This window comes from Thermobia domestica, chromosome 18, assembly GCF_964235325.1.
Source record: "Thermobia domestica chromosome 18, izTheDome1.hap1.1, whole genome shotgun sequence".
In the NCBI taxonomy this organism is placed as follows: domain Eukaryota; kingdom Metazoa; phylum Arthropoda; class Insecta; order Zygentoma; family Lepismatidae; genus Thermobia; species Thermobia domestica.
The window spans coordinates 160,291,652-160,363,740 of NC_137471.1; the positions used below are offsets into that span (position 1 = coordinate 160,291,652).

At 35.3% G+C, this 72,089-nt stretch overlaps 1 protein-coding gene across 1 annotated transcript; it reads left to right on the forward strand.

Moving 5' to 3' along the window:
- Positions 1 to 9,794: 9,794 nt before the first annotated feature.
- LOC145675872 (uncharacterized) lies at positions 9,795 to 31,221 on the forward strand. Its single transcript, XM_081746650.1, has 2 exons — positions 9,795 to 10,284; positions 20,336 to 31,221. Exons 1-2 carry the CDS (start codon positions 9,923 to 9,925, stop codon positions 21,297 to 21,299), a joined length of 1,326 nt encoding a protein of 441 aa, XP_081602776.1. The 5' UTR covers positions 9,795 to 9,922; the 3' UTR covers positions 21,300 to 31,221.
- Positions 31,222 to 72,089: the final 40,868 nt, after the last annotated feature.

Genomic DNA, 72,089 nt, shown 5'->3' on the forward strand with positions numbered 1-72,089 from the left:
TAAAATTTTTTTGTTTGAATTTTTTTTCGTTTCAAATTTTTGTTTAAAATTTTTGTTTGAAAAAATTTTTTGTTTGAAATTTTTTGTTTCAAAATTTTGTTTGAAATTTTTTTTGTTTCAAAATTTTGTTTGAATTTCTTTCGTTTTAAATTTTTTTGTTTGAATGTTTTTCGTTTCAAAATTTTGTTTCAAAGATTTTTGTTTGAAATTTTTTGTTTCAAAATTTGGGTTGAAATTTTTAAAGTTTGTGCACTTATTAGTAAAGAACCGGAACTGTTTAGAACAAAAACCTCTGGCAACATTGTGGTGCAATAGTACACGTCAGAATATGGTGCAATAGTACACGTCAGAACATGATAATGCAACGTCATCAGTTTTGCATCATCGTTCGAGTTAGTATTCATGATAACGTCACCATGGCTACTTGTGTGCAGTTTCTAAACACACGTGATGTGATGAAATCATTTACCAAGATTACTGATTTACAACAGAATGTACCTTATAGAATCTTAGCTAGCCAAATGATCCCTACAGAGTTTGGATTAAGAATCGTAGTGAAGCTTGAAAATGATAAGAATATAATTTTACCAACAAGATATTTACCCATGGAAGCATCAAAACAAGAAGAACTGCTGCGTTTCTTAAATACTGGATCTGTATCTTTATGCTATAAAAGACTCTTGGGTCGAAGTCATCAATTTGAATTTAGTACACAGCCGGATTCGTCAGCAATTGTGATGAAATCATGAATTCAAACGTCAGCACGTCAGACATAGTTGTATGAATGTGGTCCGCATGACGTCAGGAACTGTGATGAAATCATGAATTCAAATGTCAGCACATTCCTTCCTATGACGTCAGCCGTAGTTCTATAAATCAACCAATACCGTGAAATCATTTGAGCAAGTGCGTTTCAGGAGGAAAGATGTGTACTTCTAACGATAAAGAATTCATCTTCGCAAGCTATTATCCAATAAATATATTTCAAACAAAACATGTGATGATTGGTATCAGTGCTAGAACATTTGAACCAGTGATTCGATTGGGCAAAGCAGAACAATTTGGTGTACAACTGACCTGTGAAGAATGGCAAATATTATGTTCACGAATCGACCAAATGAACGATTATTTTCATGATGAGCTAAATGTGACCATAGTCAAATCATTAGGCTCAAATCATGAAGTGGTGCTGCGTACAGTCCTCGAATAGAAGATGGTGCTGTTACGTAAAAAGAGTACATTTCATGTCCCTCGCAACATGGTGTATCTAACGCAAACAGAATGGAACAAATTCATCAACGTATTCCAATGTGTTAAACATGCAGTGGAAGTGTGCAACAAAACAAGTATATTCCTGAAAAAGTACTATTTTGAAAAATGTGTTATGCATATTGTACAACATGTATCTAGATGTTGTGATGGTTGTCAACATCGTTCGTGGGTGCATACCTGTATTGATAAACAGTTTATTTGTGATCAAATGGACATTGAGTTTCCACCTATTGATATCGTAATAGATCTTAAAAGACTTCAATTGGAATTAAAATTATATGCTAAAGACCAACTAGTGCAAGAAGTTCAAAATACATTGTATCGACAATATCCAGATCCTTTATCTGGTATGGATGTATGTGGAGTGTAATAAAATGATCCATTTCAATGAATTGTGTTTTTTTCATTTCAAGTACAACTCCATATTCTGACGTGTACTATTGCACCACAATGTTGCCAGAGGTTTTTGTTCTAAACAGTTCCGGTTCTTTACTAATGAGTGCACAAACTTTAAAAATTTCAACCCAAACTTTGAAACAAAAAATTTCAAACAAAAATCTTTGAAACAAAATTTTGAAACGAAAAACATTCAAACAAAAAAATTTCAAACGATTGAAATTCAAACAAAATTTTGAAACAAAAAAAATTTCAAACAAAATTTTGAAACAAAAAATTTCAAACAAAAAATTTTTTCAAACAAAAATTTTAAACAAAAATTTGAAACGAAAAAAATTTCAAACAAAAAAAATTTAAACAAAAAATCTTGAAACAAAAGTTGTCAAAAAAAATTTTAAACAAAATTCTGAAACAAAAAATTCAAACAAAAAATTTGAAAGCAAGAATTTTCAAACAAAATGTTTCAAGCAAAAAAAAATCAAACTAAAAAAATTTACGTTTCACGGTTAACCGTCAGACTTTATCCGGTTTTTAACTATTCGATTAACAAGTAAACGGTTTTGATCATATTTATCATTGAGTGCAAAATGTTGAACAAAAACAAGATTTTTAAATGTAAAACAAAACTTAAAAACTGAATACAGCAAAGATTTAAAACTCATCAACCAATCAGATAGCACGAAAGATAGTGATCAGCCAATCAGATTGCAGGAAAGATAGTGATCAGCCAATCAAATTGCATCAACAATAACTTTGCCAGTGTTGTAGCATGTATTCCCTTAAGACTATGAGTCATAAGTTTCAATAAGGTTAGCTATGTATCCCTGTACACTACCTCATCAAGGTCAATCACGTGGTACAACGTCTTGCTTACGTTTATATTTGGCTGTAATAATCAATACCAATGACGCATTCTCAAATTATCCTACAAAGTTTCAATGTACCAATGTCCTGGACTCCTAATCCCAATCATAGGTCAATAACTGATCACGTGATCACAATGATTTACCCAAAGAACATTTACCAATTATTGATATGACAATAAGAAATGTACCCCCTCCAAAAATTTAAGATTGGTACACAAATACACCTGTGTCTTATGAAAAAATAATAAATCCTGTACTTATTCAATAATAAAGCCGGTCAATAACATTTAAATTTTGAATATTTGGCCATAAGAGGAACACCAATGGGTCCTAGAAAACGTTTACCGAATTTTGTTATTTGATAATTCCCAAATTTAAAAGGGAACATAAACATATAAAGGTAATAAACCATATAACGTGCTAAAGAGGTGTCAATAACCTCCGAAATTCGATTTTTGGTAGTTCTTTACCCATGAAAGGGAACGATGTGGACCATCCAAATTTATAGTGGTACATATTGAAGTCCTGTACTATGATACCAAATGCTTATATTAAAACAATTGCTAAAACCGAGTGGATGAGCCAAGATACCCCTCCCAAATTTTTCAAGGGGTGCGTCAATGTACCCATGTCTTATGATAGGAAATGAACCCATATACATGACCATATAACCATATAAGGTAATAGAACCCCATCAAAGGGAAGAAATTGGGCAAAAAAACAAACGCATGGTACAACATATTGCTTATGTTTATATTTTAGTAATTTTTACCCATGAAAGGGAACAAGATGGACCACCCAAATTTATCATGATACATGTTGAGGTCATGTACTATGATACCGAATGCTTAAATTGGAAAATTTCCAAAATTTAAGGGGATATGGAATGGACCCCTATACATGATCATATAACCATATAAGGTAATAGGACCTCATCCAAGGGGATAAATTGAGCCAAAGCCAAACACGTGGTTGTACTAAAATTTGGCAATTTCGTACCCATCAAAGGAAACGTGGTGAACCACCCAAATTTATAGTAATATATATTAGGGTTCTATACTATAATACCAAACATGTAAAAAGGGGCAATTTCCAAAATTAAAGGGGTGGGCCAAAGTACCCCTCCCAAATTTTTAAAGGAGTGCACAAATGTACCTATGTCTTATGATAGGGAATAGACCCCTATACATAACCATATAACCATATAAGGTAATAGAACCTCATCCAAGGGGATAACTTAGGTCAAACCAAACACGTGGTACAACGTATTGCTTACGTTTATATTTTGGCAATTTGTACCCCTAAAAGGGAACGAGGTGGACCACCCAAATTTATCATAATACATGTTAGGGTCCAGTACTATAATACCAAATATATAAAATGAGCAATTTCTAAAATTTAAGGGGTGGGCCAAAGTACCCCTCCCAAAATTTTAAAGGAGTGCACAAATGTACCTATGTCTTATGATAGGGAATAGACCCCTATACATAACCATATAATCATATAAGGTAATAGAACCTCATCCAAGAGGATAAATTGGGCCAAAAGACCAAACACGTGGTACAACGTATTGCTTACGTTTATATTTTGACAATTTTGTACCCCTAGAAGGAAACGAGGTGGACCATCCAAATTTATCATAATACATGTTAGGATCCGGTACTATAATACCAAATGTTTAAATTGGGCAATTTCCAAAATTTAAGGGGTGGGCCAAAGTACCCCTCCCAAATTTTTAAAGGAGTGCACAAATATACCCATATCTTATGAAAGGTAATGGACCCCTATACATGACCATATAACTATATAGGATAATAACACCTCATCAAAGGGAATAAAATCGACCAAAAACCAAACACGTGGTATAACGTATTGCTAACGTTTATATTTTTGGCAATTTTGTACCCCTAGAAGGAAATGAGGTGGACCACCCAAATTTATCATAATAGATATTAGGGTCCTGTACTATAATACCCAATGTTTAAATTGGTCAATTTCCAAAATTTAAGGGGTGGGTCAAGGTACCCCTCCCAAATTTTTAAAGGAGTGCACAAATATACCCATATCTTATGAAAGGTAATGGACCCCTGTATACGACCATATAACTATATAAGGTAATAACACGTCATCCAAGGGGATAAATTAGGTCAAAAAACCCTGAAATTTGAATTTTTGGCAATTTTTTACCCATGAAAGGGAACGACATAGACACTCAATACTGATAGAGGTACATACTATGGTCCTAGGCTACCACACCAAATTTTTAGATTTGGCAATTTCCAAAATTTAAGGGGGGTGGTCCTATGTACCCCTGCCAAAATTTAGGGGGTGGGCCATCCAAAAATTTAAAGGGGTGCACAAATGTACCTATGTCTTATGAAAGGGAATGGACCCCTATACATGACCATATAATCATATAAGGTAATAGGACCTCATCCAAGGAGATAAATTAGGTCGAAAACCAAACACGTGGTACAACGTATTGCTTACGTTTATATTTTGGCAATTTTGTACCCCTAGAAGGGAATGAGGTGGACCACCCAAATTTATCATGATACATATTAGGGTCGGTACTATAATACCCAATGTTTAAATTGGTCAATTTCCAAAATTTAAGGGGTGGGCCATTGTACCCCTCCCAAATTTTTCAAGGGGTGCATTAATATACCCATGTCTTACGAAAGGTAATGGACCCGTGTATACGCCCATATAACTATATAGGGTAATAATACCTCATCAAAGGGGATAAATTAGGTCAAAAACCCTCGAAATTTGAATTTTTGGCAATTTTTTTACCCATGAAAGGGAACGACATAGACACCAAATACTAATAGAGGTACATACTATGGTCCTAGGTTACCATACCAAATTTTTAGATTTGGCAATTTCCAAAATTTAAGGGGGGTGGTCCTATGTACCCCTGCGAAAATTTAGGGGGTGGGCCAAGTACCCCTGCCAAAATTTAGAGGGGGTGGTCCTAGGTACCCCTAGGTCATTGACCCCTGGCCAAGGTCATTGACTTTTGACCTATGACGTCACAAAAATTTTTGCTGAGTCAGTTCGCCATACGCGGGGCCTACTACTGGTATCATATGAAATACAGAAAGCAATAGAATAAGGATATCAACCGGTGGAGATCTTTGAAATTTGGGATTATGACATTGAACAGTATGATCCCATCACGAAAACAGGTGGCTTGTTCACGGAATATATCAATACTTTTCTGAAATCGAAAATGGAAGCTTCTGGCTGGCCCAGTTCCTGTGTGACCGTAGAAGACAAAACAAAATTCATACAAACCGTCCTGGAGCGTGAAGGTATTGCATTGGATCCGACCAAAATTGAAAATAATCCTGCACGAAGAAGTTTATCTAAGCTTTGTGTTAACGCTCTTTGGGGAAAACTTTCGCAACGATCAAACTTTAGCCAGACCACAATTATTGATCGGCCTGAAGAATTTTATGAAAAACTCACTTCCCCCGACATTAAACTCCATCAAATTGTACCCATCAATGATACGATGTTATATGCGTTCTGGGAGTACAATGAACATGTGCCTGTTCAAAACCGAAACACTAATGTCGTGTTAGGTGCATTTACAAGATGTCAGGCACGTCTGGAACTGTACAAGTACCTGGAAATGTTCAGGAACGTGTTTTATATTTCGACACGGATTCTGTGATATTTACGGAGAAGCCCGGAGAGCCAACCATTGAACCTTCAACGTACTTGGGATGCTTATCGGATGAGATGGAGTCTTATGGACCACGAGCATACATCAAGACATTTGTCAGTGGAGGACCAAAAAATTACAGCTTAGAAATATACAATGCGGATACCAACGTCACCAGCTACATATGTAAAATTAGAGGATTTACATTAAACTTCAATGCAGGACAACAATTAAATTTCAACACGCTAAAAAAATGATTACAAATCAATGCCGTGGACAAGTCACCATCACCATCCCCCATAAAATATGGAGGACCAAAGACAATACCATCGTCACACGCAAAGAAGAAAAAATGTACAGTATCCAGTACACAAAACGTCGATTTAAAGAACTCAATTCCTATGATACGGTTCCGTACGGGTATGTTAAAAAACGGAAACTGGAACTGGAAAAAGAAGATGAAGAAGAAAAAACTGTAAACACCCAATGAGGCCGCCATTTCTTTTTTTCCTTTTCCTTTTTCCAATCCTTGACCATAAAGCAGCAACACCAAGAAAAAAAAACGCAGTACCCAGAAGGGATCATAAACCACCAACACCACCATCAGTGGAAGAAATGTAGTCATCTCGTATCCAAGGGGGAATCTTGACCATAAAGGAGCAACACCTAGAAAAATGCAGTACCCAGAAGAGTTCATAAACATCTATCAGTGGTTGAAATGGTGTCATCCTGTACCCGAGGAGGAAGATGAGCCTAAACACATCCATCTTTTACGAGTAAGTTTTATTTCTCTCTTATCAATATTGACTCGTTTTTATTGTTTCAGAAAAAAGAAATTCTTAAAGTAATCCGTTGTTTCTTCTTTTTCTTTACAGGATACGTCTACAAGATTCGAAGATGATGACACGTCCAACATATTCATTAACTAGATCCTGTATTTATTATGTTAATCACCTTGTATGAGAAGAGCACATACCTTTCGTTAAAATACAACAAGTTGAAAAAAAATGTGTTTTATTATTTCTTGAAACCCTGAACACTTATTTTCAAATCATGGCCAAGATTTGGTTTAAATGATTTTGTTCGAAAAATTAATTAAAGAATTTTTAGTGTCCAAAATTTGGTTTTTAATTTAGTTCAAAAAATTGATTTGAAAATTTTCAAATGTGGTTTACATCTTTAGTTCGAAACTTGTTTTTAAAAATTGGTTCGAAATTTTTTTTTAAATTTTTAGTTCGAAAAATGTTGATTTGAAAATTTAGTTCGAAATTTTTAGTTTAAAATATTTTTTTTCGAAAAATTTTTAATTTTTTAGTTCGAATTTTTTTGGGGTTCGAAAATTTAAAATTTTTTTAGTTTGAAAATTTTTTGATTTGAAAATTTGGTTCGAAAGTTTTTTAGCTTAAATTTTTTTTCGAAAAATTTGTTTAAATTTTTTAGTTCGAAATTTTTTTTGAAATTTTTTTTCAAAATTTTAGTTCGAAAATTTTTTGTTTGAAAATTTTTTAGTTTTCAAATTTTTTTAGTTCGAAAAATTTTTAGTTTAAAATTTTTTGCACTCTGCGGAACCGTTTCGAAAAGAACCGGAGCAGTTTAGGTAAGAAAAAATCTGGCAACACTGTTTTTATTAATGAAGCGCTTACTGAGCGTTTAAAAAATCGCTTAAACTCACAACAATGTGTTATAAGAAATCTACAAGCGACACCCCTCTTTCACCATTGTTACTTCCAGAGACATAGGCTACTAATTGAAGGACAGGATCTCCATCAAGGTAAGAAAGCTGGTAATCATCTTATCTGTCAAAGAGAATGATAATATTTAATGTAAACTTCAGTACAATATCATGATACCAAAAAGTGTTATTTAAGGAGGAGGTTGAACCCTTCATGGGAACTTTAAGGATAACCATAAAAGGGAACTAAATTCTAAAATCCAGGTCTAGGGTGATCACCGACATATCGCTCTGAATTTCTAGCATTGGGGGTTGGGGGTAAGATTATGCGACTTCTATCAACCAATCAACATCGTGGTACCAAAACATTCATCTTACCCGTAAAATGGAAACAAATGAGTGAGGGGTTTTCCCACGTATTCTGTTCACCGTGTGGCGGGTCTAAAATCATGTGACCTCTGTCGGCCAATCAGAATCAGGTATCAAAGGACTCATCTTACCCATAAAATGGAACGAATTTTAAATATCCTACAACGTAAGATCACGTGACCTCTATCAACCAATCAGCATCGTGATACCAAACCATTCATCTTACACATAAAATGAAACAAATGAGTGAGGGGTTTTCCCACGTATTCTGTTCACCTTGTAGCGGGTCTAAGATCATGTAACCTCTATCAGCCAATCAGTATCGTAGTACCAAAGTACTCATCAAAGAGGATACCCAAATTTCAAAATCCCAGGGTCTAAGATCATGTGATCGCTATCAACCAATCAAATTCAAGGTACCAAACCACTCATCTTACACATAAAAGGAAACGAATTTTAAAAAATCCTTGAGCCTAAGATCACGTGACCTCTATCAGCCAATCAGTATCGTGGTACCAAAGGATTCATCTTACCCGTAAAAGGGAACGAATTTCAAATATCGCAGGGTCTAAAATCACGTGATATCTGTCAACCAATCAGAATCACACATCTTACCCGTAAAAGGGAAAAATTTCAAAAATCCCTGTCATAAAAGAGAATGAGGGATTTCCCCGCAGGGTGACTCATGACGTCATACCACGTGACCTGAAAATTTGAATTTCCCGCGTGGGCGGGGCCTAACGTCACGTGACCTCTCTCAGCCAATCAGAATCGAGAAAATTTTTGCTGACTCGGCTACATATAACGGGACCCCTACTACTCACATCTATTTACTTTTTTATCATTTTTCAACTATTCTAATCTTTACATTTTACATGTTTAATTACCTTTCTAAATTGCCGATATTCTTGTTCAATACAGTGATATTGATACTATGCAAAACTTTTGTAATGCTTACTACAAACAAACAATCAATTGCCGAGAGAGCAATTGTGGTTGATGGAGTTCGTCAGTGGTAGTTACAGCGAGTGCATCGTGTTTCGTGTGCTCTGTGAGGACGAGAGTTGAGTGGGCCTTTCTATACATATACACTACACTTACATTCTTTTTTCCATTTACACGTTCATACATTCCCTTCTTTCTTCAACACTTTTTTCCGTTCATTTTACACTCCCCCTCTTCTCTACCTTTTGCCCTGTCTCTCTTGGCCCTCAGCCCTCTTTCCCTGTTCGAACTTCTCTCCCGATTTTGACCTTTACCCTATTGTGTCGTATTTCTCTCCCGATTTGATTTTTTCCCGATTGTGACATTACTTTTTTTCACGTCTATTTTACTTTATCATACTTCTTACTTTGCATATGTCATATACCTTTGTACTCCTCTTATTACTTTTATCATTTTTCTACTAATCAAATCATTACATTTTACATGTTCAAGTACCTTTGTAAATTGCCGATAAGTTTTCAAAGACAGTGGCAACGTTCTTTTGCGCCACTTTTTGACGCTTCTACAAAATTGTGGTTGATGAAGAAGAATAAGACGAAGAAGAAGAAGTTTGGAAATATAAAGTTGTTTTTGTGAAAGTACTTGTAAATCATTTCATTAACACTGGCAACGTAAAACATAAGGGGAGTATAAGAACAGTGTTAAATTCTTATTATATTTCAATTCACAATGGCTGGTAAGGCGTCTGTTAAGTTGGAATTGATATGCAAAGAAGAAATTGCTTATGACTTACCTAGTGATGATCCGCTCGAAGGGAGAGGGTGGACATACGAACTAATGAATGACAACAAAGAGTTAATATTATCTACAACGGAAGGAGAGGTATCAGTGGACAAGGATACAGCTATGTGCTCTTTGGATGTGAAACTAAACGTTGATAGGGTGAAACCAGAATTAGCACCAGAAGATCCTGAATTTGAAAGTAATATAGAAACGCTAAAAAAAATTGTGGTTCAGGAGACTTGCGCGTCGTATTCTAATGACTCCGAACAATTAACAAAAAAAAGTTTAAATTCAGTTCGGCCAGAAAGGTAATGTTCAATTCTTCATTAAATAATTGGCTCAGATTGATAATACTGTTACATGGTTTCGGAAAATTTGTTGGTTAAAAGCAATACGTCACGAGAAATATTTAGGTATGGGAGATATCATGAACGTAAGTTAGTAGCCTACAAATTGGAAATGACATGGGACACATAGACAAGCTGTATACCAAATAAAAATAATAGCAAGATTGATACGATCCATACAATTCTTATGTAGTTCGTATCTTGATAAAATAATTATTTTTTTATTATTGTTTAAACATTTCTCACTAATTGTTGCACATATTTAAAATATGGGTGCTCGACGATATTGTTTTATTTATATAGAGACACTAAAATAACAAATAATGAGAATGGTAATTATCCTAAAATTTTACAAATGTAAACCTGTAATGTATTATATTCGAACATAAACTATGGACGTTTGTGATTTTATTTTGATTTAGCTCAAATGGGTCTAGCTTGATTTTTCCGGCGGGCTCCGAAAAACAAGTAAAATACAAGATAAAGAATATTTTAACCATCTATGGATGTTCATTATTTGTAGAGGTCCATACAATAGTCCATTTCATAGCTGCACTCATTTTTTCAAGGAAGTCGACTTTTTACATTCCCTGGAATCTTTTTTAGGGTATGGACCTGCATTTCTCAATATGGGATCACTTTAGGGGCTTGGTGTTCGTACATAATATATGAATTATTGTAAAATCAACGCTAATCAGCATGTGCTAGATGGCCGGTAAAAATGAGATTGCTATGCAGATTAGGGCATTACGCAGAATGTGGGTAAACAAGAATAGCGCAAAATTCTGTATTTAGGATGACTTACATGTCTTACGTGTTGAATGTGTTCTTGTACGTTCCTAAGTATTTTATAGGTAACATGCTGAAATGCTTTCTTGGCTCGTATATTTGTGTTCCAAAGTAACACAATACATTAGGGACGTAACTTCTTAATTATATGGATCCCTTCATTCCCAAACATTTTCATAGTTCCGTGTTATGATTTGCCACACTAAATTTTGATACCAAATTTCGCTTACAGTGGCACATCAGGCCTTACTTCGCACAAAATATGAAGAGATTTTCACAGTCCTCCGTCGGTAAAACCATGAACTGTATACACGAAGTTTCAACTACCCCCTACGATAGAACATGTAACTTTATTTTGGTGTTAATGTTGGGGTCAGCATCAGTTCTAATTACAGGGAGGGTTTGTTGTTGTAGTGGCGTGGAAAACAGTCACTGTAAGGGCCGACAAATTTTAAGAAGAATTACCGTCAATGTTAAGTCAGTTTCGTTATATTATACAACGTAACTAATAACCGTTTGAACATTTTAATACAAATAAATTAGTTAAACGGCGGTTAAGCGCTACGGAGCGCCATTCTGTGCGTAATTATTTGACAACACAGGTTGTAAGTGATTCATAAAAAATACAGATTAATGAATTGGATCCTAAAACCAACGGTGCTGACAATCTCTTACAGCTGAAGCTTGCAGGGTCCCTGACGATTCGAATTAATTGCTTCTACCATAAGACCTTACATAGCACCCTAGTTGCATGCCTTCGGCATTTAAGTCATGACTAGTGATGGGCAGTGGGAATATTCCCGGTGGGAAGGAATTTATAAAATGGGAATATTCCCGGGTTTTTTCCCTGGCATATAAATTCCCGGGAAGAAATTTATTTCCATTTCTTTACTTTATCTTCCAACTTATAAGAACAATATGACTAATTACTTTATTTTAATATATTATGATTTACTTCTAGGTTTTAAATAGCTTAGAGGTTAAAAAAATTAAAATTATTTGACGGTACTTTATATAACTAATAATATGATTTCTTTAAAGTTCCATTTCAATTTGCACTAAAAAGTAGGGTAATTGTTTAGTATTAGAGGCCAAAATTAGCAAAAAGTAAGATGATTTACGGAAGAAATGAGTTGATAGTGATGTTCAAGTAGTCAAGAAAGTATCGAACATATTTTTTTAAGGCAGTAGGGGATTATATAAAACGGAAAGGTAAGTGGAAGTGATTTATGTGAGAAAATAAAGTGAATTGTTGGTAACGAATATAGAAAAACACGTGCCAGGCGGGGCTTTAACCCGCCTTCATTCGCTAACGCTCGCTCTGCAATGCTCTCTGAATTTAATGTTGATAACGTATTTTAACGTATGAAAACATAAAACAACCGCATCGGAATAGAATATCGCAAAAAAGTAGGTGCAGAACTGCCCCCAATGCTAAAGAACAGCCAAAATTAGCAAAGTATTAATTTACAAATGATGATAAGGAACAATTTTGTAAAGTAATTTAGAATTATGTAGAAATAGAGATGAAGTACTATTAATAAACCTTGAACCACCATTAGTGATAGACGTCGATCTGTCTCCTCTCTCTGACTCGAATTTCTGAAGAGGGATTCGGACTTCTTTTACATGTGTATTAACGTATGGAATTTCGAGAAATAGGTAGAATGAAAGGTCGTGTATGGCAATGTTACGTGCTAAAATAAAAAGATAAGTAAGTATGTTGCAAATTTTGTGAACATAAATATGTATGCGCAAATGTTGATAAATTGGTGAGACATGTATCTTCTAGCATTTACCCAATCTAATTGGTTTATGACATTTATAAATTTAATGTGCTTATAATATCAGTATTAGAGTTAAGTTGAGCAAATCCACTTACGTATAAATTTAAACTGTTACTATATAATTTACTATATAATTTTTCACACATGATTAATTGATAGAACATATTGTAAATAAATATACATTTATGCGTACTTTCTAAATATAATAAAGTGTTAATAAAGTAACATAGTACCGTTCAGAATATACATTTTAAAGAATCCTCTGTGGACAACAGTAATAATATGCTGTTTACATAAAATAATTCAACTTTGAAATCATAATATAATAAAAGAATGCAATTTTCTTTGTGATTGAACATAAATTCCCGGATACATTCCCCTTTTGGGAATCTTCCCGGGAATCTTCCCAGGGAATATTCCCGAAAAATATCTTCCCGGGAATTTACCCATCACTAGTCATGACAAATCAGGGTTAATTTCTGAACCCCAATTGGGCTGTCAACATTCAGGCCTTGAGGAGGCATTTTAACAAAATAAATATAATGAAAATGACGACAAGAAATACACCCTGGGAGGAGATTAAATGGTGCAACCTCACATTTCAATTCATCAATTTTTTAATCATTAGTATTACTTCAGGCCCGCTCGTACCTACAAAATTGGTAGGTTTATAAATGTAACCTTTTAAAGAGCGCTACCTAATACTTATGTGTGGCTTACTAGCAATTGCACTTATCTTTATCGAGAATAAAGTCACATCTGAGAGCATTTGTCACAATAGTGAAACACAAGATAACAGTAATATTAACTTGTTCATTAAACATTATTGTTGTTCAGGGCCTACTCGTACGTAGCAAACTTAATATGTTCTCATACCATAAACCTGAATTTTACCATATACTGCCTAACTGACGTAGGCACTCCGTACTATCGATACGTCATAGTATCCGGTGTTTATCGTAGTAAAGGGTGAAATCGTAAACGGGCTTCCCTTTTTCTTTTTCTCGAGACCGGTTTATGATTTCAGGCACAAGAATACAAGAGTTATTTTCAAATATAAAAAAGAATAACATTTTATTTACTTTCTCTAAATGCAAATCAAAACTCTAATTATTTTCTATAAATCCAAATCAAAACTAAATTTTATATCAAAATCTAAAATCCGAACATCAATTTTATTACTATTATACTTTTCTCTAATTATGCCAAACATTAAAAATTAGAACAAAATTTTGAAATTTTAGTCCATTGCCGAATCTGCACATTTGCTGGGACCCAACCCGGCGTCGGACTGGTTTCATCACTTTAATTTTATAACGAATGTAGGGATGACCCTAGGGGATTAACTATATTTTAATCTTCAACTCATCTTAGCTTATAATATCGCTTTCTTTGAAGTCAATTAACTTCAGTTATCATTAGTCACATTGAATTTTCATAGTAGACTGCATATATATATCGAACGACGGACAAATCAACGAGCAACTTTATTAAATTCAAGGTTATTGTCAATTACTTTCAATATTATTACTAAATTGTGTTTAACTTACAGCATTTTGACGGCGACTTGATCTTACATTGCAAATTTCGCATATTTTCTCATTATACAATCACAACATCAGATGAAAAGGTTCACTATCTGAAGAGCACATTTTTTTAATTACCCAAAATTTTAACTTTATGATTAATTGTAGTTATTACTAGTACTTCTCTAATTATGTTCGTAATTATATCTAATTGCCTAACATGTCTCTAAATGCTTGATTGTATGGGGACAGTTAATGTTAATATAAACTTAAAGAAGAATGATTAAAAACTCAAAACATGATTTGACAATAAAATTATTAAGTATGGTTCCCAAAACTGGAAAGACCTGAAAAAAAAATACAAAACCTAAGCATCCTAATAAGAATTTGATACTGAAAGTCAGCATCCAAAACGGGATAGCCATACTTTTCACAAGTGGTGCGGTATTATTACCATTTCAAAGTCGGAAATCGCGTTCTAAATCAATTACCTGCTTAAAATTTCCAATGCTCTCCTTTCCACATTCATCTTTCATCTCCAAATACTGTAAGGAAACCATAAAACATGACATCTAAGTAAGCGTATCTGATTGTAGAGCGATATTGATGGTTTCTTGGACTGGTGCGTCAGTGGCGGTGGGCACACACTTTGATTCTGAAAAGTAACCTTCGAAATTCGGGGAAATAATCAAATAAATAAGCAGTAGTCCTTTTTTCATAATCTAAAATTTTAAAAGTTCAAATTGGGTATTTCTGATTTCTCATCTCTTCCGGGGTTTAACCCGAGTTGGGGTGAAGTTCACGCTTTTTTGGTGCTAAGATTTTAATTTTCCATCTGTGCCGGTTACGCTTATAAGCTGTAATTTAGCACGGTTACGTGTACTTTTCCAGTTAGTTTGTTTAATTTCAAAATTTTTATCCTTTTTACAGCGTATTTACTAAACTTCCACGTAATGACACGCCTTCCTTTGCGACGTTTAGATTTACGCTGCAATGCGATACCTGCCATAAATTCCTTTTTTTTTGTTTGCGCTTACTATTACTATATTTTGCCATGTAGTTTACTATACAATGTTCGTACGTGTTTTAGCTTAAGCTTTTTAGTGTACTTCGGAGTCGATGTATACTTCTTCCGAATTTTCACTCGAAATAACCTCGCCTACAGCTCGACTTTAATTTGCATGTAGTTCGTCTTTGACCGAGTTTAGTGCGTTCCGAATTACGCTTACCAAGGCACTTTCCTTTTATTCTCAACTTATTTCCTTCTGCACGCCTAATGTGTGGTTGTGCGTGCTAAGAACACGCTGTACGTGGAAGTCGACGCACATTGTTTTCATCATGAGCAATCAACATGTCTACATTTTTTGTAGCACTACACTTAAACTTTCGCTTTTTACAATTTCGCAATAGTGAAGTACTAGTTGAAAATTCAAACATTTCGGCAAGTGAAAATTAATAAATGTTGCATCTGATGTACTGATATGATCACGTTTGCTCATTTTAATTTTACTAATTATGCTCCTCGAAATCGAGTTTACGTTAATAATGTATTACGAAAACTCAACTGGGTATCATTGGCCATCTTATTTTTCTTCATAACTTTGGTGTTTGAATTGGGTTCCTTAACGGAAATATACTTTCGACTGCGTGTGCTTTATTTGGAGTGTTACGCTTGTTCACGGTAAACATTTCCGACCGATATATTATGTACGAGACCTTCACTACGTAAAACAGAATTCACTTGGCGGGTCTATTGTGAATTTGAAGTCGTTTCCTTCTACTATACTCAAAGCTGATAAAGTCGGAATGGATTTGCAGCACTAAAACGCAACTTACGTTAGACATACACTGTTACAAAGACAAATTTTAATTTGTTAATTCGCGCAAAACCATTTGCCTGTGACACAAAACCGACCACACTGTAACTCCTTTATCACACAAAATTATCAATTGAACTCTCAAGCCTTCCCTGGCTTTTTCGAGAGGGCGTATACGCGCAACCTGAACTCTACCGCTTATCATGTGTGAAACATCGGTATCCCTTGCCGGCAAAACAATTACATTAGAAACAATTTTTTACAGCTACATGTAACGATTCTTCTTTTTTGCTATCTCTACACTGCATATTTCCTTTTCCTGACTGTAATCGACTTTCTGGTTTATTTGGCACATATCTTTCACAACTTGGGCCCGGCTCGAATTCAAGACGGTTTCTTTTCCACCTTGCACTCTTTTATTTTGTTGGTTTGCCTACACTCAAACTGTGCCGTTCGCATGTATTCATAGAACACATTGAGACCTCTCTTTCATTCCGCTACACTATTTTTAAACTCAGCAGTTACTGAATGAACATTATTGACCGCGTTAACTAATTTAGAGAGTACTTCAGTAAAGGAGTTATTGGCTACTTTGATATTATTACGTAAGCTGTCTGCTTTGGCATTCAATTCGATCTTTCCTACGCTCTCAAATCGTTTCTGTTACAGGCTTTTAAAGTTCACCTACTGATTCATGTATTTTTTGTCCTAGGCATCCAATATTCATTACCATTTTTGAGCAATGGTTTCTAATTGTTTCTCTAATTCCTCTGTCAACATTGCTTGAAATTGTTCTAAAACACTAGCCTCCATATTGATATGAGTTACGAGCAACTAATTTAAAGTACAAAAATATAAATGTTTGAGTTTAATACGAAAATAAGAAATATGCACTTAAAACATGAAACACTAAGAATTTTGATATTACGACCATTGACGACCAATCCTTCTTTTTACAACTCAGGTTTCACTTTACGAAGTGCTTCAATATAAAACTAACACAGATATAAACTAGTACCATATATAAAATATTTTCTATAACTATTCTATCAGGTTTTGATTCCATTTTGTACTAATACATAATAACATACTCAGCAAGGCCATGTGATATTATTTGAAAAACAGTATCACGTGATAGTTTCTACACAAGAACTGTGTCTTCATCAGACTTCCACTCCTTCTGGTTGCTGGGAGTTTGTCATCACTTATATATACTGTCCGGAGATCAATTTTAATTAGGTTCCGCCCCTTCTTAAAAAGTAACACTTGTCTGGCTTTCACTTTCACTTTTTCGCTGCACACGTGTCCAATTAAAGGTTTACTTTTTTTCCGCTGGATGCGTCCTGTCCTCTAATTATCCTTATTTTCCTTGTTATTTTGTTTCTCTTTCTTTCTTCTTCCTTTTTATTCCTTCTTCTTTAAGCAGAATCTTCTCTCACTCCTTATTTATCGAGAATCTTGCATTCCAGTTCATCACCTTGCGTCCTGCTTTCATAATCTCTCTGGCTTCCTTCCATTTTCTCACCAAAGTCCTGTTCTCTACTTCTATGACCTCTGCTCCTTCCCACCCTATCCTGTGGTTTGTTTCTTTCTGATGCTCTTATATCGCATTGTTGTCCATTTTCAATCTTACATCATCCTGGTGCTGATTAATCCTTTTTTTTGCATTTTTTTGTTTCTCCTATGTAAATTTTTCTTCTGACTAGTTCAATTATTCTGCTTCCTCTTTTCCTGTACGTCCTAATACCTGCTTTCCGAAACATTCTCTATATGTTCTCTGTTTGTTTGCACAGTTATTGTGTTGAAACTGTCACGCGATACTGTTTTCTTTTTACATATTATCACATAGCCTTGCTCAGTGTGTTATTGTGTATTAGTATTAAGATATTTACTCTTATTCATAAATGCACATGAAGATGCATAGTGTAAAAGATGTATGTATGTGTGTATACTCAATCAGCTGTTTGCTATCCACTCACATCTACAAGGACTTAAATTCAACAAGAAACATTTTTATGAGCTACATTAATCTCTGTTGCTCTCAATGTCAAAACATATTTACTTAATTTACATGAAAAATCTACATTACTCAGTTCTTGTTTTTATCTATCACTCTGCTTTATTTTTAATTAATTGTGTTCGCCGAGGTTGTGATGGAAATTGACTGTCGACACTAGGCTAATCAGATCCAAACTCAACACGTTATCTGTATAACTAATGGTATTGTAGAAGCAGTTGTAGGAGAATGCTATAATTTAATCCGGAGAACGGTCGCCATGTGGTTGAAATCGTGTTTTTTGGTAGTTCTTAGATTCTTGTAAATATAATCGTAACCTTCACATTGATTTTCGTGTTTTTCCCAAGATTTGTCACTTGTTTATTGCATTTATCCCAGCTTTGTTACGGCAGTGTGACGTAATATTGAGGTCTCAAATATTCAGTAATAATACTAATAATATTAATAGTATAGGTAACAAATTTCGTATGATGACACATTGTATCAAAGCCTGTAAAATAACCCGTAGCGTAAGCCATAAGTTACAAAATAGTCGGGATTGGAGAGAAGTGTAAGGACCAACAGCACATACCCTCTCGATACGTTCCTACAACTAGCTACATGTTATAACGGAAAGTTTCCCTACAACTAGCTAAATGTTATATAAGGAAAGTTAAATGTTATAACGGAAAGTTTCGAGGTAATTTTGGTGTAGAAAGCAGGGATTCTAAACTCACAAGAGCCGTAATTACAGTTGTTTTTAAGTAATGGTTATGCTGGCTAAGCTACAGAAGATGTCGAAGGGGTTTCAAGAAAGGGGTTCCATACCATCATGAGACACCTCTACAGCTACTCAAATTTAAACGAAAGAATTCTGCTAATATTTCGTGTAGCATATATTCTACTGTACGTTTTCAGGAAAAAACTGTAAAAAAAAAAGAACTGAATATAATTGAAAACTAAAGCTTGTATAAAACAACTTGTCAAGTTTGCAGATGTAATTAAAAAATCTTTGCTACAATAATATACACAGACCATAATTCAGTGAGCTCAGAAATACAAACTATCAAAATGATGTATAAGATTCAGTCTACAGAGCAATTGTTGCTTAAATAGTGGCATACACTATTTCTAGAATCGAGATAAGATGAGAAATGTTTACGATAGTTTTGGTCTCGTCTCGATTCTCATCTCCAAAGCATGACTATGGTGTGAGTTAACCTTGTCCCGTCTCGAATTAAAATGTTTCAATCCGATTTTGTTTGGTCTGTTTTAGAATCGAGATGAGAAATTCGTGTTTTCATGGGCAACATTACACAAAACCGAAATATTTTTTTTGCCTAATTTCACGTTTCTGCTTGTAATGGTACGAGCTGAGCGATAATAAGATTTTAATTTTTAAATATTCTTCGAAATAATTGTGATTATTATTAGTATTATTCCTGAAAATTTGATAGTTCAAGTGCTGAAACAAACGAGTATTCAAATATTTGAATGTAATGAAGCGTGTGTTATCGCCGATCTATTTCCATCAAAATTCGTATAGAAAAAAAATGCATGACGTGTATTTGATCGAAGAACCTCGAGATTACTGGTCGAGCCTTAGACCAGTGAACCACGATCACAACGCTGTAAATGATTCATCTTTAGTCTTGTTACTCTAAGTTACTCTGCCTCAGCTTGGAAAGTTGTATGTAATTTTTTAATTGGTTTCAAAATGTCTTTCGTGTTCCTCCTATGATGATATAAGTTAACCTTTGGATCGCAAGTTGGTGTTTTCTCCACACGAAACTACAAATAAGACAGATTTAATTCTCATACTGTGCATTTGTGTCAAGACTGCCGACAATACTTTGTCATAGACTTATGACCGCCACGATATAAATGGTCGTTTAATTTGATATAGTGAAACAAACTACAGCAATTTATTTTGAGACAATAGTGAAATGGTACTCCATTTCATATTTCTACAATATTTAATTTAATAAAACAAATGAAGCGTAACTTTATCATGTAATACGGCGAATGATTACATGTTTTCTTGCTACTTAATCACTATCTCCATTTACATTTCATTGTTTGTTGAATTTGTTACAGGCGCGATAACATCTTTGCTTTCCACGGAGAAGGGAATACCTTTACTACATTAAATAAAGCCATTTCTCATACTTATGAGGAATCTTATACTTCGACGCAGTTTGCCAAAGGGTATCATCGATCACGTTTGACAAAAAATATGGTGACACAGGAAAGTGAAAAGCCTCATACGTACGAAAATAGTGATAAACGCTCTAATCAAAGTTCAACTGTGTCAAGTGGTGAGTTTGTGCATTCAGGTGAAAAATCTCATATTTGTGAAGTATGTGGAAAGGAATTTCGAGTATGTTCAAGTTTGGCTACGCACATGGTAATTCATACAGGAGGAAAACTACACACGTACCAAGAGTGTGGTAAGGCATTTAATCGATCTTCGACCTTCTCTACACACATGTTAATCCACAAAGGAGAAAAACCTTACACGTGCCTAGAATGTGGTAAGGCATTTAAACGACGTTCAAATTTGGCTACACACATGTTAATCCACACAGGAGAAAAATCTCACACGTGCCAAGAGTGTGGTGAGGCTTTTAGTGATTGCTTGAATTTGGCTACACACATGTTAATCCACACAGGACAAAAACCTCACACGTGCCTAGAATGTGGTAAGGCATTTACTAAACGTTCAGATTTGGCCAGACACATGTTAATCCACACAGGAGAAAAACCTCACACGTGCCTAGAATGTGGTAAGGCATTTAATCGACGTTCAAATTTGGCTACACACATGTTAATGCACACAGGAGAAAAACCTCACACGTGCCAAGAGTGTGGTAAGGCATTTACTCAACGTTCACATTTGGCTACACACATGTTAATCCACACAGGAGAAAAACTTCACACGTGCCATGAGTGTGGTAAGGCATTTAATCAACGTTCAAATTTGGCTACACACATGTTAATCCACACAGGAGAAAACCCTCACATGTGCCACGAGTGTGGTAAGGCATTTGCTCATCGTTAAAGTTTGGCCATACACATGTTAATCCAGACAGGAGAAAAACCTCACACGTGCCTAGAATGTGGTAAGGCATTTAAACGACGTTCAAATTTGGCTACACACATGTTAATCCACACAGGAGAAAAATCTCACACGTGCCAAGAGTGTGGTAAGGCTTTTAGTGATCGCTCGAATTTGGCTACACACATGTTAATCCACACAGGAGAAAAACCTCACACGTGCCTAGAATGTGGTAAGGCATTTATTCAACTTTCAGATTTGGCTAGACACATGTTAATCCACACTGGTGAAAAACCTCACACGTGCCTAGAATGTGGTAATTCATTTAATCAACGTTCAACTTTGGCTACACACATGTTAATCCACACAGAAGATAAAACTTCACATGTGCCACGAGTGTGGTAAGGCATTTACTCAACGATCAAGTTTGGCCATACACATGTTAATCCACACAGGAGAAAGACCTCACACGTGCCTAGAATGTGGTAAGGCATTTACTCAACGTTCAGGTTTGGCTAGACACATGTTAATCCACACTGGAAAAAAATCTCACACGTGCCTAAAATGTGGTAAGGCATTTACTCAACGTTCAGGTTTGGCTAGACACATGTTAATCCACACTGGAAAAAAATCTCACACGTGTCTAGAATGTGGTGATTCATTTAATCGACGTTTAACTTTGGCTACACACGTGTTAATCCACACAGGAGAAAAACCTCACACGTGCCAAGTGTGTGGTAAGGCATATACTCAACGTTCACATTTGGCTAGACACATGTTAATCCTCACAGGAGAAAAACCTTACACGTTCCAAGACTGTGGTAAGGCTTTTAATGATCGCTCGAATTTGGCTACACACATGTTAATACATACAGGAGAAAAACCTTACAAGTGCTAAGAGTGTGGTAAGGTTTTTGATAGCTCGAATTTGGCTACACACAGGAGAAAACCCTCACTCGTACCAAGAGTGTGGTTAGGCATTTACTCAACGTTCACATTTGGCTAGACACATGTTAATCCACACAGGAGATAAACCTTACACGTGCCAAGAGTGTGGTAAGGCTTTTAATGATCGCTCGAATTTGGCTACACACATGTTAATACATACAGGAGAAACCCTTACAAGTGCTAAGAGTGTGGTGAGGCATTTAATCGACGTTCGACTTTGGCCACACACATGTTAATCCACACAGGAGAAAAACCTCACACGTGCCGAGAGTGTGGTAAGGCATTTACTCATCTTTCACATTTGGCTAGACACATGTTAATCCACACAGGAGAAAAACATCACACTTTCCAAGAGACAGATAATCCATTTAGTCAATGTTGAGGTTTAAGTACACACATGTTAGTCCACACAGAAGAAACTTACACGCGCCAAGCGTGTGGTGAAGGATTTAGACTATGTTCAAGTGTGGTTACGTTTATTTGTTTCACAAAGGAGAAAAAGATTAAACATGCCAAGAGTGTTGTAAGTCATTTAATCGATGTTCCAAATAGGCTGCACATATGTTAATCCTCAGAGGAAAAAAATATCACACATGCTACGAGTGTGATGGCGAATTTAAATATCGTTTAAATTTAGTTACACACATATTAATCCATACAAGAAAAAGAGGTCACGTATGCTAAGAGTGTGGTGGGAAGTTTAATCGAAGTTCAACTCTTGCTACACATATTAATATGCATTAATACGCCCTGAGTGCGGTATGTAATTTGATAAACGTTGAAGTTTGGCTAGAGACATGTTAATCCACACAGGAGTAAAACACCACACATGTCAAGAGTGTGGTAAGGCATTTAATCTACGTTCGAAATTGGCTACACACATGTGAATCCAAACAGTAGCAAAATCTCACCTTGCAAAAATCCTTGAATAGAATTTATTCAACGTTCATACGTGCTGAGCCACACAGGATCAAAACCTCATGAGTGGAAAGTGTGGAAGACGATATAGTCAAAGCTAGAACCTTGAAATGCAGTTGAATACAACTCAATCACCAAAGAGATGCAAAGAGCTTAGCAAGGCATTTACTCAAGGTTCACATATTGCAAAGTAAATCATAATCCACAAAGGACAAAAACCTCACACGAGCGGAGAGTCTATATGAGATGTCGCATTCTGTTGGAGGATTAGAGATAATATAATCTACTCTGTTATTTTTACGCGTGCTATGAAAATTGTAGTATCCCAAATTGAGTGCTTGAGTAGAATAGTTGACAAAGGGATTCCATTTGTGTGTGATGTTATCCCATGTTTATTGTAGATCCATATCTAAGCTCAAGTTATAGTCACCAAAATGAGCAACTTTGTCACCTTTTGACAACTTCCGGAAATGATTCGTGGCATCTGTCAAGTAAACTTTGAGCACTGTTCCTATATTGTCTGCAGAAACACCCGCCGAAGACTGTTTTCCGACAGACTTATCTCTGCTCAAATAGTTTCACACTCGCGTACGAGATCATTCTGTGCTCTGCTGCCCCATTAATTTTAATACTACAAACTGTCCGCCTTTATGGTCTTGCGGTCTTATTTTTTATGTAGAGAATTGGTTGAGAAACGACATTCCACTGTTCCTTGTCGATATTTTCAGACATGTTTCGCTCACCACTAAACAGCCATATTTACAGCACAGTCTGCAGAATTGTTTGTAATGCTTTGTACATTTTGGTATTATAGTTTAAAGGTGGTTTTCTGTTCACTGCACTTTTGAGCAGCATTCTTCTGCTCATCACTACATTCAATGCAGAATATAAAGCATCTGATTTGGCACAATTCTATAGCGTGGGATCACGTTGTCCAAGTTACTCTCACTCTTTTTTTGCCATCTGAGTTGAACATTGTAAATTATATTAATTCAGTGTTCTCTACCAATAAATGATAACGATATTTCACTGCATCTCCAACTGTCAAACGCAGACTCTAGCCGTTGCCTTACTACTGGGTTCACAATGGAAATGATAAAGCATAGAGATAGCACAAATATTTTTCCCGAAGCAGTAGCTCGAACTTTAACTTTTCTGCGGTTAGATACCGCCTTTTTGTATTTTATGCATAGACGTTCCTTAGTACATACAAAGGTTTGTTACTGCCAAACTTAACATACAGATTTACAGTGTGGATAACTTCATTATTCAAAATCTATAAAAAAAAAACTGTTGACTTTCTAACCAAAAGTTTTCCACCTACCTTTCATTGTCCGATTACCTAGTCCCACTTTGGAGCTATACCAATGCATAACTTGTCTATATTACAGTAATATATCGAAAAAGTAAATCTCACCTATATTAACAAACGCTTCCAAACTCAGCACCCTTTATTCATGCAATATATACTACCTCACTTTAGACCCCACACCAAATCGCTATCAGCATACTCCTTGTCCCTAATGTTTACGCTCTGCCAGTACACTTTACCCTCGTGAGATTCATTATTCTTAACCTTATAGTGGTAAGGTGAAAAAAATTTTTATGAATGGTAACATTTTTCCTCCTGGACCCAGAAACATTTTTGACTGATAAGATGTGAACTAGGATTTAAATTTGTATTATATATACAATATTAAATACAAACACCAGACAATGGATACGCTTTAAGCGAAACTATACATTTTTATTGAGGCAATACCTTTCTTGTTAAAATTAAGTTCGATAATTATTTGACTATTTTATTGCTTAGATACCGGTACTCAAAATAAAATATTTATTAACTAGGAAGAAGTAAACCAGGATTTCTCCTAATAGCGGTATATTCACGTTTCACTTCTGCAGCAGTCTCCACACATCATTTTTGCGTGACTTAGGCAAATCCACTTACAGCACTTTTGGCAAAATATCTGGCCACATGTGTTTATACATGTAACATCGTCTTCGCTTTCCGACATGATTAGGTACAGAAGCATCCTCTAGAGTCAATCCGAAAAAGCTTGCTGTGTTCGCTAAATGTATAACATTACTATTAATCAGTTCTACATTATAGAGGTGATAAAATCACGTTATTTGCCATCGTGTAGTATTTCTTTCTTCGTCATATTCAGTAGGTATCTGGTCTACTATGTCCACCCCACCTTTAGTATCGTTGTAAAATCTGACCATCTCTGGCTTCCTGTTATCTCTGGAACTCTCATCTAATTTGACGTCATTGGGCGTACTTGAGATCCGCACTACACACAGATTTTTCTTAGATGCATACGAACCAATGGTGCAGTTCTAATGAAAACCAAATACACTACTGTATTCTTTCCTCCTTTTGGCATTCACAAACGCGGGGGCAACTCTCTAGTTTTTACGAATTGTTCCTATAATAGTTAACTTACTGTCTCATTCCATTTATTTAACCAAATTGCAGCCTGTAAACCGATTATTGTAAAAAGGTCTCTTTGCAAGACGAACCATGAATCTGTTGACACAATCTCTAGACTACTTCTTCAGGTTTGTTATCTATCTGGAACGGGCCTTCTGATTGTGTCCTTACATACACTTCTATGTTTGTTGTGTAGTATAATGTTTCACCAACAAGAATAACAATTTTAATTCCACATTTTGGAGGTCTTTTAGGCATATAAATACGAAATCCACATCTTCCCCGGAAAGCGACAAGTGTCTCACCCAAAGTTGCTAACATACCAATTAAGAAAACTGTTGTTGCATTTGTTTACAAATAATTCAAAAAAAGTCACGAATTGGGGCTAATCTGGGGCTGAAGGTTATATGTGATTATGTTATTCATTAGCATCTTCCACTCTTTCATCCATCATATCCTGCCCAGTAATCACTTTCTGCTCAGTTTGGCTTCTCCGGTTCCCATCATCACATAGAGTTGACCCTACGCAAAAGACACATTCATTTGTCTGATTAACAATACACATGTGTTAACTTGTGCTTCGCACCTCCCCTCATTCTCCATCCTCGTTATCCCTTTGCACATTTTTTTATTTTCTCTAATTGTTTTGTATTTATATTGAATCAATCTGTCTATATTAGGTTGTGTTATATATGTTTACTTACATTATAATGCTAAGGATCAAAGTTCCATACGCCCATTTTTCTTTTTCTTTTTGATTTTTTGTTAGTTCTTATACCGTATAATTGTAAAATTTCGATAGAGCACAGATCTCCACTTACACTTTATAAATAAATTCTTTTCCATCACTCACGTTACAGAGGGCGTAACCTTCTCATTGTTTGTTAGCCACTTTGGTTTGCCGGTAAAACGTAGTGCATTCACATACTTTCTCAGCTGGCGCACATGTAGTGAGGCGTAGCTGCCAAGTCTAGACTCAGTTTATTCCACTCATGTGGGCGCACAGTGATGCTAATTCGTTAACAGGCGACAGGTTGCAAAAAATTGAGAGCTTTAACGAACGTAATTTGGCTGGAGTACACAAGTAGTATAATTTTTAATCATCATTATGATCATTTTCACTCTTATCCTGTTCTCATCACATAGTGTTTCAGTTCGGTTATTTTACCGCATATGATAATTGACGATGGAAAATCTTTCATACATCCTTTGAAGATAAAATTGCCGGGGTGGCTCAGTTGTAAAGCGTTTACCTCTGATGCATGGGGTCTCGAGTCCAAACCCTGCTCCCGCCAAGTTAACTTTGTGGTGGACAAACACCGTGTGCTTGGGTTTCCTCGGAGTTTTCGAGTTTCCTCCCACTTTCTTCATTCCACAATTTCATTCTTGCTCAGCATACACTGAACCAAGTTCCCAGAGTTCTCGTTCTCCGACCAGTGGCAACCACCAAGCATCATCAATGAGTTCACCACCATTTAAGAAGCATACAAATGCACATAGCATCTCGAGCTCCGACTCTGACTCCAACTAGCTTATCCTCCTGTGCAGCCTGTCTACAGCTTGCTACAGAAAAAACTACAATACAAAGTACTTTAGTTCGAAGGTTTTACTTGTCTAGTTTCTCCAGTATCGGCAACGCAAAGATATTTCGCAAATGGTAGAAACAAAAAATGGATTCATCATTAAATCACAGTCGGCTAACTTCGCAAATAATTCGTGACAATCCAGTTTCGAAATGTTCAGGAAAACTGCAACTTTAACTTCTCTCAACAACATCCGACACTAGCAACCTCAGCCACATACCATGTCAATAGTAGTACGAGGAGTCCCTCTATCTATAACACTTGATATATAGGCTGAACTTCCTGAAGTGGGATACACCTTTAAAAATGCATCCGTATTCGGAACAATCAGGGACCAACGTACATAGTTCGAATTCTGAGAACATCACAGGATATTATCAGCGACCTTTTGTATAAACAAATCTTAATTTTCAAGAAGAGACACCGATTTGAACAATCCTGCTCATTACGACCAATTCCTCACCCAGGTAAACGCTGTCAAGAAAACAAAGTACATCCTATGAACCTGTTATCCTACAAAGATGTGCACACTTTTCCTTTTCCTATGAAAACTGTCCGAATCTGCAACAAGTTCCAATCTGCAACGCTTGGTATCAATTTCCGCCTCCGACATATAGCTACAAGTGCAAGTCTCGGCTTGCTCCAGAAGAATTCAGGCCGAAACTTGTAGTACCACTATTGACTCATTATGTTCAAAATCGAAAAGGTGAGACTTCGAAAGACTAATCAATTTCTTTATATGCATAAACTATTAGCATTTGTCACCCGCACTCTTCAAAACGTTCGTCTTTTGCACAACCATTAATATTAAAACACGTTCAGCACGCAGCTCGCAACATTCTTCACCTCGATTTTCATGACACTTACAGTGGTTCGTACATGCACTTTCATGTATCTCCACCCGAAACAACTATTTAACTTCATAGTGATCATGTATCTAGTTATTTGACTATGACTTTTATTTCTATTTCTCAACATTCTCTTGTACTTACCTCATAAACTCATATTGTAACAACTATTACACGAGGAACAATTTGACACATTACTTATCAGTAAAACGCATCTCACTCTCAAACTTAATTGCAAATTTACCGGCTATCAACTCATTCCACACGATATGAAGCTTCCGGCTCGATGCGCCACTAGCGGCGTTACAATACTATTTTATCCTTACACATGTAATATTTTCCATAAGTAGAAGCTTTGCTTTATATATACTTAAACACAAACAAAATATTTGCTCAGCGAAACAATATATTCACATAAAAATATTACATACGTGTTACAGTTTCGCCAACTAACATTTTGGCTTCATCAGACACTATGAGATACATGAGAAACGTGCAGTCTTATATACACACAAGAGCTGAGATATCTTGTTTCTGATTGGCTCCTGGCAGCAGCCAATCCACTTCAAGTATTCTAATTCGTATTTCCCTATACCGAGGCTTCCTATTTGTTGTAAATTACACACACACATCAAAAGGACGATCTTGGCACAACTAATCTAAACTAACAAATAATTGGCATAAATAATTATATAATATTATAAATATATATAAATACACATAAATAAATAAATATATAAATAAACAGATAAACATACAATTACCATACGCTTAAAAAGACGACACACACATACAGTATATACTAGTGGTAGGCGCAGAACCGGTTTTTCGGTTTCCGGTTTCCAAGAAAAACCTAAACCGTTTTTTCAAAGTTTTCAAAAAACATGTTTTCACCGAAACCGGTTTCGGTTTTTCAATAAACGGTATCGGTTTTCTTCAGAACCCGGTTTCGGTTTTCTTCAAAAAACCGGTTTCGGTTCATTATCAATTGATCATTAAACAAACGCCTGAGAAATATACAACCACTGTATACAAACATGTTTTGTTGGAGTGTATAACTTAAAGAATGTGTTATTTTTTAAAAAGGCAACACTTCCAGTGTACCCTAAAAAAGTATTAAAGAAATAATGGCCATGTTTTTTAAATATTAAATTGGAACTGGGCCAATCTACACAAAATTTGGAATCGACCAGCAAAAATGGCACGATTCTAGCACTTGTGGTTTTCGAGATCTCATTGTCAAAAGGATTGGAGACAAACACATAAACTTTTCTTTGCACACAAACATATAAACCTAGCATTTTAATATATAGATATGTATAGTCACAAGTGATCAATTTAATGGGGAGAATACTGAAATGAAACACTATGCCCTGTATGATAGAGTTGCGTAATATTATGTAGTAGATAGAAGAAATGGTAATACTAGTACAAAAATTGCTTGATTTATTGTCTTCACGAATAAAGACAGACGGAGACAATCCTACGGAGGCTCATCTACCGCCTTTCCAAAAATTACTGTGTATTGTTTCTTTGAAACAGCTCTTTCTTAGTACCGTCGTTGAATTAATCTACTATAGCGAACTTTTTGGCTTGTTTTAGAACTGGATACCGAAAATCCGGATAACTACTTACCGGTAAGAAATTGAAATGTATGTAGGCCTATTGGTGTTCATTTCCTGGACTCAGAGTAGAAAATTATTGTGTAAATCAATTTTTTCAAGCGCTCTGAGCCCTCATTCACAAGCGGTATTCGAGCTCGACACAACGTAATATTTGCATTTAGTTTCGGTAATGAAAATAAGCATTAATAAATAGCTTTTTTCTGTTTTGTATTTGCTGATGTACGCACATTTTGCTTTGCGTGAACACAAATCGCTACCACGCAGTGGTCTCATGCAGTGACACACATCACAAATTAAGTGTTATGTCGAAGCTTCAGATTCTAAAGGATGATTCTATTTCGTTCCTGTACAGTTAATGGAGAAATTTTGTGTCTTCTTTACAGGTCAAGTTGCTATGATCAAAAATACCAGAATTTTAAACCATCTAAAATGTTCTAATTTGGGGGTCATAAAAAGGGGTAAAAGTGGATCTGAAAAGGTAGGAAGACGGTAGGTAGCAGCATGACGTCACGCTTGTTACCCCTTCCTAACTCTCTCCATTGTATTTCTTAAGGAACTGGGCGACGCATACATATTTTTTCGAAGTCGGGACGGAATCCCCCCCGCGTTTAGAATCTATACCCTAAGTGCCATTTATGTATATATATCAACGCACGAAATATTGATTTAGCCTCTCTTCGTCAAACAGTTTTGAACAATGGAATAACAAGGCTCCCTCTACGCGGTATGTTCTACCTCATATAGGTATTATTTTCTCCCTTAGTGTGATTCTAGGAAAGTGAAGTGCATTCGATTTTAAAAAGAGGAAAATTAAAAATAATAAGTAAGTAAAATAAAAATATTAGGTCCATTGTAGTTCTAAACTGGCTATGATATGCTATACCACCAGTCAGAGTATCAGATTTAATTTCTTGGGGACACAATCGAAGGGTGGATACATTTTATTTGAGGGAGTTATACAGAAAAGGTTAATTTCACATTATTTGCGCAATATTAATATATACTACCAGTCTGGGGTGCAGGTATAGCCTACGAGTAGCGCCCGCCTCCTTGGCCCCCATTGGCAATGGTACTTGTACCAGATTTGAATAACAACTCCAGGTAAGGAAAGTTCTATTAATATTTTATTTTGTTTAAAAGATGTTAGCTTAAAACTGTTAGCTTAAAACTAAAATATTGTTGTATTAAAAGATGTTTCGATGTGCACAATAGCTAACATTGTTAAAATATACTGATAATCAAATGTACGAAAATGTCATTTTCTGTAATATATAAAACAAAATCCTAAACAACGTTTTTTCTAACGTATAACGTCCTTAAATGTATTTTATTCAAATTTGAACGTTTTGGAACCTAAAAGTCTTAAGCCTATAATGTGTCGAGCTTTTGATAGTAAACATTTGCAGGTGCATATGGTGCAACGATTGTCAAGGTCAACTGCGCAAACGCACTGAGCAAGCATTTAATATTCATTTCAGTGACCTGCAAGATAAGGGTGAAATTAGCAATTAAGTGTTAAGCAACTAAGTTGAAGCAAAGCACAATATGTCACGGAGTGAAGTGTGAACGTGCCGAGACTAGAGATGAAAGCTAAATGCTTCTTGTGTAAAAAAGTACTTAGATGCAAAGGAGGATCGACAAGTGCCTTATTATCGCACTTGAGAACTAAACACATGCCTTGTATTAATAAAGTGATTGCACGGAACACTCAATCACAAGATGATGACGATCCTGGAATCTGTGGTTCTACAAAACACATCACATTAAGGTAAGAAGATTTAAACACTTTTCTTTCTTATGTAATTTGATTCAAGGGATATATACCGTCGTGTTTTTTATCATGTAATATTTCCATTAATATTTAACTTTCGTTATTTTGGACATCCGTTTGGTCTAGTGGCTAAGAAGCTTGCCTACGGCACGCGTGGATTCGGTTCCCGGTGGGATACAGTTGAACGGAAAAAGTGGTTCAGATACCATTATAATCAGTAAGTCCAAGTCTCCTTTAGTCATCATTGCATAACCGTGAGGCGGTAAACTGAAACAAACCAAAACTTTCGTTATTTTATTTTACCTTAAAAGTGGCTTTAAGGGATAATGGGATGTACAGTAAGGGCAGTTTTTAAATTCGTGCTAAAAAAGTACCGGGGCCCTTCCTGGCTACCATATATATATATATATATATATATATATATATATATATATATATATATATATATATGTATGTATGTATAATGTGTGTGTGAGCGGTTTAGTCAAATCTTGTAAAATTCCAGGCACTTCCATATTAAATAGAGTTGGGAAAACTTGTGCAAACACAAATCAAACAAATCTCATGACAACATAGAATTTTCACATAATATTTATGTGAATAATAATATCATAATAGCTGAATTTACCTCTTATAAGACAATGGATGCAGTTAAGTCACAGTAGTTTCCACAAAGCTTCCTTCGATTTTTTTCCTTCTGCCTCGATTACTTTCCTAGCAACTTGAGAGGGCGGTGTTTCTTCCTTGTGATATCCTGCGCTTAACGTACGGGAGGGGTTGCGGACAATGGCGCACCATTATTATTTATTGTCATTAAAGATGACACACTTCCAACCGATAGCTCGTTTCTAGTTGGCGTGACAACATTATTCATTACACTGAAACCTCTCTCACACTCAGCATTGCTGACTGGTATCGTTTGCACACACTGCATTAGTATCTTCATTCTCCCCAAGACCTGCCAGCCTCCACTATCCTTAAAGTCGTGATAAGTTTGAATAGTTTCTCGAAAACACAAAGGAAACAATTCACACAATTCTTTCAAGTCTTGTTCGCTATAATCAACATTAATATTTTCCGGACAGTACTCAGGGTAAATAATTTTCATCATTTCGGAGTACACAGTGTCCTTCTCAGTCAAGCACCTTCTGTTCATAGAACTGTTCTTTGTTAATTTCCGATGCATTGTTTTTCCTTCCACTCATTTTTAAGGGAACTTCTTTAAAATATTTCTCTTTTATGGCTCTCTGTACTTCTCTCCAGTATATGCCTGCTCTGTATGGGTTAAACACCTCGATTGTTCTGTGTATGAGCTTGGTTGCCTTCGGTAGGGCTATAGTATTTTCTTGCAAGGACTCTGAAAAGCTAGAATGCTCACACAAGACAGTAGAAGAAAGAACTTCTTAGTTTCTGTCACTATCCGCCCCCCTCCACCCCAAGGATTTTATAGCTCAACTATAGCCCCTGTTAGAAAAACAAATAGAAAAAAGAAAAATACCAGCAGCGACCGGTGAGAAAAGAACCTTGTTTCTGCTATTTTCTCACTCCCTCTCGCTCCTCTCACTCACTCAATAGGGAACTTATATTGTGTGTTTCAAGGGGCTTGTATTTACAATTTTGCTTGTTTGTCAGCCTCCCTCCCTGGAAGAAACCCGCGGGCGTTATTGCTCAAACTACTGGTGTTTAATATTGTGTGAGCAGTGATTTCATGGCGTGGCCTGAGGATACTGCACCAGAACGACGAAATTTCCGTGGGCATTCCTCTGATTGGGCTTAACCTCTGGGAAACCAGTATTTTAGTAGTACTGTACTACTTACACTCGTTGCTTAGTCCGGGGAGACTCTTCTGAAATCGTCAATGTGTATGTGTGTGTGTGTTTGGGTATATACCATCAGTTGTGAGGGGAACAAATACGAGGGTCATTCAAATAGTTACAAGGCTCATTTTATTATAGAACGCTATTCTCACAAAATTTTATTTACACTATGCATGAAACACTCTCATGTGAATGCATTTGTCCCATCTACTTTTGGAAAATAGCATGGAATCAGTTTTCCGAAAGCTTGTTTCAGGTACCCATCGAAGACTTGTTGAGGCTTTGAGGTAGTGTTGGGTAAATTACTTGTATAAACGCGCTATAAGTTAGTTTACTTTCCCTTACTGCATATCGTTAACAGTAAGAAAACGTTACTTCCCCTAGAAAAGTAACTGTTACCCTACTTCGAAAGCAACACAAGTAACGCGTTACTTTTATGCCCGGAACTTTGAATATAATCATATACAAAAAACATTCTTTTCATTAAATTTTTCCTACTATTATTATTATTATTATTATTATTATTATTATTATTATTATTATTATTAAAAATTCTGATTTTTCCCGATCGTAATAAATGTTTAGAACTGTAGGTTGATAATAGTAGCGCTGCTATATCCCTTCATGCGGACTGTTTAGGCTTGCTCATCAGCGTTAATTATGGCACTCATCAAACATATCAACACTAATAGCAACAATAAACAATGCGCTATTATTGAAAAGCTGTGCTGCACTTTTAAAAAAAAATTGTATGCGTAAACTGCAAATTTGATCACTTTTTACATTTATATATTTGTGCAACAGAAGGAGTGAGGTGCGTGTACAAAACGTGTGAGAAAGGTAAAATGTGCATGACTTGCACCCTTGGAAGTTTCTGCACATTTCCCACACATTTTGTCACAATTGCACTCCCGTTGCACGCATATATATATATATACGTATGTTTGTGTGTGTGTGTGTGAAAAGAAGTAATTAAAAGTCGTTGCAGTTTACGCGTACATGACTTTTAGGGATTATCCCAAAAAATGATCAAAAGATTGCGATCTTGGGCAAGAACTTTAAGAATGATTAAAAAAATGCATCAAAGGATTGCGATCTTGGCTAATAATTTATTTTCGGATCAGGGATCACACAATTTTTGAACGGCCTCTAAATTGAGTTTTCGTATTTTTTTTTTACGGAATAAGCACATCGTACTGAGTTTAGAGATAGTTTGGGTTCAATTGGATTCAATTGGCTAAGAATAAAAGTCAATGGAGAGCTTTTTTGAACGCGGCATTGAACCTCGGGTTCCATACGCCATAGAGTTAGTTAGTTAGTTATATGTAGTTCTCCAGATATAAGGCATACAAGAAAATTTTTGATTGAAGTATATTAGATCTTTTGGGCTAATTGGATCAGGACTTACAAAACTTTTGAACGGCCCCTAAATCGAGTTTTCGTCAGTGGCGTATTTAGAGAGGCTTCCAGGCTTAAGCCCCCCCCCGAAATCTTACTTACTATAATAAAGTATATGTAACATCTTGCAGAATTTTCACATTTTCAGGCAAAGTCCCCCGAAAGAAAATCGTAAATACGCCACTGTATATATTAACCGCGATTCTTAATTATTAATTTATAAGGATAATCATATCCTATAAAACATTTTAGAATATTTTTACGTCAAAGATTTTACGTTTCGATGATTAACTTAAAACCTATTTATTCAAGTTGAAAGAGTATATAGTATAAAATCGCTATATTATTGTCACGATAACCAATCGACATATTACTTCACCTACTCCGACACTTCCTACTTCACATACACTGTATATACATTTCGTTTTTTTTTAATCTCTTGAGAAAATGAAATCTTTTTTCTTACTTAATTGCAATTGAAACATTTTTTTCGTAGAAATTGCAACTTCCATAAATATAAAAAAATCTATATGAGTATAATCAGAATAGCACTAAACAAGAATGAAGTATTGAAGAAAGTATTAATATAGTATTAGTAAGAGCACGTGTAAAGAAATTATTAACATTTGGACAATAGCTTTATCCGCAATGCTTGTGTGGGTACTGTTTCGGTATACTCTAGAAATAATAATAATAATTTTAAAAAACTTCAGATGTTTCTTGAAATATGTAGACGAACTCCTGCCTATTGATAAATATTTCCCGCCGGTACACTTCAGACATTTTACTTTTAAATTATGTCCTCATCTTCAGCTTTTAAGAAAAAAGTATTTTTTCAAATATTTTCGTTAATGAAAGCTAGACTATCATTGCACTTGTAGTTCACTCACTGAATGTATTGATTTAGAGCTGTAAAAATCTACTACAAAATCTTCGAGGTGCTTGGCTTGGAAACAGTACACGTGATTACCCTAAGGTTATACTCCCTTTCTGGAACCAGCAAGTGTCCCTAAGATCTTATCTGTTTCTTTGTGTGTCGGTGACTGTTGGTCACTGACAGTTCATGCTCCATTTCTCCATTCTAAGAGATTTACAACAGGAAAGAAAATAAAGATTAGTTTCCGGAAACCATACATATTATAGTTACTCGTCCGAAATGTAACGCAAAAGAAACTAAAGCAAACTAGGTATATTCCTTAGAAATTTTTAACGCGTTACAGTTACAGTTACTTTGGAGAAAAAGGGCTTAGCGGAAAAAAGGATGTCAAAGCTCCCCCAAGCATATCTGCACCAAATTTTGCAGTATCGATTACGGTAACATTTATGAGAAACTTGTTTTCTAAAAGTTTCAGCCCCCCAAGCGCTTTTGGAGGGGTGTTAGGAGGGGGAAGGAAATTGAAATTATTTTTCTCTCTCCTAAACGGCCCAACTGATTTGCATCAAAAAAAGATGTTAGGTGTTCTCAGCAAGAGAAAAGTCGGAAAATACTTTTTTTTTAATATTTTGAGGTTGAAAATTGGTATTTTTTGAAATCTTCAAAAAAAATAGTAGAAGACTACCTGGGACACCCACAATTTTTTGCCAGCTTTTTCTTGAGTGGGTCCCTAACAACATATATTGTTTTCATTTTGTTCGCAAGTGTATCTCATAGTGAAAAAAGGCAAATGTACATAGGTCAGCATCTATGTGGTATACGTATGATACACACTGTACAACACTAGGATAACCAATACCTTTGAATGGGGGAGGAGATGAAGTTGTTATAACATTGGAATCTTATGATAACAAGTATTTTTTGTCTTAACGGTAATTGGTCTCTGAGGATGAAGGGAATTCTCGACCATGTTCACACCTCCTTTGGCTACACCACTGCTGTATATCATCTGAAATTATACATTCCCACATTTTGTGTGAATTGTGCACATGATCAATGTTCTGTTATACATATAGATCTTTCTTTAGTAATTGTTCTTGTCCTTTTTTTTTGTAACAGTTGGTTAATAAAATGCCTGTTGTTAATAGCTATTCATGTGTTTAGTTTGTTTCGATGGTATTACTGTATATGTGTGTTTAATATGATCAAATAAAGAATGAATAGAAATAAATTAATCCTCATCACTGTTTCCGTCAAATATTGGAACAATTTCGGTTTTCGTGAACAGAACTGTTGGCTGCTGTTCTCACGTTGCTGCTATTTTGTATTATTTATCATATGCGAGGTACTTATCGAAAATCATTCGACCCGAACGAAAGAAGTTCCACATTCTGACTGTTTGTACTTCTAGTAAGTTATATTGGTTTATCACACACAATATTTTCTAGACCGATACTTCGGTCAGAATCATAGTGCTTTCTCCAAAGTAGGGTCACGATGGCTTAGTGATAGAGCGCTTACTTCTGGTGCGAGATGGACCTCGTTCGATCCCAGGTTATAAAAGTTCGTGGTGGATACCATCGTACCAGTGAGTCTTCTCGGGATTATCTGTTTTCACTTACATTCTCATTTCACGAATTATTTTCCAATAATTAGCTTCCATCTATTACCTGTCTGTATTATTGGATCGGATTTGAGTTTAGCATTCCTTCGGTGGCAAAGTTATATGAGCCATGGAGCTACGAATTAACGTGAGATTCAAACCGCTTGCGTTCCTGCCGGGAATCGCAGCGAGGTCTCCTATGCCAAAGTCCCGTATGCTACCCACATAGCCGTGAGTGATTTCTCTGTCTTCGTTAGCCTAGAAGGCATAGTATTTAAACGTTTTGGATTTCATATAATTTCAGTTCTTCTTCGATAGCCAATTCTGTACTGAGACAAAGTAGATCAATCAAATATGCTTATCTTTCCTTTTTCGAATTCAAACGAGGTTCTTGTAACATGGACCACTTCTAAGACTTTTGTTAGTTGAAACATCGTCTTTAGTTTTAGTTAGTTTAATCGTATGTCATTATACTCAACGTTTAATAAAATATCCCAGGATTTCTTCAATTTCTTTGAGGTGACCCTTGCCCCCGCCCTGCACCACATCGAGTTGTGTATTAATGGAAACTACGGCTAAAAATAATAAACATTCCCTTTCCCCCAACTTCGATCCGACATTTTATTCTCGAGTTTTTTTTTTTTTTTTTTTTTGCATCTTTCGACAGATTTTTGGCTCGTCATAGTACCGAAAGGAAGTATTTGTACACCCAGGTTGGTCAATACTTTTTGTCTCACCTTGGTGTCAGGAATCTGCTCCCAAACGTTATCAGTGTTGTTTTGAAACACTGTATATTTCTATCCTGTATATTTCTATCCTGTTTCTGATTAGCTCCTGTCTGCTAAGCACCTTTCAGTTTTCCCAAAACAAACCAAAAGTGAACTACATCAACTTAATCGTCTCCCTCTCCTATGCTTTCTTGTTGTATAGTACTTATTAAATATTTATATTGTAGTTGGCAGAAATTGAAAATATTGATTAAAATATCTGGCTAAAATGCTAATAGAGGAATTCTCTCTTTAGCGCAGAAATTCCCTCCTTGTATCTTACCGCCATTTTAGGCGAGAAGGGATTAGGCAGGATGTGAATTCCCATCTCACCTAAAATAGCTGACATTCTTCTCTTGGAGATATTAGTGACTGATAAATCGTTAAGCGAGATGGAATGGAATCTCCTTTTTTATGGAAGATATTTTTCCTTCTCTGATAACTTACTACAAGGATGCTGGTGACCAGAACGCCATCCAGTTTCCCACCACCCTAATTTCAAGACAGCGGAAGTACGAACAAATCTCCTGAGGAAAATTTGTCAAAACAACTGTTACATGCATACCCACTTAGTGGCTTGATGAGTCAAATGGTAATACACTAAAACAAGTTTCAATGCTTATATTCATAATTTCTTTGCTTTTGTCTTTAAAATAAGTTTATATTTAATTTGTTCACAGAATTACATTGTGATTTTGCTTAAACATAATATTGTGTAATTTTCTTTTTTAACAGTATCTTTGTGGAAGCTTCCTATTCGGATAGTTCTGAAGATTCTCCTGGACCTTCAGACTCTGTTGAGGCCACAAATATATCAGAAGATACTACTGTGAAAGTTTCCTGTGAAACTGTCACCAATGACGAAACGCGTGATGATGTAATTAGAGTTCCTCAAACACACAATAAAAAGCGAACGTATAAACAAAGATCAATAGTAAAGTATCTTAAAAATAGCCGGCAGTGCACACCAGAACATGAAGAACAGATTGCGAAAAGGATTGCAAACATGATAGTAACAGATCTACTCCCAGGAAAGGGTTTCGGGAGTTAATGTCCTTTCTTGAACCAGATTATAGCGTACCGTCTAGGCGGACACTATGGAGACGCTTGCAGCTTTTTTTATTCTGAACTGAAAGAGCAAGTACAACAGAGGCTACAAAAAGCAGTAGTTGCTTTAACGGCAGATATATGGACGTCTTGAGCAACAGGTTCTTACATTACAGTGCCATGTCATTCTCTGTATACGAATTTCTGTACAGAAGATTTTGTTCTCAAGACAATTGAACTAGAAGAACGACATACAGCTGAAAATGTAGCTAATGCTATTAAACTGTGAATGGAGGAATGGTGCATCAAAGACAAAGTTCACGACAATGCATCGAATATGATTAATGCTGGTCGTTTGTTGCCGGTTTACAATGTATCATGTTTGGCACATACATTGCAGCGATCCATACTGACCACTTTAGAGAAAAGCGAGGTAACAAATATAATTTCAATCTGTAGCAAAGTGGTAAGGCACTTCAAACATAGCACCACTGCTTCAGTCGCGCTTGAAAAGAAACAAGAAATTCTGAAGTTATCAAAGGATCGCCTTATTCAATATACAAAGACTCGCTGGAACAGTGTATATTCGATGATCGAACGGTTGCTGGAACAAAGAGAAGCAATAATTGCAGTGTTCTCTGATAGAAATGTCACTAAACATTAACTGAAGACAAGTGGCAAATCATGGAAGATATTGTTCGAGTACTGAAGCCACTACAAATCGCTACAACAGTTATGTGTGATCAAAAGTGTTCCATTTCTTTTGCTTTACCATTAGCCTATGGTCTTATTTCTAACCACCTGTCGGAATGTTCTTCAGATTATGAAATTGTTAAGAACCTGAAATCTTCAATATCAGTTGACTTAGGAAAGCGTCTTCAGCTCCATGCATTATCCGATCTGAATCATCAGATTTTTTGTCAAATAGTGTTCTGAAATGTTACCTCTTAGCTACCTTCTTGGACCCAAAGTACAAATCATTACCTTTTCTGAATTTTAAAATGCAAACAAAGATCCATAGATTGGTTCATGATATTCTCGTAGAATCAGAAAGATCAGAAGGTGATTTATCACAGCAATCGTCCGGTGGGTCATCAGCATTAGACTATTTGCTTGGAATATTTCCATCGTGTTCAAAAGGTCCTAATGTAACAGATGAGCTTACTCTTTAAAAATCAGATCAGTGTCTTTCGCAAAGTGGCAACAGCCTTGAATGGTGGAAACTTATCGAACATCGGTTTCAAAAATTAGCATGTCTTGCTAAAAAAATTCATGGTGATTCCAGCAACTCCAGTCGAATCTGAACGAGTAATATCGTTAGTAATCTTGCTAGTAATATCGTTACTGCCAGTAGATCTAGACTTCTCCCTGAAAATGCAGATATATTAATATTTTTGAACAAAAATCTAAAAACTCTCGCTTGCAAACAGTGTCCAGCAACCAGATTTCTTAATAAATTTTACAGTCACTTACGAAGATACAATATGAAGCTCTGTAAGTCATTTTTAGACAACTGAGCTTTTGTTCTAAAAATGCACTGATAATGAAAACAAGAACTGCTTCTTTACATATACAAATATTTTTGTTTGCATGTAAATTTACGATCACAAGCCTGGGAATGTCATTATTTGTAATAATGTATAAATTACATAAACTTGATAAAATTCACCAAAAGAGAAAACGGAATACATCTCACAGATTCATGGATATATCATACCATTATTCTTCTTAACGACATTAGATCAAAAATAGCAAAAGCGTCTCTCCTCTGTTACAAGTTTCAATAACAATATAACATTACTAATATTACTCTTATTGTAATATTATTACAATATTAGGTTTGGTTCAATTCTCTGTTCCTTCTCGTCACTGGAAAAAAGCACACTACACACTAGACAGAAGACACAGAGAAAGGCACATCTTCTTCATTCGGTCTTCGGGAAGTATCAGTGTTGCAAACCAGAAAATTCAATAGCAGCAAGTAGAGGGAAGAAAAGTAAAACAATTAAAAGTAAAAGGAAAATTAAAGAAAAGTATAGCTATTGAAGTATCTGCTTATTGCACCTTGATGTTTTTTGACTTGTGTGTCTGAGATGAAAATATATTGATAAAATTGTTTCCTAATCGCTAAAACATGACATTCATTAGGGTCGATTGCACCATTCTCTGATAAATTATCGGAATGATCCAACCTTGTCGCGGTAGTAGATCTCATCTTACACAAAATTATTTGCGACCAGTGCGACATGACACACATGACCTTGCGACCAGTGTTACCTTATCTGACGATTAAAAGATATCAGGATAGTGTAGAATTAGCCCTATAATGTGCAAATGTTCGAATGGTGTGAAATTATCAAAAGTAGTTTGTAACTGTCAAGCTAATTTATGTTTGAAATAACGGGCGAACCAAAAGTTTGGGCACGGTAGAGTAACTGCAGAAGAACACTTCTAATCAAAAATGCGCAAAAAAAAAGATTCAATATGTTTCAAGAAGCTATCCGATTATATCAAACGCAACAATCTACCTCCACCTTCTGGAAGGGAGTGGGGGGCATTGATTTTTCAAATTGAAACTCCAATATTTTATTGAAGATTCGGAGACTACATCGCAGATATTGTAAGGTATAATCAAAACTTTCTCGTCGATGTGTGATATCGCGCTGTAATCGACAAAATTAGATACTCCCCTTTTCGTTCATGTGCTTGATATTAGCTCCGACAATCTGTATACGGTGCAGTATTTTGGGAAATACGCGTCGGATCAACAAAGTTATTCAATGGTACCAAACACGATAACGCATCCTACCGCTAAGTGGGGTTAGCTGAGACATTTGAAATTGAAGCTTTTATTTCTTATTGCAGAGTCGGATTTTGCGCACAAACCTGTATAAGATTTAGTCGAAACATCGTTGTCGCTGTGTGACGTGGCGCCTTAATGGCGAAATCAGGAGAACTTCCTATATGAATTTTAATTAACTTCAATGCTGTGGACAATGTGAAATAAGTATATATGCGACCAAAAAACAAAATAAAATGTGTGACTATTGGGTTTCTTAGGGTGTTTATCGTTCCTTTTCCGCAGTGGGACGCGAGAGAGTGGACCTACAGTTGAAAGTGGGATCCGAACCTCTATTAAGTTTAGGAACCGAGATGTTAGTAGGGTAGAGGCATCTAGTCCTCAATCATGAATATTTATGAGTGAGGACTTTTTTGACATTTTAGCAGTTCATAATGCACGTTTGAAAAAAGTGGATACACCCTTTTACGCATATTAATGACACATAATGTATGCAGGTCCGGCCGGAGGTAACATGACATATAATAAATTGGTTTCCGGTGAAAAGAAATGTTAATTGGATAAGCAGAATATAGAAAAGAACTTTCGGAAATAAAATATGCAGATCACACACGTAGAAAAAGGTAATTCATTAATATGCAGCACATGTAACGCGGCAGCTGCTTCTGGAGAATATTCTAGAAATTTTGGTCGTCGGAATGAGTGAAAGAAAGCACTTGAAACTTCCAGCTCTTTTTTCTAAGTTTATTATTGTTGGAATAGGGGAAAGAACACACTCGAAACTTCTGGAAAGGTTTCTTGTAGTATACTTGTTTACTTTTATATGGGAAAGGGACATATTGTAATTGTCTGGGGTATAAAGGGAGTTTTTGGGTCCAATAAGTATTTAGAATTTAGCAATATATAATATTTAGGGATATAACAAGCCTGACGAAAACATATTTTGTCTTTATTACAGAAAAGAAAAATGGAAAAATTAGTAATTATTTTCTTGGCAGCAATCGCAGTAACCTCCCTCCTAGGCATTATGTTAGTAGGGATAGGAATATTTCTTTATAAGAAAGCAACTAGAAAAGCGGAGAAGGTAATTTCCTGTGAGACGTCTATTCCACATATTTTTATAGTGGACTCACCACAAAGCAAAGAGCAAAATAGCATAAGCGCTACAACACACAAGAATGATGATGACGTTATTTCATTTAAGAATCTTTTTAACAGTAACACTGAACACTGCGACACTGAAAAGGGATCTACTTCATTCATGAACACAAATAAGGGGGAACTTTCAGACACGCAAACAACTATGCACAATGAGAATTCACTAACGCACAATACAGCCATCTTGAACGAACAGAACAATATTTCAAATTCGTTTCCACCACCACCCTCCCCTCTTACTCAAGCAAAATTAGACACTCTTCATTTCCTGTATACACTTAACTCTGAAAACACAAATTTCACAAAAAGCACAGAAGTGACACACGATGAAAGCACTATGAGCACAGCACAAGCAAAGAAGTCGAGCCAGAACACCGTCCCCGAGCTGATTTCCACGCCCGAACTGGACTTAGTGGAGAAGTGTGTTTCGAGAAACACCCCGAAATATGTAAAATTTTACAATAACGTAATCCAAAAGGAACTTCTCCAGTTACAACACGGAAGTGCGATAATCCCGTGCAATATACGATTAATATAGTCCAGTTATTCTACAAAAAACGCTAAAAATCAGACTTTCGAGCAGCATGGGGTCTATAACGGAAGAAGCCCCATGTTGAAGTGACGCTTCCGAAGTATTTAATCATCCAGAGTGACCGGATGTGAACTAGTGTTGCTAAATATGATAAGAGTTAATGTTATTACAGGGGGACAATGAGCGAAAATAAACTAGTGTTTTCAGCCACCCTGTATAGCTTATTACATTCATTATAGTGAAGAATAATATGTACTATATTTTGTTTCTGTGTAGTGTACCTAGTTACGTTAAAAATAGAAGAAGAGGGAAAAGTGAAATTTTATTTCCCACTGTGTTCATTGGTGTCTAAACGTAGTGAAAAATAAATGAGCTTTCTACTCTGGTGGAGTTATAGCATGAGATCCCTTAGTCAGCAGTAACTCAGTCAGACCACATCGGTACAAAGTGCAAAACCACACCTATGTTATCAGAGACTTTGTCGGATCTCTTGTTCTTCATTGCACTTCTTTTCCCTTTCATCAGCAAGGAGAAGAGTAACTGAGATATATACACATCTTTGTCTCTCTTGCATAAACTGCATTGCTTTCTTTCTATTAAGAGGAAGAATTAACAACAACAAGTGTGATATGTGTGAGTTATTGTTCAACGAACATAATACGAGAAAAAATCAACAGATGGCTCAAGCTTATTCTTTAAAAGACTTGGTTTTAAATCAAATGAGAGAGCCATGGATGGAAAAGATGTTTCAATGCATTTAATAAACTGTTTATTTTTCAAAATATTATATGCTATATATATATATATGCTATATATATGCTATATGCTATATGCTATATGCTATATATATATATATATGTATATATATATATATATACACTAAATGTTATGTATTGGTTATTGGTTTCCAACCTTTTCACGCAGATACTTAGCAGTACTGCAAAATTTATGTAAATATAGTAACAATAGTATTCTTTTAGAAATCAAGTAATGATTTAATTATCATTGTAAATCTTATACAGTAAAATATCAATATTCATACACTTTTGATAAATTTTGCATTAGTTTTGAGGTTATGGGTTTTATCTTACGCAATATTGTATTTTAGTCAATTATTTTCAATTTTATATTTATTAATACTGTTTTACATATATCTTAAAGATTTTAATGTTTCATATATATCTCCTGGTGTCCACTTGCGACGGCAAGCTGGAGTCTTGTCGGCGGGGGTGTCAAGACCATAGATAATTATTAATTATTGGTTTAATTTGTTTAGTTTAATTGTAGTATGGTCTTGAGTTTTAGGAGACCTAATTTACTTTTGTTTGTTGTTATAGAGATATGTGCAGAGAATACAGTATGTGTATACTTCAAATTGTATGAATTCTAGTCTATCAACAAGAGCTTGTAATGTTATGTAACAAATTTGTTAACATCCACACTTTTCTTCGGACAATGAGGACATCAAGAAAGTGACATTGTTTCGTGTCATCATGATTGAATTGAGGTTATGAGAATTTGGTTGAATAAGATCTTTTTAGATCTGGGCGCACGTGGATGAAAATCGGCCCGAGTGCTGAAACCGTATTACTGGAACGTCAGCAGTTTGAGTTGTATAAAACCCTTTTATTTTATTATCAGAGTATTATTATCAGAGTATCATTATCAGAGGATCACTGTCAGAGGATCAATATTAGAGAAGTAGCGTTTAAAGTTCTACAATTCGTCAAGTTAAAACATTATTAACTTCAAATACTAAGAGAACAGTCTAAGAAGTTTCAACGTTGACATACAACCGACTGCTGTTACTGGTATACGATCATTCAGTGCTTGGTTCGACTAATCATCAACAACAGGTATGTGTCACAACCAAATTCTGTGCTAAGCCAATTCGTTATAAATGATTCACACATTAAATTACACTTTCTTAAGTCTTCATTACACAAACAACACTTCACACATAAATGATTACTAGTTCTGTTAAAATACACATGTTTAAGTTGATATTGTTGTTATCATTTTAATAGGGCTCTGGTTGGCCCTCAATCAATGCAACCAGTGGTGGAGTATCCCCAAACTTACCTCTCATATAAATGCAAGTAGATATAGATTTTCTTCATGCAAATTAGATCAATCTGGGGAGCTCAGAGTGCTCTACATATTCAAGTTTTACTAAATTTTATCAAGAGCAACCCAGGTTGGCAATATATTATTACATGATTCGGATATTTTTCTTCTGCTTCATTAAGAGGCTTATATAGACTTCTCTTTTGGCATCTGATAGCATAATAAGGGAAGGGATCATTACGTTTGTTCTTCTTATATATGATTAGACAATTATCTTTTGAAACATCATCTGTATATGGTGCTGCGATTGTTTTAAGACGATTTATTTCCTTTTCTTGTTTCTCATTGTTTATACGTAACTTATTCATTTGTTGTTCTATCTCTTGCAGTCTTGCTTCTAGTTGTTCCTGTTCATCCTTGTATTGTTTAAAGTCTTTTTTGTAATAGTCGATAATGATTTGATTCCATTTAAGATAAAACTCAGGAGAAACCCATCGAGATATATCCAAAATCAACTCTTTACATACATATGTTCCTCTTATTTCGTTCCATGTTTCACCTTTACCTCCTGCTACTTTTTTGATAATTTCTACAGCCGAAATTCCGACCCTGGAAATATATGTTATGAGTTCTTTCGATTCTTTATTTTCTAACCAATGTTTAAATTCTTTTCCACCATCTTGACACAATTTAGTAGCATTGAAGTATCCTGTACTCTTATCTATAATCAGTTTAAAATTACCAAAAATACCATACCAATAATTATCATTAATCTGTTCATAGCAAATATTGTTTAAACTAAGAGAACTATCCATAGTACTCATATTTATTATATAGAAAATGTTGATTTTTTTGCCGGAGCATATTTGCTCCAGCTAATTTTATCATAATATTCAAGTAGTTTCTTACTTCTTACTAATCTTAAAGTCATATGTAGAAGAGCAGATGCTTATTTCTTCTCCAGTGCTTTTTTCTATTGTATTAATCTTTTCATTATAATATTGTATTAATTGCTTTGATTCTTTATTTCTCAACCACTCTTTAAATCTCTTACCTCCATCATTACATAGTTTTGTTGCATTAAAGTATCCTGTACTCTTATCTATAATCAGTTTAAATTTCCAAAAATACCATACCAAAAGTTATCTTTAATCTGTTCATAGCAAATATCATTTAAACTATATGAATTATCCATAGTACTCATATTTATTATATACAAAATGTTAATTTTTAACTTTATTTCGTTATTTTTTTGGAAATATATGTTATGAGAGTAAAGTTTTGTTACCCTTATCTCATTAAACCAGTCTTTTATGGTTATTATTCCATAAAAGACAAACATTTATATTTACACTACATTATCTTTATCTATCCAACTGTTATGTGAATCATCAAACCCTAGCCATTTAACATATACTTTATCACCTTTCTTTCTTAACACCTTTTCCACCAAGTATTCATCTTTATGTTTCGTCTTTAATAGTACTGGTTCGTAAAATCTACTTTGCACATCCTCTTCTTCTAAATCTTTAATTCTATATGTAGGTGGATTAGATGGAATAACTTCACTAATAACAAATACTTCTGTTGACCAATTAGGTGTATATCCTTTCTCAAATAACCCTTTCGATTTACTTATACGAACATGATCACCTAACAAGTATTTGGGTTTAACACGTCTATATTCTTTCTTATACACTTTCTCCAATCTTGTTTGCTCATTCTTCTTATTAACTTCTATAGGCTTTAAACCATTTGTTCTATGCACTCTATTATTATACTCACTAACCAATGTTGGTAATATCTCTATCCATTTATAATTTCCTTGTGTTGTGAACCTTTTCCACATGTTCTGTTTAAGTGTTCTATTAAATCTCTCAACAACAGAAGCTTTCTTACCACTATAGGTTGAGTAATGATTAATCTTATTTTCATCCATTAACTTCTTAAACTCTTTATTGTAAAACTCTTTACCTTGATCAGTTTGTAAGTTATAGGTTTTCTCGTTCTTAATATGGATTCGAATGCTTCTGTAACATTCTTACCACTCTTCTCCTTAACAGGAACAGCAAAAACATATTTCGAGAACACATCTATAATCGTTAGCAGATACTTATAACCTTTATTTAATTTGGAAACACCTTTTAATACTCCAATATCCATTTCAACAAGATCAGCTTGCCAAAGATCATCTATACCTTTTATAACTACACTTAATCTGTCAAAGTTTTTTCTAGATGATTTGTGAATTTCTTCTATAATGTCTTCTCTAACACCTTTACCTTCTTCTAGTCAATCGGGCTTTTTAACGAATTGAGACTTCGTAACACCACATACATACCATTCTTAACATATCTTCCATTTTTTGTTTGTTCAATTCTAATGGTATCTTTCTCCGTATCTGTTGATTTCTTACACTTAAGAAAATACATCATCATTATTTATTGTATAGAAAATCAACAAAAAAATTAAAATTTATCATTACCTAATACTATTTTTTTAACATTATCATCATCATCACTTGATTCGTTTTCATCATCTTCTATTTCTATATACATATTAAGCAATAATAATTTACCTTCTTTCAATTCAGATACTTTAGATGGTCTAATTGTTAACTGATCATTTATATTAAAGTGTAATGGAAAACTTTCAACTAAAGCGTCATTTAAAAATAAGTCTATAAGATGTTTCTTAAGACTCGATTCTATATGCATTAACCTACCTCTATAAAGAAATTTGTAGGCGGCAGCTAAATTATATACAAAAAAGGCTGGTTTCCCAAGATCATCTTCTGCCAATCGACATGGAAATTCAACAATTTCTTTTCGTGTAAGTAAATTAAACTCTTCTTTCACTGATTCAAGCTGTTCTAATGTTACAACATCTTGTTTATCAATAGCATTAGATACATTAACCAATCTTTTATTCTTAAAATCAACCCAAGATGTAAAAAGTTCTCTAGATTCTTCCATTATACTTTTAACATTACCAAAAATATCCATATTTATTATATAGCAAACGTCTTTAGGAAAGCTCTCTTTCTATGTACATTATAACAAACAAAATTTGACCTTCTTCCATAGCTGAATTTTTAGTTGGTTTAATTGTAATTATATCATTCTTGTTAAAGCAAAAAGGTATATTTTCAATCAAAGTATCACCTAAATATATGTCTAAAAAGTATTTATCCAAACTTAATTCCATGTGCATTATTTTTCCATTATAGAGAAATGTGTAACCATTAGTGAGATTAAATATTCTAAAGATTGGCTCCTTAACGTTTTTAGTTCTCAATCGATATAATAAAGGTATAGTTTATTTCTGCATAATCAATTTAGTAGTATCCATCCTAACCTTTTGAAAATCTTTTTTCTTGACGTATGTGTCTTGTAACGTTTCTAATGCATCTTCAAATCGTTTTCTATCGTTCTCTAATTGGGCTTCTATTGACCTAAGTTGACTTACTCTAACAACATCATTTAAATTCTCCAACAACTTTAATTTTTCTTCACTAATATCAACATTATCTATTCTATCGTTAACATTACCAAATATATCCATACTCATTTATTATACAGAAAATGTCCATCCTAATTTTCCAAAACATTTCTTTAACATTTCCATTTGTTTAGATGAGTGTTTAAAATCAATATCAACATGAACATCGTGATTTTCAACAGATGGTACAAAACACATTTTAAGTTAATAAACAATACTCTTTTCGGATACAGATCTTTAAAGGTTTCGTATAAGTTTTCGAAGTCGTTTATAAGTGTTTCTTCCATATGTCGTAAGTTTAATGGTTTTCGATTGGTAAGGTGATAGTGTATTAAATAAACATCATCATAATATTTTGTGTATTTGTTTTTATTTAGTACTTCTAAAACATATTTTGTTGATATTAAATCTTTTGATATATCTCTAAATTCATCATTTAACACCTTGAACATCTCTTCAGGAATAATTCTATCCTGTAAAGCTTGCAAACGAGATAACTGTAACTTAAATCTTTTTATAGTATCATACCGTGGTTTTCTTACGCAAGCAGCTCTCATTCCTTCACAAGTATTGTAAACCCAACCATTCGCTACAGAACAATAATCACAAATGTAACTGCTCGTACATTTTGTTAATGACTTACTACCACAATTACTGCATTTTAATGGTCCGGTGTTATAATTTGATAACATATCCGTTAAGGTAATTATTGGATATAAATTTTACCAACTCTTCTTTCGTGTACAAAAATTTAGGTCTTTACATTTTCCATAACTGAGCAACTGTATATGCGTTGTTTTTATCTTTTAAGTCTATCTTACTAACATCCCGAAAATACCAATTAAAATTAAATCTAACTAGTGCATCTAGTTCATCCCCATGCTTCTCAAAATAATCTAAAAATCTATTGTGTATAGCTTCCATATTTATCTTAAAACAAAACTTTTATCGATATAAACCATAAAAGTACTTAAAATTAACAATATTTTATCATTTTTAATCATATACATAACATCACTAAAAGAATACCCTTGATTTAGAAGATTTAAAACCTTAACACAAAGATGACCACATATAAATGAATTAAAGTCTTGTATTCGTTCGTCATTATAAAAAAAGTTTTCGGTACCAAGATATTGTACTAGTTGTTTAGGAGGAACACCACCATAAGAATCGAACACGTACTTTATGTTGTTATCTTTCCAATAGCATATCCAATGAGTACCAATGTTTTCTGATTTATCGAGGTTAACTACACCACACTCATTTACATAGGATTTTTGTGGAAGTTCATCACTCATAAATACACCTCTAAATCGTTTTATCTTTAATTATTTAACCAATCTCTCTATATCGAAGTTGGTCAATGGTTTTAGTTTTTTGACTTCTTTGGTTTACCTGCTCCCTGCTTTTCTTCCATAGCCATATTGTGTCTTTTTTGTTCTTCAAGTTCTTGTTTATTCTTCTTAGCATCAAGTACAGTTTTAGTAATCGCTGCTGCACCACCTGCTAAAGAGCCAACTGCTCCTAAAGCTGCTAAAATGGCCGCAATTGTAAAAATAAAACCACCCATATGCTCTTCTCTTAAACTTTTTCATTTGTGCAGTAGTTAAAGTTAAATCCATTCCTTTACCTTCTTTAATTTTCTTAGATTTATCACTAAGTTGTTTCTTTGTTAATACATGATCAATATTTAAATCCTTTAGTTCGTTATAAGGAGCACTAACCATACAACCTATAATAGAACACATCTTCTTATTTATTTAAGAGAAAATCTTAGTTTGTAAAAGTACAGTTGTTGTTGCTCCACCAAAATCAATTAAGGAATCATTCTTATCTGTTATCCTTATCTCAAAATTGTCAAACTTGTCTTTGGATATATTGAAAAATAATGGATAAGTAGGTTCATAAATAATACTATGTTTAAACTCAGCATCTGTTTTAAATGATGGTATAATTCCTGTTTCTTTATGTGTGTATTCTGTATCTTTAACAAACATACCATCTGCTATATTACAGTGAACATTAATTGTATCGAATGGATGAAACTTTGGCAACGTACTTCCAATATGTTTTGTTTTTTTCTAAAACTTCAAGAACATTAAACCCGAGGACAGTACCTATACCCCCAATTGTAACATCATTACTATCAGTTTCTATTTTAAATCTGTTTCTTAAATGATCTTCTGATAATGTTATGTTGATGGATTGAGATTTTAAATACTCATTAAGTGATTTTAAATTATATTGCCCTTCTGGTATAAAAACTTGTCTATCACCATATGAGAAACTTTTTTTCTGTTGTTATGTTTGGAGTTAGATATGTACTGTAAAACCCAACTTGTCCTATACTTAAATAGTTGCTACTGTTGTCTAATTCGTAATGGAGTTTCTTCTTTAAAACAGAAGTATCACTCTTTAACTTAATTACCTTAGCCATTTATTATATAATAAATGAATGAGTGTGATTTACCTAGAGATAATCCCAGAGAGAAGGTAATCAAGTTAATAGAAGATGTCATTCAAAAGTTAGAATACAGTTTAAAGAAGAAAAAGAAAAAAATTCGAATTGTTAGATATGCATACTACACTTTGATCACGTTGTCGGTTATACTTTCTGCAACAACTAGATTTATTAATATTTTTATACCTGTAACAATTTACTCAATATTAACAACGTTTCTTGCAACTGGAAGTGCTATAATAACAGGTTTGTCTTCTAAGTTAAACATAAGCAAAGGAAAAGACGAATATAAAGCCATTGCCACTTGTATTAATTCATTTAAAGAACAGTTAGAGATGATAATAACATTAAATGGTGAAATGGATAACGAATATATAAAAGATACGTTGCTTAAGATCAGAGAACAACTTAAAGATATAAGATCATAAAAGAGTCGATTTTCTCTATAATAAATGTGTAAGGAAACTATTAATTGGTATGTAAAAGAGATGTTAAAAGAAACAACAGTTAAGAAAAGAAATGGAGAACTTATACCTGATGATATTCGATGTTTTATAATGGGTCCATCTGGGTGTGGTTGGACGTTTTTGTTATTTAATTTTTATTACTGCCAGGTTGGTTAAACAATAATTACTTCTATATATATTCTAAAAGCATGAATCAGCCAAGGTATGAGCAATTAAAGGGTCGATTTGAAAAGGCAGAACTAAAGTTTAAGAAGCGAATAACAACGTTCTTAAGCGGTAATGATTCTATTGTACCTATTGATGAATGTGAAGAATACTCTGTTGTTGTGTTTGACGATTACATTTTAGAGAATCAAGATACTGTTAGAAATTACTTTTCTAGAGGTAGGCATAGACATTTAGACTGTTTCTATCTTGCACAAACATATTCAAAAGTACCTAAACAGCTAATAAGAGATAATGTTAACTTCCTATGTATATTTAGACAAGATGATAGTAATCTTAAACATGTGTATAATGAGTTTGTTGGAGGAGATATATCTTATGATAAATTTTCAAAATGTTGGCAAGAAGATTATGGTTTTATAGTAATTGATATGACAAGGAAGGTAAACAATGGTAAGTATAGGAACAAGATAAAATACTTTATAAACGTTTGATGTTTTTTCATGTTTATTGACGTTTGTTCGTTTTCTATATAATAAATGGATGAGAGAGAAATTCATAAGAATATTAAGTTAAAGGAGTTCTTGATAAAGGGCTCAAATCTTGGAAGAAAGGAAGAGCAGGTATATATGATAAATTTAAGACACAAGAACAACCTGTAATTTATGCTATCCAAAATTTAGGAAGTGAAATCAAAGAAGTAGCAGAACAAAATAAAAATCTAATAACTGAACTTGTTCCAGTTGTACATAAGACGGCTTCAATAGATCCTAGTCTACTAGAAACACCTAAAAAGATAACTTATGATAGTTCTCCAAGTAGTAGTGATACGCCTATAACGGGAGAAATAAAACAAATGAGAAAACAAATTAAAGACAAAGTTGAAGGAGTAGAGCCTTTAACAACAGCACAATCATTTGGTAAGATTGCAACGAAATATTATAGTAAAAGAAATGCTAGTGTATTTGGAATAAGAACTGTAGAAGAAGATGGAAAAATAATAAGATAGGAAATTCTGAAGTTAAAGTGAATGGTGATGACTTGATAATTAATGGTAAAACTTATAAAGGAACAGAAGGTCTATGGGAATTGTTAACGATGAATACTAATAAAACCATTGAAGATTATGATGATGATGATTTTGAACAGTAGAAGTAAATAATAATAGAATCAGATGCTGCCTTCCGAAAATATAATCGAGATAAAAAAGTAGCATCTAATAGAGGTTCTAAGTACATTAATATTATCAAGCCTATTTGGGATAATTATATTAAACCATCTTCACCTCCAACTCCTAAAAGGACTGGTGAAGGAATTAAACAATATACAGAGATACCTAAAGAATATATATGGATGGATGATGTGAGAAAGTTAATTGATCGGTTAATAGTTATAGATGGAGAAGAAAAGGCTGGCAATAATAATTTTTATAATGAGAAAGTAGGTATAGTGAGTATGATTAATAATAAGCTTTCACAATTTATTCCTAATGATCCAAAAGGTATAGGGTATTTGATTAAGATCTTAGATACATTACCACCACGATTCTGGAATGATGAGAAGCTTGGAAAAGGATTAGTAAATGATTTGATTAATAAACTCCCATTTGAATTACATATTCCAGGATTTTCGTATCGTGGTCCGGGAACTAAGCTACAAGAAAGGTTAGAAAGAGAAGATAAAGTATTATCCCATTAGATGAGGCTCGTAAAGAACACGATATATACTACAGAGACAATAAAGATACAGAGTCAAGACATATTGCAGATAAGGAACTAGAAACTAAAGCATGGAAAAGAGGATTTAGTAGTGATGCGTCAATTGGTGAACGATTAGCTGCTTTTGGGGTTGGTACTGCTATGAATGCTAAGGTTAAGTTAGGATGGGGATTAAATTTTTTTTTTAATTGTTATTATGTATGATTCTTTTATGGGTATATCCCATAAAAACGTTGTTTCAAGATTTTCTTTATAATAAATGGATAGTGTTGAGAGTTACGAGTTACAGAGCTTTAAAGCTAACACAAGAACATTTAATAATTTGAATGAAGCTAACAAAGATATTGAGTTCGATTTCGATGTGGGCGATGGGTCCATACATCCACACAAAGGAGATTGTCATATGACTTTTGAAGTTGTTGGTGAATCAGTTGGAGGAACATTTGGTGCAAATGATACTATAAAACTTGTAGATAACTTCTTACCATTCTTCTTTTCTCAAATTGGTTAGAAAGCATGGAGTTGTTATAGATAAGATTGAGCTACCTGGAATAACATCTACAGCTATTGGAACATTAAATATTTCCAAAGCAGAAGTTGAATATCTAAAACAAGCAGGATTTGAAACAGATGATAAACTTGGTCTAAGAAAGGACTTTAGTGTTTTGTATCCATTAAGATTAATTCCAGGCTTTTTAAGTGATTATAAAGATGTTATGTGGAAAGGTGGATTGAGAATAACATTTACAAAAGCTAACAACAATAACGATGTCTTGTACAAATGGACTGGATCAGGAGCAGGTGCAGCAGCTCCTCATGATGGAAAAATAACAATAAAAAGTATGGAGATAAGAATGCCTATTGTTGAATACGAATCTAATTATGAAAACAAGTTAAAGTTGAATATTCTTAAAGAACCTAAAATCATGTTTTCATTCCATACTTATCAATGTGTTCAGAAGACTGTTGTAGGTTATTTCTTGGAGATTGAGAGACTAGTGACCAAAACCGCTCGACCAGTTGGTAAGTCTTCAGTGAGTCTCTTTTGACTTTTCGGTAATGTAGTTTTTTGCTCCACACTTCTTTTTGTTTATGTCGATACGACTATAAGTTTGTGGTGAATATTTGGCAGTTACAGGTCTTACAATACATAAAAGTCTTTTTCGTATAAATTATGTTCAATTTTACGCCCTAAGAACTTATATACAACAAGTTGAATCTGTGAAATGATTGGGGTTAGAGTGATCGTAAATGTTTTCATAGTTAGGAGCCTGGATATGCAAACCCGCTCAAGGTGGGGATTTACTTTTGCGAAATTTGGTACAAAGTAACACCATCGGTGAGGATACTTTGCACAAGATACTAAAACGTATTTTCAACATACGAACATAAAGTTTCTATGCAATATTTTCCCTTCAGCATTTATACAATTCACTTCCTACACAAAACTGTATGCTGTCTACAAATAATAAAACCATAATGATGATACTGGTATCAGTACTTAGTATGAATTATCGATCTCTGTAAAGAAAATTATGTATTTCCTGGTACCAGCACAGGAACCAAATTCTGTAAGTTTAGCGTATGTCTCACAAAATGCCAACTCAGGAACAAAAAAAAATGAAATCGCTGTGAACTGATTTGAATTGGTTAGTCTTTATGTCCTAGAATATCATCCTAATTGTAATCAGTGGAATATTTACGCGGTTTGGGCCCTTCAGGCTGAAGCCCTACTAATTTCTTTCAAAAATAAGAAAGAAATAGAAAAAAGAAAGAAATCTAATGTTAGTCGTGCCTATGCGGAAAACCTCAAGGCTCTTCAGGAATCTAGTAAATTCTAAAGAAACGAAGAATGTCTGAGTGAAGCACCTCTCAAACTGTTTCTGGATCCGCCACTGCTAGTAATTTATTTTCCAATAAGAAATCCATTCCGGCATCTACCTAAATCAGAAATTTACCTAAAATTAAAAGGCAACAGCTACTTAAGATCTAAACAAAGTAACCCCGATTACAGCCTGAAACCCCTTCTGCCAGTTCTAATATTTTTATGACTAAAACGTTTAACACTTCAATTTCAACTATTGATTCAAAGTACCATTATACACACCAATATTTTATGAAACTGACTTAACATTGACGGAAATTCTTGTAGCTGATATTTTTAAAATTTTGTCCCATTACAATGGCTGCTTTCCATACTTCTACATACGTCCGCAGCAACCCTCCAAATTTAGGAGGGGCTAAATGAAAACTATGGTGGATAAATTTTATGAAGTTTTATCTATCTCACACACACAGACTTTATATATATTGTCAAGGCTCTATATTTGCATTTTACATTTATTATTGCGGGTGTTTCTGACTGCCGTATACGGTAGTTCGATCAATCCCTTGTTTTTCGCGCGCACAGTCATTCGAAAAACTGAAAACATACTCTATACACAAACAGTTAATGATTGTGAACTCGGGAAGCCTGGTACTTCTGCTTGTCAAGGTCAAATAGTGGGAGAAAAAAGCACGTGTAGAATGTCAAGAGGGTGCAACAGTGACTGATACTTGTAAGAAACATACTCATTTCTAGTTCGTGCATGTTCCGCCTGTAACGCTACTGTAGCACAACGTATATTGTAACTGTATAACTCTTGTCCACCGCCTGTAGGTCTATTGGCGTAAGTGACGACCGAAACTATGTTGTCAGCTCTGACTGCGATAAGCTGTACTTCAAAATGTATATTATTCGAGAACGTAGCTACTGACAGTGGTGATTACAGATTTTCTGGTAGAAGAATTTCATTACACTAGAGGTGAAAAGCAGACACCCATTTACACAGCCCCTCCCCCCTTTTCAAAGTCAATCGGAAATGGTCTCAATCGTTTGTACAGAAATGTGAAGGCAAAATTTTTGTTTGTACACAATTTGGGTTGCCGCCAGAACGAAAACAAAGTGGGGACTCTCTAAGTGGTAGCCCCCCACCATGTCCAATTCAATCACAAATTGTCGCATTCGTTTCTACACCATTTGAGCAGAAATGTGCAGGCGAAATTTTCTTTTGGGCATAATTATGGGTGCTGCCAGAACGAAAACAAAGTGGGGGCTGTCTAAGTTGTAGCCCCCCACCATGTCCAATTCAATCACAAATTGTCGTAATCGTTTTTACATCGTTTGTACAGAAATGTGAAGGCAAAATTCTAATTTGTACACAATTAGAGGCGTCAACAGAACGAAAACAAAGTGGGGGCTGTATAAATGATAGCCCCCACCATGTAAAATTCAATCACAAATTGTCGCAATCGTTTGTACATCGTTTGTACAGAAATGTGCAGGCAAAATTTTCGTTTGTACATAATTAGGGGTGCCGCCAGAACGAAAACAAAGTTGGGGATATCTAAGTGGTAGCCCCCACCATGTCCAATTCAATCCCAAATTACCGCAATCGTTTGTACATCGTTTGTAAAGAAATGTGCAGGCGAAATTTTCGTTTGTACACAATTAGGGTTGCCGCCAGACGAAAACAAAGTGGGGGCTGACTAAATGGTAGCCCCCACCATGTCCAATTCAATCACAAACTGTCGCAATCATTTGTACATCGTTTGTACAAAAATGTGCAGGCGAAATTCTCATTTGTACAAAATTAGGGGTGCCGCCAGACGAAAAGAAAGTGGGGGCTGTCTAAATGGTAGCCCCCACCATGTCCAATTCAATCACAAACTGTCGCAATCGTTTGTACATTGTTTGTACAAAAATGTGCAGGCGAAATTCTCATTTGTACACAATTAGGGGTGCCGCCGGAGCGAAAACAAAGTGGGGGCTATCTAAATGGTATCCCTCCACCATGTACAATTCAATCACAAATTATCGCACTCGTTTGTACAACGTTCGTACAGAAATGTGCAGGCGAAATTTTCGTTTGTACGCAATTAGGGTTGCCGCCAGAATGAAAACAAAGTGGAAGTTGTCTATTTGGAAGCCCCACACCATGTCCAGATCAATCACAGATTGTCGCAATCTTTTCTACACCATTTGTACAGAAATGTGAAGGCGAAATTTTTGTTTGGTCATAATAAGGGGCGCCGCCAGAACGAAAACAATGTGGGGACTGTCTAAGTGGTAGCCCCCACCATATCGAATTCAATCAGGAATTGTCGCAATCGTTTGTACATCGTTTGTACAGAAATGTGCAGGCGAAATTTTGTTTGTACACAATTAGAGGCGCCGCCAGAACGAAAACAAAGTGGGGGTTGTCTAAGTGAGCTCCCCACTATGTGTAATTGAATCACAGATTGTTGCAATCGTTTGTATAACGTTTGTACAGAAATGTGCAAGCGAGATTTTCGTTTGTACACAAGTAGGGGCACCGCCAGAACCAAAACAAAGTGCGGGGGCTGTCTAAAAGGTAGCCCTCCCCCATGTTCAAATCAACCACAAACTGTCGCACTTGTTTTTACGTGTTTGTACATAAATGTGCAGATGAAATTTTCGTTTGCACATAAATGGGGCGCCGCCAAAACGATAACAAAGTATGGACTGTCTAATTGATAGCCCTTCCACTATGTCGAATTCAACCACAAACTGTCGCACTTTTTTGTGTCTTTTACAGAAATTTGCAGTCGAAATTTTTGTTTGTACACAATTAGAGGCGCGCCAAAACGAAAAAAAATATAGGCTGCCTAATTGGTAGCACCTCCCCACGTCCGATTCAAACGAAAATTATCTCAATTGTACATCGTTTGTACAGTAATGCGCAGGCTAAAAGTTTGTTTTTACGCTAGCAGATGCGTCGTCAGAACGAAAAGAAGGGATAAGTGCTAGGCCCACCATGTTCGATTGAACCACAAATTGTCGCCATCGTTTATACATCGTTTGTGCAGAAATGTACAATAAATAATACAAAAGAATTGAGTAGTATCTTCTTAATAAATGAACACTTACTTACCTCAATTAATATATTTTAGTTCTCGACTTTCTTCTGTGTTTGGCTTCTGGAACATCTTTTTAAGTGTCCAACAGTAATTAGCTAGCATTTTTGAACTCCAATGTCACTGGTATCTCTCATCCATGGAGGAAATGTCCTGATGAAAACGTTCCCCATACTCATCACTAACTAACAGCATCACGGTTTTCAGGAAAGAAATGCAGGTGGGAGTCTAGAAAATGAAATTTAAGGGACATGTTGCAATCAATTTCTTGGATTGATTGCAGGAAATCACTCACAATTTCACGGTAATTCGGGGTTTTCTTGTTTCCTAAAAAAATCTCTGTTAAACATTTAAATGAACACCAAGCTGCTTTCTCAACCAGAGTTCAGAGATCCTCAAATTTTTGATCACGAATCAAACATCTTATTTGGGGGTCTACAAAAATCCATAGCATCACTAACCTGAGGAAATTTTTCCTTGAGGTAACAAAATCCTGCATTACTTTTGTCCATTGCCCTAACAAAGTTTTTGAAGAGCCCCAACTTTATGTGAAGAGGAGGTAGAATTATCTAATCAGGGCTCACCAGTGAGGAATAAACAGCATTCTTCTGTCCAGGGGTTAATACATGTGTTGGCCATTCCTTCCTGATGTAATGTTCCGCTTTGTTCCTGCTGTCCCATTCGCAGAGGAAACAACAATATTTCGTATAACCAAGCTGCAAACCCATTAACAAAGAAATGACTTAAATCACAGCAAACGGTCCATTTGTATTCCTCATACTGAATTCTTTCTAACACTATTTCGATGTTTTCATAGGTTTCCTTCATATTAGTTGCATAATCCAAAGGCACTGAAGAAGATTTGTAGCCATTGTGCAAAAGGACAGCCTTGTAACTAGTTTTGGAAGAGTCAATGAACAATCTCCACTTTGTACTTATATGTGCATGTCCAAGTGTATTCGTCACAGCACTGACATTATTACAATACACTAAATCATTCTCTTGAGAACAAATAGTTTTGAAACTCTGTATGAAGGTTTCGAAAAATACACACTTTAGTGTCACGATGGAGCAGATTCCAGCCTTTAAGTCTAGAAGCAAGAAGTTCTGTCTGTATCTTGGAGAGTTTTAAATCCCGTACGAGGTCAATTAGTTCACCCTGAGTTATCAGATGGGGATCCAATGTAGATGTGCTTCCTACATAAGTAGGATCATCTTCTTCATTTGGAACTTCAGTAGTTGCCTCAAGTACGCTATCCTCATTTACCGTAAGATGAGGAGGAGGTACTGGTACAGGTAATTCTGCACTCTGTGGGACTGGCTTAATTGCTGATGACAAATTAGGGTACAGTACTGTGTGGTTAGATTTACTGGTTATTACTTTTATCTGTGTCATACAAAAGTAGCAGTCTGAAAAATGATCTTTTGTTTCCCTCCAGATCATCGGTTCTGCGAAGTTCATGTTTCGTTCACCATTTGCCCACCCAGTCAGACGTTTCACGCAAGTACAACAAATGTAGTGAGGAATGAAATTCTTATCTTGGTCTCCTACATAGCAACCAAAATATAACTGATAACACTTCCTCACAAGTGGAGTAAAACATCGACGTTGCGATTTAAATGTCAGCTCCCCACATAAATAACAGAAATTGCCAGGTTTATTTACACACTTCCCCGGCATCTTGTATCCTGTAAGGTATCACACACACATACACACAGGGATCTACACTCCATCAAATTCCCACAAAGTCCCTCTAGAAATTCCCTTATACAAAAATGACGACATAGTGTACACATCATTGAAAATGTTTTATGGGAAGTCCAATGAGGTATAAACCGTGATATATTGTAATTTTCGTGGAAATTATGTGCTGAAGACCGACCCGACCCGACCTGTGACCCGAGTTGACTGACCCGACCCGAATAACCCGACCCGAGCTGGCCCAATTGGCCCGACCCGAGTGACCCGACCCGAGGTGACCTAACCCGACAACCTACCCCAGTGACCTGACCTTACAATCTAACCAGTTTGAGAGAACTAGATCCTTACAAAGCTGCCATCAGAAAAAAAATGCTGGCCAATTCGTATGCATAAACCATTGTTTCGGCTTTTTTATTTGTAGTATAATTATCCTCCTCCTCCTCAGTGTTCTGCCATTAATGACAGGCCAGTTTCCGTGAACTAGGTAAGAAGCTTCCATTTTTGCGATTTCCCGCTAATATCTTCCTCGCAACCTAACATAATGTTCCACCCTCCTTATTACAATCTATAACTATTACAATCTATTACTAACAATCCTTATTGCAACCTTCTTACACACTCTTGCTCTCCTGATATCACCCCCTTTACTACATCTCTCAGAATGCAATCCCTTAGCAAGATCGAAACTTGTGATCCGTCCATTTTTTCGCTTCCTTATATCGTCCAATATTGCTCTTGTCTCTTGCATTTTTTCAGCATTTCCTAATTCGTTTTCCTCTCTACCCTGCTAACCTTCTTTATTTTCCTCCACATCCAAATTTGCAAGGTTAAAATTTAGGCAATCAACTTCGAAAGTCAAATCACTACCGCAGCAATAATAATAATAATAATAATAATAATAATAATAATCTGAAGGTGACCAAGAAAGGTCTGTCTCTTTTTGTGGAGGTCTGTGTTCAATTGTCCATCACACCGTGAGTTGAATGCGAATGGAGAAAAGGCGAAGGTCAGATGTTGGACGAGATGAGACGAGACAGAATTTTCATGAAGTGGTACGAGATGAGACAGAGCTCTTTCAATAGAAACATATGCACTTTTCGAGACGAGACTACCTTCACGACATATTTTCGAGACGAGAATGCCCCAAACCTGGTCTCCTGAACAACACTATTAAGTATATCCAACATACTACCTGTTCAAATACACCGTGAACGTGCGTAAGGACAGAGTGAACATGGGACCTCCACAAAGCGTCATAAGGGCTTGTTAGCTGTACGAGTTCAAACTGCTGGTCCGCGGGGCGGAAGATATGACAGGCCTTTGGTGAGGGTGTCGTGACTACGCGGAGAGTGCAGCGGTAGGACGGTTTAAGGACGGTGACGAAACACTCGAAGACACCACGTGCCGGAAGGCAAACAGATGTTCAAAATAAAGATCTTCAGGCAGCAATTGAGGCGAAGACAGACATGTGAGGAACTGGTACTACAATTCAGTGTGAGTGGAGAAACCAAAGTTGGGAAGCACTGCAATTCGGGTTGATGGGTCCTACATGATTTGACTTGGGGCCAGAAAGCAAGTCAAAGTAATTTCTGGAGAGGGTTTTGACATGTGATGGGAAGTGGGTCCTGTACGAAGCTCCACGGTGCCGTCATCGTTCGTTAGCATCCCATGAAACGGTTCAAAAACAGCCCAAGCCAGCACTACACCAGAATAAGTTTCTCCTGTGCATTTTGTGGACTGCTCGCGGTATCGTCCATCGGGAACTGCTACCAGCTAGTCAGATCATCAATGCAACTGTGTACTGTCACTCTCTGGATTCAGCACTTCTGAATCGCAAAGGGGTCCTCCTGTTACAAGGTAACGCTAAGCCCTACGTGGCTGAGATGACCCAGGACACCATTCTACGCCTTGGATGCGAAACACTATTGGATCCGCCGCCGCCATACTCCACGGACATTGTACAGTCCGATTATCACCTGTTCCATTCCTTGGACAATCACCTTAGAGATCGCCAGTTCAAATCGCTAGGAGTGGTTCAATAAGCACTTGATACCTTCTTCACTTCACGACCCACCAAGTTCGACTGCGATGGAATCCATAGCTTTCCAGAACGTTAGCAGGAGGTCGTCGAAGCTGATGGAGACTATTTTTGGTATTCCAGGTACGTCTTAGGTTACATATCTATCTTCAAAAGTGTTGGTGAAAAGGCGGCGGAACTTTCTTGGTTACTCTTAATAATAATAATAATAATAATAATAATAATAATAATAATAATAATAATAATAATAATAATAATAATAATAATAATAATAATAATAATGTGTCCTGCCAAAAGGCAGATGTTTGACCCGAAGGTCCATGGGTATTGATTCCAGCTCGTACCAAGTAAGTTTTCTGGTGAACAAACACCGTGTGCATGGGTTTTCTCGGTATTCTCCCATTTCCTCCCACTTTCTTCATTCAACCACTTCAATTATTTTTCATCATCACTGTCTCTCTTAGCGTTGGTACATAACGTGGGACGTTAACTAGATATTTCCTTTCAATTTCACTTAATGTGACATTTAACTTGACATAAAAACGCAGAAAGAAAAAAGTCAGTAGCAATATTAATTACAATCACCATGCCAATTAGTTAATATAGGGTTAAATTAAAATTTTATTACTATTTCACCTATAATTACTCACAATTATCATTCATTCACCAACTTCAAATTGGTTTGGGTACAAAACCTCGCGGCGACAACCTCGCGGACCGAAACCTTGCCTGGCCAAAACCTCGCCTCCCAAAACCTCGCGGCCCAAAATCTCGCCGGGCCGAAACCTCGCCTGACCAAAACCTCGCCGCCCAAAACGTCGCGGGACAAAATCTCGCAGGGCCAAAACCTCGCGGGCCAAAATCTCGCCGGGCCAAAACCTCGCCTTGTCAAAACCTCGCGCCCCAAAATCTCGCCATACCCAAAATCTCCCCTCGTCGTAATGATCTCGCGACACCTAATCTGGTCTAAATTAAGCGAGACGTAGTGTCGCCTGGGAAGAAATATCGTCAGGATAAAACTTCCTCACGACGATTTCTTCAATGTAGAATGTTCTATAGCCAGATTTACTTATTAGGTTTTGAAACTTGACATTTTGTATAAATCTTCTTGCTCCACAAGGGCACAAGCTCCAGATAAGACAATATTTTGCGAAATGCATGCCCTAAGAAAGAATGGGATGGAAGGCCTTGAATGAATTTTGCCGTTCTCCAAATCTAAAAAACTACTAAGCATAGAACCTTTACGTTTTGGTACAAATCTTCTCCTTGTACGATAAGAAGGCATGTTGCAAATTGCTCCTCGTAAGGGAGTGTTGAAGTTTGGATAATTCTTGAGCGTTGGCTTGATCTCAGGACCCACGAGGTTTTGGCTGCGAGGTTTTGGCCCGGCGAGATTTTGTCCCGCGAGGTTTTGGGCGGCGATGTTTCGGCCGCGAGATTTTGTCCATATTCCCGTCGAATTGAATTCTACAACAAAGCTCCTTATAGTATTTCAAAATAAGTGAAGAATGTGACGACCCGACCCGAGCTGACCCGACTGACCCGACCCGTAGCCCGAGCAGTTTGAGGGCACTACCAGAGGGGTACAATTTACAGTACAATTTATTTAGTATGGTTTAGCATACTTTAAGGCTACCAAATTTTTTTGAAAACAGAGAAAACGGGACATCTTAGAAATTAGTAGTAAATATTGCATTTTGTATTAATTTTATCTTTCAAATTTTACTACAGCATCGCACTAATTATACAACTTAAAATAATGTATTAATATAGTCCATACTTAATCAATAGTGCTCAAAGTTATTATAGAAGCTAGAAGCTGTTATACAATATAAACTCAATCAGTGAACATACACTATTTAGGCAAAAATTGTATTTTCAATATTATTACACATACAACCTCACCAATGGACTGATTTATTTTTGTTATCCTAAAATTCAAACTAAAAGAAAGCAATTTGCATAATTGTTTTTCTGAAGCTGAAAAAATTTGTGTTTTCGGGGCTGGTCTGCAACGTTACAAGAATTTGTTGCCACCTCTTGGTATAAATTCTTACTTTTAGTGATAAGAGTGCCATTTAAAGGGATTTAAACATTGCATGTTATATCCGGGGAAGCAGCGATTGGAATAATAATAAAGATTAGAATGAAATAGTTCCTATAGTATTGACGGAGTCGAAAGCAATAGGAATAAGTCGATTTTATTATCTTTTCAGAAATTTTGATATGTAATTAATAAAGAAAGAAAAACAGGACAAGAAAGAAAATTTCTGTAAACCGGGAAACATTTTAAGAAACCGGGACGTATGGTAGCCTTACATACTTATTTACATGCGGAGGGTCAATACGGAGCCACTACGTAGCAGAGTTGAAACAATACCTCGTAAATAGGTTGCCAATTCAGGAAAACTAAATTACTAGCACACCCTCAAAATTCTCTGTACAAATGAGAAACTGAAGACTGTATTGATCGTTATTGTATTTACCAGCAATTGTCTCATCTTTAAAATTATCAAAACAGATGAATAATACTGGATATTAATCTTTACGTAACAATAGTTGATTCATAAAATGAAATTTACTCTATAAACTTAAATTTCAAGCAAAGGAAATTGCTTTAAAAAGTCATTTTCTACTTTCAATAAATGTATAAAATTCTTTTACAATAAAATCTAAGTGTTATCAATTTTCTTATGTTAAATAAATAAAAAAAAACTGCCATAGATTAAAAAATATATCGATAATGTATAATACAACGGAAAATTGTGTTTGTAAAGGCACTGTTGAAAAACGTCGATGTTTAATGTTATATTCTGGATTGCAGATTCCAAAATACCGGTCAGAAGGGGGCTAATAAGAAGTTTGTACCAGTCACCGGCCTTAACCCATTAACGCCGAAATTATTTTTTGTTTTCATTTTCGGGGAAATCTGTAATTTTGAGTTATTTAGGTGTAAAGGCCATTTACGAGAAATTTTGAGTTCGTGACGTAAGCGGTTTTGTTGGGGTGCCCCGTGATCATATGAACACGCTAGGCGTTTAAGTACTTTCGTATATCATGATTAAGTGGATGCCTTGCTAAATTATTAATACATATGGAAAAGAAAAGAGACATTTATTGTCTTAGAAATTGTTAAACTTTAGAAGACAAAAATAAACATAGTATTTGGACTATGGAATTGTCAGGTTATGGAGCCCAATATATATGGGACTTTATGGAAATTGAAAAAAAATTGGTGCTCGCACAAACCCATGCTACATTTGAAACATTTTGTAGGTACTGTGTTTGAACACAGTACATTTTCACATCGTTTACGCTTAGACCGAACTACTAACAGGTTTCTCCCATAAAGACAAACGTCATCCCTTACATCATGATGTTGACTGCTGGACTCAGAAATGGATGGAAGCCCTGCATCTAATAGAATGGCTTTATAATTTTGCAAAATATATAATATCTTGCAAGTGTATATGTTTTGCAAATTCTAAGTGTGGAATGCCTACTCTGGCTTTTCACAACATTCGTCATGCGATTCATGCGATACATCAATAACCCAAGAGAGAGGCGCCCACCACCACTTTTTGGACTTGATTCTAATTCTACAATATGAGATATCCTGGTCCATTTGATCAGTAAGTTTCTTGTGCTTGCTAATATTCTCCGAATTCATACGAACGAGTACTCTCTGTTTTCATTTTGAAAATTTTGCTCGACATTAAAAACAGGCTGAGCCCCGTTACATGTAACGCAGTTGTAACGACAGAGTTGAAACATCATCTTCACCAAGTCGAGTATTATCTGTAAAAACAACTTTAGCATGACTCGTAAGTTGGCGCCCTGTAAGGTGGTCCATTTCCACCCCTTTTCCCGAATCTTCATCCGAAAAGAAGTTAGGTCTCGGAGGTTCAGCATGTCTTGCATATCATGCACGTCATCCGATTCTAAAATATCAAGAATTTGTTGAAGTGGAAGACCTCTGTATCTCAAGGGAAAACCATACAATTACAAGTAACAGGAGTTGCAAAAGTCATTTCAAATAATAATAATAATAATAATAATAATAATAATAATAATAATAATAATAATAATAATAATAATAATAATAATAATAATAATAATAAAAGTAAAAAGAATAGAGTAAGTCAGCTGAAAGCATGTACAAACTGTTCTAAATTGATATACGTGCAAAATTTTACTGTATTATTGACACATACGTACGTACGTAAGAGAGAAGAAGCTACTTAAACGCCTTGCGTGTTCATGTGATCACACTGATGGAAAACGTCAATAACCATGATCCAAATATTTTCAGATGAGTGAATTGCAATCTGTAACAACTTTTAACATCTCTAAAGCATAAGCCAGCAGAAAATAATTTGAAAGGATAAGACATAAGATTGTTTTTTAATACTTACTGCGAGAACGATGCCATTTTTCTTGTATTTCTGGTGCGTTGCGGATATCTGTACCTTTAGGTTACATTAACGCCGCAATGAGGAATTTGTTTTGTCTGAATATCGTTAACAGAACCTTCTCCTAGTACTCAACACACAAAGCGTAAAGAAACCACTGAAAGTATGTTATAAAAGGCTTATTTTCATAAATACTAACTGCTGTGATCATATGATCACGCACGGCGCTAATGGGTTAATCAAAATCACAGCAAATACTGCCCAGTTAGCAACTCTACTCGTAAATCAGAATGCTGAATGCACCAAAATACTTCACTATGCATTCTATAGTTTCTGCAAAATGAGTTTAATGAAGATGATCAAATAAAACAAAATACTGTGTTATAATTTTCCCTTTAACAGTCTACTTTGTGAATTTGTTATATCTTCCACTTATATCTGCCACAATTTCCTGTACGAGATGACAATAACGGTTTCTGTACAAGTTAGAAAGAAGAATGTTTCTCATAAGGATTCATCTCACGTAAGAAATAATGAATATGTTTAATAATAAGAGCCGTGGAGTGAAAAACTAACTCAGCAATAATGATTGTAAGTATAAATATAAATATAAAAACAAAAAACATTTAACTCCATCATCGTTAGAATAAGATCAATATAGCGAATCACACGATAGTGTGAACATATCAATCGACACAATAGTGTGAACAAAGTCTTGTTAGAAAAATACTCCATAGTATGTGACACATTTTTTAATGTTTCTACCATTTATACAGTCCCCGACATTGTTTTCCTTTTGGCGGCGCCCCTAATAGAGTACAAACGAAAATTTCGCATGCACATTTCTGTGCAAATGATGTACAAGCGATTGATATAATTTGTGATTGAATTGGATATGGTGGGGGCTACCATTTGGTCAGCCCCCACTTTGTTTTCCTTCTTGCGGCGCCCCTAATTGTGTACAAACAAAAATTCTGCCTGCACACTTTTGTACAAACGACGTAGAAACAATTGCAACAATTTGTGATTGAATTGGACATGGTGGGGTGCTTCCATTTAGACAGCCCCAACTTTGTTTTCGTTCTGGCGGCGCCCCTAATTATGTACAAACAAAAATTTGGCCTGCACATGTCTGTACAATTGATGTACAAACGATTTCGACTATTTGTGATTGAATTGGACATTTTGGGGGGACTACTACTTAGACAGCCCCCACTTTGTTTTCGTTCTGGCTGCACCTCTAATTGTGTAAAATGAAATGTGGCCTGCACATTTCTGTACAAACGATGTAGAAACGATTCCGACAATTTGTGATTGAATTGGACATGTTGGTGGGAGGCTACCACTTAGATAGCCCCGCACATTTTTCGTTCTGGCGGCAACCCTAATTGTGTACAAACGAAAATTTCGCCTTCACATTTCTGTACAAACGATGTACAATGTACAAACGATTGCGATAATTTGAGATTGAATTGGACATGGGGGGGTGCTACCATTTCTACAGCCGCACATTGTTTTCGTTCTGGCGGCGCCAATAATTGTGTACATACGAAAATTTTGCCTTGACATTTCTGTACAAACGATGTACAATCGACTGCGATAATTTGTGATTGATTTGGACATGTTGGTGGGGGGCTACCACTTAGATAGCCCCCCACATTTTTCCTTCTGGCGGTGCCCCTAATTGTGTACAAACGAAAATTTAGCCTGCATATTTCTATACAATCGATGTGCAAACGATTGCGATAATTTGAGATTGAATTGGACATGGGGGGCTACCACTTCTACAGCCCCACATTGATTTCGTTCTGGCGGCGCCAATAATTGTGTACATAGGAAAAGTTTGCCTTGACATTTCTGTACAAACGATGTACAAACGACTGCGACAATTTGTGATTGAATTGGACATGTTGGTAGGGGGGTACCACTTAGATAGCCCCCCACATTTTTCGTTCTGGCGGTGCCCCTAATTGTGTACAAACGAAAATTTAGCCTGCACATTTCTGTAAAAACGATGTACAAACGATTGAGATGATTTGTGATTGAATTGGACATGGTGAGGGGCTATCATTTAGTTGAACTGCCTCGAGAGGAATCACTCTACTTATTTATTGCAAAAAGCAGAATTAAAAATTCGCATTCATCCAAAGTTATCATGTGAAGTAACAGCCGCTCGTCTGTACGTACTAATATCGCTAAGTTCCACTACGCGATCACAATTAATACTTCATATACCACCGCCACACACACACACACTAGCATATGTACAGACGAAAGTATACCTGGTAGTATCCACACGCTTACGCCGGAAAGTAGAAACACACACACACACACAGACAGACAGACAGACAGAGTGAGTGAGAGAGAGAGAGAGAGAGAATCTTGTTGTACCTTTGTATTGAATGCACCATTACTCAGAAAATCAATTAAAAAAGAGAAAGGAAAAAACGTTGTAAATGAAACTTTCAAAGATTGGTACCACTGCTGCGTGTAACACATGGAATTGTTCCATAATGATTGATTCGTAATATGATGTATATGGGTTTCTTTATGGTAGTATAAGAAAATGACTTCAAATTAACCACAAAATAAAAAGTGAAATTTATTTCTCAAATTTTGTAAAATCGATGTCGGTGGGCATTATGTGAACAGTCTACAATTACAATATATGCAAATAAATATTAATATACTTCACGTTTTCCAGTGGGTGCAAGAAAGCTTTGAATAGTGTTTGATGTCATAATCATTAGCTGATGTATATATATATATATATATATATATATATATATATATATATATATATATCAGTCTCTATGTGTGATGACTTATTTTTTATGCTCATAAAACTAAAACTAGAGTGAGAATGAATTATCATTAAAATTTGAACTCATTACTCTGTAATTTAGAGAAGGATAGACAGAGATAGGGCTATATCGTTAGTAAAACTGTACCTGAAAGCTAGAATGCAATGTGTTTCCTTATTATTTTTTTTCTTGCAGCAATAAAATATACCTTGCGTTTTCTCATCTGGAAGGAAATGTAAGCAATAAAAACATTTTTAAAAAATGATTGGCAGAACGAACCAATCATTAAAATTACAAAAAAAATTAATTCATTTTTCAAATTTTAATCGACTGAAAAAACTGTTTGTGAAGAAATAACATCTAGAGAGTAATAATATTTAATATTAACTTCAAACAGATTGTACAGAAGAAGTCTGAAAATCTTAAATCAATATATTTTGAAATACATGCGGCCTAAACAAATAGAAGCATATTGGAAAAATGACATTAACATCTTACCTGTATTATTATTTTTTCTCCGTAGATACTAAACTTGATATTTCCTCAAATATCACGCGTTTTATTTTACGCTTCTTCTTCTAAATAATTTTTATTATTTTTTCATGGTGATGTTGGAAAGAAGTAATTATATGTTTTTTTTTGCCCTCTACAAATTTATAAATTTCATAAGATTAAGAAACACAAACACAATACGACTATATACACTCCTCATGTTGTCACACTAACAGAAACAATTTGAGCAATCACTAACAACACAATCGCAGTATAAGTTTCCTTGTTTTGTATGCTGCCATTCATTTCAATACAAAATGAGTCCATGGGAAGTATTTGAGTAAAAGTTCAATATCTTTGAAACAATTAAAGCGAGCAAAACAAAACACAACACTCTTAATTTCGGTCCTAGCGTGAAGATTTTTAAAACGTTCTCCTTCTTTCCAATCCTCGTGAAAAGTTCTGCTTAATTTCAACATTACCGAACTAGTGAAAAGTGCCAACATGAGGGTTCACAATCATCTTTATTTTGAAGTTTATTTGATTTTGCAGTTCTTTGAATTAAAATTTTCTTGAATCTCAATGTATATAGTTTCCCATTTTCTTACCTCTTTTTTTTAAACGACTCTTTATTTGTTTAATATTTTTTGTTGTATTTATGTGATACAAAAATATATCCATCAAAGTATAAGAAATTCATTCGAGACTAAGACTACGCAAAATTCCACTGGATAACTACTTCTAAATTAAAGCTTCACGAACATTTTCCGAATATACCAGAGTTTCCTCTCACTGTGATTGGAAGATTCGTATTTTAGCAGCAACAGCTGCCATATTAAACCTTATCTTCACCCTTAAGACAATCCTGAACTTACAATCCATATCAAATTATATATGAAACTCTTCTTTACTCTGTACAAGTAAGACATTCGAGATAATTTGTGTTCTTAGGTACTAAGACTAAGTTAAGAACTAACGATTTAAAGAGTTATTTACTTATTTCTATTAAATATCTCTCTTCTTTAAAATGAAACTACATCAAAAAATTGTTACTTTTGTGGGCTACCAAGTAGCCTCATGGCTACAACGCTCGCCTTTGGCACGTCCAGTTTCGGGTTCAAACCGTGCTGGAAATTCAATGTCTCGGATTCAAACCGATAGTGATTTGGATGTTACTTTATTCTATAGGTCTTGTCTCTCCCTCCTGAAGTGGGACGCCAAACCCCATAATAAGCAATGGCTACTTTTGAATTACTGTAATGTGAAGCAGAGAAAAGAAAACAGGCAAAATTGCGCTGGCTACAAAATCCGAATGAAATAACTACACAAAATTTCGCAGATATCAGGGGGAAACTTCCAAAACTTTTAGAACAAAGAAACGCGATTTTCTGAAAGCTAAAATTAAGGAACATGAAGATAATAGTAAAAATAAAAACATCCGGGATATGTATAACGGAATCAACGAATTTAAGTAAGGCTATCAACCTCGTGCTTATATATTAATAAAATCTGACGGTACAGTTCTCACTGACACGGATAGCATCTTAAATAGATGGACAGATTTCTTTGACAATTTGCTTAACACGCAACCAAAAACTATTGTGCGTGGAGAAAAGGAGATACACACCGCAGAACCGTATATTCCAGAACCCAACCGAATAGAAGTTGAAACCGTTATAAATAAATTAAAGAAACATAAAGCTCCGTGTGTAGATGAAATTCCGGCTGAATTAACTTTAGCTGGAGGCCATAAATTGTGGAACAAGATACATAAACTCATGCTCCTTACCTGGAATAAGAAAGAATTGCCACAAGAGTGGAAAGAATCAATCATTGTTCCAATTCACAAGAAAGGTGACAAAACTGACTGGAATAATTATCTAGGTATTTCCCTTCTGTCAACATCCTATAAAATCCTTT

Coding starts and splice junctions, on each gene's coding strand:
- LOC145675872 (XM_081746650.1), top strand. CDS start 9,923: ATGGCTGGTAAGGCGTCTGTTAAGTTGGAATTGATATGCAAAGAAGAA. Junction 10,285..20,335: donor AATTCAGTTCGGCCAGAAAG/GTAATGTTCAAT, acceptor AATTTGTTACAG/GCGCGATAACATCTTTGCTT.